The sequence below is a fragment of the Cheilinus undulatus genome, linkage group 20 (assembly GCF_018320785.1).
Source record: "Cheilinus undulatus linkage group 20, ASM1832078v1, whole genome shotgun sequence".
Classification (NCBI taxonomy): domain Eukaryota; kingdom Metazoa; phylum Chordata; class Actinopteri; order Labriformes; family Labridae; genus Cheilinus; species Cheilinus undulatus.
In genome coordinates this window covers 13,210,790-13,271,737 of record NC_054884.1, presented here as the reverse complement: position 1 = coordinate 13,271,737, position 60,948 = coordinate 13,210,790, and the positions used below count along the sequence as shown (strand labels likewise).

The 60,948-nt window shown below is 39.3% G+C and overlaps 2 protein-coding genes across 2 annotated transcripts; one reads left to right on the top strand and one right to left on the bottom strand.

The window, feature by feature from the left end:
* Positions 1-1,041: 1,041 nt before the first annotated feature.
* Positions 1,042-34,460, bottom strand: ubald1a (UBA-like domain containing 1a). Its single transcript, XM_041816483.1, has 3 exons — positions 34,201-34,460; positions 33,498-33,557; positions 1,042-1,390 (listed from the first exon to the last, which is right to left on the bottom strand). Exons 1-3 carry the CDS (start codon positions 34,306-34,308, stop codon positions 1,067-1,069), a joined length of 492 nt encoding a protein of 163 aa, XP_041672417.1. The 5' UTR covers positions 34,309-34,460; the 3' UTR covers positions 1,042-1,066.
* A 9,141-nt stretch (positions 34,461-43,601) lies between these two features.
* Positions 43,602-49,098, top strand: foxj1b (forkhead box J1b). Its single transcript, XM_041816200.1, has 2 exons — positions 43,602-44,491; positions 47,473-49,098. The coding sequence occupies exons 1-2, from the start codon at positions 43,913-43,915 to the stop codon at positions 48,334-48,336; spliced, it is 1,443 nt and encodes a 480-aa protein (XP_041672134.1). The 5' UTR covers positions 43,602-43,912; the 3' UTR covers positions 48,337-49,098.
* Positions 49,099-60,948: the final 11,850 nt, after the last annotated feature.

Below are 60,948 nucleotides of genomic sequence, written 5' to 3'. Positions count from 1 at the left end.
AACAACTAAAAAAATCAACCTGAAGTTGTGCCCACTGTCAAAGCCACCTCCCTTAACCTTTCAACAAAACCAGAACAATTAGCATTATAAACAATGTCATTTTAAACCATGATTTTCTTATCATAACCCAAATCTCCAGGGAAAAAAAGGTGTACAGTGGACAGCTGTAGTCTGAGTCCAGGATTAAAACTGTCAGGAAAAGCCTTCACAGCGAGGATCTGTTAGCATAAACCAGAGTGGCTGCTGTCTTTAAGAAAAAACCTTTAAAAACACATCCCGCCGCGGCAATGGTTAATTACAAGAATCCCTGATTGGTTGAAAGAAGTCAGGTGACCACCAGGTGAGGTAAGAAAAGCCCCACCTTTGACGATGGGGATGAGTATGGAGGCGTTTTCCTCTGAACGCTAATGCATGTGTTGTTTTTTTATGTGTGTATATATATTTGTGTTTGTGTATACATTTTGATTACAAACCTCCCCCCCTCCCCTCGCTCACATGCGTACACAATCACACTCAAGTGCGTGTTGATTTCTGAGTCAATCTCAAACACTGCATTGAAAGTCCCTCTCTGCTCATGCAGCACAGACAGAAACACAGAACACCAGTGGCAAAAAACACCGGCTGAGACCATGGAAAAAAATAAAAAATAAAACTGAAAATTAAGTTTGCTGCCTTGAAAGTCCTTGAACATCACATAGAATCCTTGGGCGTGACAATTTTTTAAAATTTTCTGTTTTTTAGTTCAATAATATTTCTCTTATCTATGCTTTTACTTAGGAAAAAACTAACAAAGATTTCAGTTGCTCTCTTATTACTATATGTGTGCGTATCTTTTTTTTTTTTTGTCTGTTTTTGTTTTGATATTTTGCATTGGTTTTCTCCTCCTCTTCAGTTATCCATGTTGAGTTTTTCTTGGTTTGCGTAGATTCCGTATCCATCCGTCTTTTGGGAAAAAAAAGACCAAAACCCATTTCTACCCCTTTATCCCATCCCGCCCTCCCCCTTTAACCCCTTCCCCCCCCATTTCCCCCCTCCCCAGGGTGGAAGGAGGTAGTTTTCAGTCCCTTCATCTCTCCGCCTCCATCGCTACACTAGCCTTCTGCTCCGCGCCCGTGTGGGGGTTCACCCCCGTGGGCCAGGCGGGGCAGGGCTGCGTGGGGGGCTGCCCCTGAGTCCAGAGTCCCTGTGGAGGTTGCGGCACATTAGGTACGTTTGGTGAGACGCCCCAACCGCCGACTTGAGGGGGCGGGGGTGAGGTGGCCATGGAGGCGGCCATGGGACTGCCGCCGCTGCCGCTGTTGAAGCTCTCAGACGCCTTCAGCCTGGAGAACATGGTCAACGCGTCAGGGAAGTTTGGGGGTGTTGCTGGTGTGTTGGCTGGGGTGCACATCTGAAAAAAGGGAGAGAGAGAAACAATTAAAGCCAAAACCAGGAAGAAAGACATGAACTAATTTTATTTCTGAATTGTTTACTTTTTAAGGCTATATAGCAGAGACAGAAAGACAAGTCAATCCATAAACATTTGACTGGGCCCTGAGACGATCTCCTCAACTAAGAAACTTTAAGTTTACAGTTTCAGGATAGCAGGTTTGAGTTTGTTTAATAAACTCTGAATAGGTTCACTCAAAGTTCTTAAGCAACTCGACATCAAAAAAGTCTTCATCACTGGAGTTCTGCTACTACAGTTCACTATAGCAACAAAGGACATGTGAAGTCCTCATGCTTCAGCGTGTTAAATTAGAAATCATCATGTGAACGAATCAGTGCTGCACAATTTGGTAATCATGTGATTGTAATTATACTGTACAATATTCTGATATGCAATTGTGATTACAATATATTATAAAACTGGTATTAGGAGTCTACTTGCTTGGTTATTAAGGAAAATGCAAATAATAATGATAGTGTCAACGTGTATTTTCCTCAAAACATACAAATATTAAGTAGCATAAAAAATATAAAACCTGAAGCTTTTACAGTAGTTCTTTCATATAACTTCATATTTTTCAAAAATAGAAGATTTTCCTTTTTAAAAAGTAAAGGTATTTCTACAAAGTGCAATTGTGGTACTTTTGTTAACTTGAAAGCCTTTCTATGGGTAATTTTGTCAACCTTTCAAGTACCGCTATTACAAAATAAGTGCAGCCTTTTAAACGATTTACACAGCCTCACATTTCGATTGGAATTAATTGTGCAGCACAAGAACACATGACAAGTGTTGAATATTTAAAAAAAATAAAATTAATAAAATAATTGCTGCAGCAGCAAAGAAGTGAACAATGGAGTGTTAGGTCTGCATAAAAGAAAAACAAACAGATTCTGAAATTCATTATATTGCAAAATTCTATTTGTGAAAATAAAGCTGTAATTTTTGTCTCTTGTTAGTTGTATTATTTTGAAAGGCCTATTCAAAATAAATAGATAAACAGAGCCTGTCATAGGTTATACAGACTTGGCAGAAATAATCTGTTCACAGCAGAAGATGTTCTACCAGAATGGCACCTGTGTTTTAATTTTATCTTGTGAAAAAAAACTATTAAGCACACAAACAAAACACATTCAGAATAAACCATATCGATGAAAAGAGCTATATTATTTAATCTTGTAAATTTATGACATATCTAACTAGAAAAGCACTCGCAGAGCACAGACTACTGCCATTAGCCCTATCTCCCAATCGCAAAGAATCCTTTAAAAAATTCCTAGAGCCAGACGGTGATCCAGATCACTCCCAAAATCTAATCAGTTCTTCCTTATGCCATTTCTGACATTTCCTGAAAATTTCATCAAAATCCGTCAATAGCTTTTTGAGTTATGTTGCTAAAAATCTAACAAACAAAAAAACTAACAAACCCTGCCGATCACATAACCTCCTTGGCGGAGGTAACAAAATTCTGACTTTAATCCTGAGTAGATTTGATCTCTTAAATGTGGCCCCAACACTTTGGTTGGAGCAGTAATTGTATTCTTCCCTACTACAACAATGCATAAGTTTGAATGTAGAACAATCCAGGCTATTAGCTTAATCCCTAATAGAGGTTTTACACCCATAACTATCCTCTCACCTATATCCTGTAAATTCATTCATTATCAAATGGTTGTTTATTAGACAAAAACAGAAACACAATCCACTGATAATCAACAATGGAAACAGATTGATGAAAGACAAAGACTTTGACACTGAGTGGTAGGTGCTTTTTTCCAGAGAAGAACAAAGAGAAACACAACCACATTATGTTTTATTTAGACTTTAGTCAGTGGAGAAATCGTCATCTTTTGTTCTTCTATGATGGATTCCTTTCAGGGAGTCTGCTGACACTCACTGTAAACAGTAAGGCTACATTTAGTTTTTTGTATTACACAGAATGGCATCAAACTATGTTAACCCCACTTCAATACTGCTCTAGAGCAGGAAATCCTGTTATACCCTCTACATGGGCAAGTTATTGTAAAGAAAAATGGCTGCACACAAGCTAACAGAATTACCGGAGTGGAATATTTAATGGGGTGCAGGACAAAAGGAAGTTTGAACAGTGTTTACAAACGGATCTCTTGTATAACAGCAGGGAACTTTAGGGGAATCCCAGTCGCTCTCTGCTTCCCCAGGGGCTCCTGATGGTTCCAGTACAGTCCTGTGTTTACATCCACTTTCTGTTTCAACTTTAATGTGCCTCCAATCTGATTTAGCAAACTAAATAAACTCACTTAGACTGAGTTTAAGACACACTTTCTACATGCACACAAGCAAAAACAAACACTGCCAGTCACCTTGGCCCCCGTGTCCTGTACTCCTGTGCCAGTGCTGCTATTGTTCTGCTGCCAGGATGAACACAGTACATGCCTGCGCCAAAAACAACACTGAATGTAACGCCTTGAAGCTAGCAGGACATGTGAACAACATGTTTGGCTGATCAGAAATAGTAAACCTTCATCGCTAACATTGCACACTGCTCCTCTGCTGACTTCCTCCCTTACACTGGGTCCCCCGGCCGTTTGTGACCAGGAAAACAACAACCTGCTGGACTCCACAGGGACGCCGTGTTTAGCAAGGAGGCTGCCATCTAAAAATAAGAAGCTGAAAATTAACACTAAATAACAACAGGTCAAAAACAGGGTTGGGATTCCTTGGATGAACTGACAAACATTTACCTATGGATCACTGACCAAACCTCGACAGAATATATAAATTGTATATAAATGTACTGATAAACCAGCTGGTAACCACAGTCAGCAACCAGCAGATAACTGGCCCTCCTGGCCTCTCTAATATATCCAACTTTGTCATAAAATTAATGCTGTGCACTAAGACCACAGCCACATACACACAAGCTAACGTGGATTTGCAAAATGTGTGTAATATCTTGTGGTGGAATTCAATAAATATACACAAGAAAGGCGTATCCATCAACTTTATCTTCACATTGAAGTGATCAGTTGTTATGTACTAACAGAAAAGAGCCAAGGTTCAGAATGTAGTTTCATTTTTAACAGGGATGGATACGAGTACTCGAGTATTCACAGTGGCTGCCATTACTCCAGTAATGTTTCATTACTCACATACTGTGCACATGCTAATTTAAGCAGCATATTTTAAAGTTTCATGTTCATTTGTACTCTCTCGGTTTGTCTAACTGAATAAACTGGGTAAGGAATAATATATAATAAGAAAAACTTAATAGTACAACCTTTCCAGCAATAGCTCTGTCTTTATCAGCACAGCAAGCCCGTTTACAGCATCAACTACTGCTTCACAACAGCTACAGTGACTCTCAAAGGACACGCGAGTCAAAAGACAAAACCAAAACATTAGCTAGAAGCGCCATTTAGCATATGTCGGTTGTAATGGTACCAGTACAGAGCAGAGAAGATTGGCCTGATAATAACAAAACTGGTGACAGGAGATAGGCTCACATTAAGTTGTGGAAGGAGAAGACGTCAGCGACCCGAATGTGTTGTCAAGCAGGAGAAAAAGGCACCATTATAGTGAAGTACAGCTATGAGAATGGAACAGACATGAGGAAAGAGCAGTGTTGTTAAAAGCTGCGTTTCCATCACCCTTAGAAATGCGCAAAATCTAAATAGCGTAATAAAAAACTGGTAATCAAAACACTTGAGTTTTGAAAACCCTGTCAAATATCGCTAAAAAGTTTTTACACCCTAATGAGGAGGTTTTTCAGGTGTCTCGAAATAGAAAGTTGTACGGAGGCCCTATTTGGACCTACATCCATGTACTTTATTTTACTCCATTTTGCTGTGATAATGAGATCTGAACTTATTTATCTCACTATATTGGAAAGAATGCTTTTCCCCAAATCAGAATTAAATCTTATTAAAGAAATCTCATCAGTTCATCTTCACTCCAAACCGCAAGTTTTGGTTATGTCATCATACTTTACAGGTTCATCTACAAGTTAGCACACATTTTAAACAGTTGAAAGGAAACATGCAAAAACCTCAGACAGAACCAGACTCATCTGTAGACCCATCATCTGCCATGCACAGATGGATCAATAGTCTGGTCACATTTAAAATAAATAAACTTTATTAACCATACACCATGTAGTTTTTTTTTTTTTTTGCTTAAACCTTTGAGCTGTTTCTTTAACAACATGACCTCTGATGACCTGAAATGCTCCCCCCGAGCTTTGTTTTGGACTGTTCAACAATTTCCAGACTTCTTCTAAATATTCAGGTCAAATGTTCAGTTTTAGCAGAAAAGAGGAGCTGGGATTTTCAGGAATTGGGAGTCATTTGCTCCATGATTCAACTCCAGTGAACAACAGCTGAAGTCATACATGAGTGATGGACAAAAATATGTTCACATGCATTCAAATAAGGGAAAAAATGTTGGGAAACAACATTCCCAGACCTCATGCTGGCCCGTGGTATCTAATCTACCCTTGGCTGCATCACTCAGGATGCTCAGATTGTGACACGCTGCTTTAAACAGAGAAAAGCACAAGCGTGACAGGGGCATCGCTCCTCCCTAGGGGGTGTAATCGAAAGCTTTTGCCCCCTAAAAGTGCTGCTGCTTGCAGGTTAGCCCTGCAGCTATAGTTTATGGGCTGAGGCGAACTAGATGTTGTCCAGAATGGCACACTGTTGTGAAAGGTGAGTGTGTCCACTGTGCACCCTGGCAGGAAGCGCTGGCTCATGTCTCGCAGGCCGCTTCCTGCAGTAAAGAGACACCCTGGAATGCAGAAGTGACCTCCATGATCCTTCCTGTTCTTGGATTTGTCTGGTTGGATTTGCTAAACCACATGATTAGTTAGAGAACATGCAGGATTGCTTCTCAGGAAAGGTGAGACCTCCTGGTTGCCTGCTGACAACCCAAGAAAAAAGGGGAATGAATAATTTTGCAAAATTCTGACCTTTCATATCTTCCACTGAGACCTCTGCATCAGACTTACTCAGAAAAAGATTCACATGAGTAAAAACACAACTGCAGTCAGGAGGCAGGATGACCATTGGTCAGAAGGAGTGTTCTGACCAATGGTTATCAGTCTGAGCTGATCAGATGCTACTATTGATTACTGATGTTGTTTTTTACATTAGTTTTCAGCTAATAATTATCATCAAATTCAACGTTGCCATGCACATCCCACACATAAGGTAGCTGTTTCTAGCCTGGCTGCCTGATCTTGCTTATTTAGAAGATCACTTGCAACTCAGCTGACCACAAACCTAAATGCAAGATGAAACGGCAAATACATCTCTGACCTGCTACCCTGGTCTCTGGTCTAGCTGACTGCATGTTCCACCGGTCGCTTGTGCCAGCTAAAAAACATACTTTAAAAGCATTTAACAAAAACCAGTAACTCAAAATTCAAAATTCCGCCTGGTTTTCAAACACTTGGTTTGTGCAGCTGTCAGGGTGTGAAATTAGCACCCACCACCAGGCAAATGCAGGTATTTTTGAGCAGTGTCAGGTGAGCTTGCTCAGCCTACCAGGGTAGGTAAGTAAAGAATGGTTTTGTGACAGTTGATGGCATAAATTAGGTCCCAGTTTCTGCTTGTACCTACCGACTTCATGATCAGAACCAAGCAGATCTACACGCTCGCTGACCAAAGACTCTAGCCTCCTCCTCTGAGTGAGAGCTCATGTCAAATGTTTGCTGTTGGCTGTGTGCTGGGATGGTTTGCCTCCTTATCATATCAGTAGGGATGGGAATCCAGAACTGGATCCAGTTGAGAACCAGTTCCAACTGGTTCAACCCATTGGCATCATTTTGGTTTAATCGTAACGGTTCCCTTATCAATGCCTTACTTCTGCATGCCTTGAAAAACAGCCTCACAGGAGGCAGCCAGCAAGAACAGAGAAGTAGAGGAAATAAGCATGGCAGAAAGTCACAAAAACAGGCTAAAGCAGTTAAAGTGTGGCTTCATTTCTCAAGAAATTACAAAAGCAGTGCAACATCTGTTAAATATTGGGTTTATGCAAGTAATGGATCCTTCTGCACAAGAACAATTAATTTTGTACAAGATCAAGAGAGCAGTTTATTTAAACTGAGACATTTTCAAAAAAAAAAGATTTTTACATATTTTAGCATGTACTCCCAAACATTTGATGTTTAACGTATTTAGTTATTAAAGCTGTTCATTTTTGCAAGTAATTGAAGTGATCTTGTCACTGAGGGTGGCATACATCTTTTTCAGTGATCAGAGAGAAAAAGATTCAAAAAAATTTGAGCTGTTAACAGTAAAAACCTATAAAGTCTACTTTTTCCCAACACAGCAATCATGCACAAAATATGCAACAACATATGCACAAGTCTGACATTCATAACGTAGTAAAATGGCACTGAAACATTTCACTTCATTGTCATCCAGTCTTTAATTTAAATACTCTAAGCCATTATTAAATCATACCTCTTTACATTTTATTTAAATTTACACATGGACAATAATTGTAACTAGTGCTGCACAATTTATCAAGTTGCAAATGCAACGCCAGGCTGGGTGATTACATAACTGCATAAAAGGTTACAATTATTTTTGTATCAAGGTTTACTGTCAAGATTTACAGAATGTCTGCAGAAAGACCTTAAAGTTTAAAACAGTGACACTACTGCACTTTGTAGAAGTAGCTTTATTTTCAGAAAAGGAAAAAAAATATTTTTGGAAAATTTATTTTGAAAGCAGTCTGTAAAAATGTCAGGTTTTGCAATTTTTGAATACAACTTGATATTTGCATATTTTGAGTTGAGAAATACACCCTTAAAACTATCACTGTTCTCTGCATTTTCCTTAATAACCAAACAAGTAGACTCATGATACCATTCATGTAGTAAATTGTGATCAAAATTGCAAAATTTTCCAATATAACCACACATTGTCACTAAATCATGCAGCACTGATTTAAACAAAGTATTTTCTCATTAACAAATATGGTGAAGTGTTTGTAAAATCACTGATTCTCTGCTGAAAGCTGGACAACAATCAACATTTAAAGAAAAGAAAGTCACCAGAATAGCTGAAGAGAGAGTGGTGGAGGGTATGAAAGCAAACAGGGGACAAAGTTTGCTGAAACACAATGATTTCAGGTAAATTTCTTGAAATCAGCTTTTCTTTGCTGTTATAAATAAAATGGTTGCTAAAGGAAACCATATTGCATCCACAGAAGAAGCACAGCACCACAGTTGTGTATCTGCTGTTATAAGTGGTAAAGAAGAACTGATTTTTCTTTCAAGGTTAAGACTTAAGGTATCTAAACCATGTTCACACCTGGGTAGAATCTGATCCCAATTAAGATGCTGTGTGTGAGTCATTTAATAGGATTAAGCTAAGGGGAAAACTAAAGCTTTTATATTCATAAAAACACGACCATTTTCTCTCTCTTTTTTCACATTTAACATTACACTAAAATATATGTGATGTTAAAGGCAGGCTGATAAAAACAACTTCAAACACCAACTCCAAGTCTCTCAACTGCCCACCTCACACTCCTCCACTAGTAAAATAACACAACGCCGCTCTTAAGTGTGGTCATGTGAGCTAAGCTCGTGTGGCGTCTTTGCAGGGGACCTTGGACGGAGTCAGAGACGCAGACTGTATCGACAGGGGAAGAGGATCTGCTCTAAAGACTTGGCAACTGTCCTCTTTGCCAGTGTGTCTGTGGATCTCATTATCAGACCCTTTGTCATAAATTTAAGCTTTAACTGAGCCCAATACGGTCCATGTAGACCATTTCTGATGCACAAATGTGGGACGTATATTTGTAATACAAATCAGTTTTCTTGTTTTTTTCTCTTTGCTAACTATGATGTAAGTTTATTATTCAGTATTAAAACACAATGTCAGCTGATTATGAAGCAGAGAAACCAGCACCAGAGGTAAAACTCAACTCAGACATTGAAGCCGTTGCTCTGGTGCTGCATACTGAGGAAGCAGGTTACTGTGTTTTCTCTTTGTGCGTATTAAGCAGCCTAGTAGCAGATTAACTCTCACTGCTCTGAGGGGAGGACAGAAAAATACTGCTGGAGCTGCTGAGATCAGTGCGAGCAGACAGAGGCTCAAATCCTATTGGCTGACGGACAACTGAGGAGTGCGTGGGCAGCAGCAAGAGGGTTAATATTTTATCAGAGAAAAATCACTACCTGTAAGCACATAAACACACATACACTGAAGAAAAAGCAAAGCCTACATGGCAGGAGAATCATGAGGATATATTTATTCAGGGTGAACAAATTACTTTATGATTGTACCAGACGTGTGCATGAATGTATTGATAATATTTCCCTGCTATAAATATGTGCTAACTGTGGGCTAAACAGACTTCCCCAAAACTGTGTGTTAAGGGTTATAAAAAATTAATTCGGCTTCATAAATAATACATTTCTTGTTAAGAGCCATTTCATTTAATGACAGTGTTTTCAGAGTAAATAAAGAGTACTTTTACTTTCTTATTCTCTTTCTACCAGGAACTGTGCAATATTTTTTGAGATAAAAGCAGAAACTAACTTAATAAATATGGATGATGCACAATGACTGAGTTTGCTGCTTGAATATAAAACATTTAAATGTAACTTAGAGGGAGAGTGCAGATGAGAAACAGAGGTATTGAGGCATTTCTTTTGCACAATTTTGAATGCAACATTTGCTAACATTAAAAAGCATGTTGTCACAGGTGTAAAGACACGCAGTTGTTTGGACTTTGTTATGAAACTTAATGAAATGCTGCAATGTTGATTTGAACACACTTAGGTGCTTGAGATCTTATTAAAAATCCTCACATATCATTTTACAAAAAAGTCAAATTGATTACTGCCAATTTCAATACAAAACATTTCAAGGCATTGAAGTAAATTCTATATGTCTCTCCTGTTTAGTGTCAGATCTTACACTAGCACAAAGTTCAATGTCCTGGATCATTTTCACATGCCAGCAGGGTGTGTTGTGTGCTCCTGTGTATTGTGTTTTCAGCAGTAGTGTTTCTAGAGGCATGTGCTCTGTTGTTGATTCTTCATTTCCTAGAAATCCAAAATGCTTCCACATTGATTATTTTTCCCTAGAAATTAGTAAACATTACAGCCCGTGTTATCAGGATTTTTCTTGGCTGCCGTCCATACTGACCTGGTGCTTGGATGCAGATAGTGACATATAGATTCAAACAAGGGTTAATTAAATAAAAGCATATGGGAAACACAAGAATAATGGTGAATGCTTTACTCTGTATCAGTTGGGGTTGGGCAGTCTATAAAGCTTTTAGGATCTACTGATATATTTTCAACATTTTCATATTTTTGACACGGAAAGGATTTTTGCAACACAGTCATCACTGGTTTAAATGCCTATGTGCTGAGATGCACACGTGAGGCATATCCACTCCTACAGCTGGCGGAACGAGTGATTTGTGACGGACAGCTCAGGCTGAGTCCAGTCAATAGCACTTTTAGCTGTAGTATTACGTGTAGCCAGGTAACTAACCTAATGTCACCTGCTCTTGCCGTTGAAACTAAGCATGGTTAGCAGGCAAACACACGTGTTCTTTCCTCTTGAAGTTTGACGGCTGTACTGCAACAAAGTCAGTGTGCCGTCTCTGTCAGCCTGCCTGGGGCTTTAACACAAGCTAAGTGCTGCTTTGGCTGGTCTCAGTTTGTCGAGAGCCCAGCGCTGCAGGACTTCATCTTACAATGGCTTAAACAACCATTTAAAGGTCTATTTTAACTTTTGACTCTCTTTTCTAAGTCCATAGTTAGTCAGAGATCCAGGCTGTGATGTTAAATGAGGTCAGAAAAGCTGCTGTAAACTAGCTGCTGTAAACTAGCTGCAAAAACCCTCTGGTACGGCAGTAATATTGTGATATAATACCATTACCGTCAAAGGCAAGAAAATACTGTGATATGATTTGATTTTTAGGCCATATCGCCCAGGCCTAGTTGTGAACTTGAGCCTAGAAAAAATTTGCGGCAAAGCAGCAAAAATGTACAGAAGTTATAGGTTGATATATTACCATTTATTTTCATTCACTGTTTTGCTGGAAAAGGAGAAAATTCTGGTTGTTTTCTTGAGATTCTAACTTATTTATCCAGTCATTTTTGGGTAAAATATTATCAAGAAAGCTGATTTTCTAATGAGGAGGTCTTCTTTTTAGAAACATCACTGACAATCAGCAGTGAATTATCTGTATGCAAACTGGGCAAAGAAGAAGGCTGAAATACTACACAGTGTGTAACTACTATAATTTCACTGGGTTCGTATAAGTTCAGTGATGACAAAAAGCTATCATGAGAAGTCTGATGAGGTAAACTTGTTTTCAAATTAAGGTCACTGTGACACAGTTAATTGTCCGTCTGTCTGGTCTCCAAAACACTATGACTTGTAATTTGAGAAGAGCCATCTCAGTTAACCCAAACAAATGTCTGCCTGTAAGCTCTGTCAGCTGGTAGACAATGCTGCAGGATCAGAAAATAATGACAAAAAATCCTCGCTGAACGGAACAGAAAATAGGTGTCATGCAAGGCCTGCTAAGATTACCCACTCTTCATGTTCACAAAAACCCAAACAGATGATAAAAGCTGCTGTTGTATCAAGGTGTGGGCCCTTGCAATGACAGATTGTGTTTAAGTGCATGTAGCAACAACAGAAAGTGTGTTACAGCCGGGAGGTCTGGCCTTTTATTCAAGACTTACAGAGACAGCAGGAGCCAGTTTGTGTTCAAAACAGAGCCAGCAGAGAGGGGTTACCATGGAGATGGTTGTTATGAGGAAGCAGTGCAGATCTCCTGTTGTTGACAGGACGGGGCTGAGGTAAGACTGGTCTCTGCGGTCACAGCGGCGTGACACCGTCAACCCTCTTTTTGGAGCGTGTTTGCTGACAGGCAGCGATCTCTCTAAGCATGCAGGGCTCAGGCCAAACCTTAAACACTCCTCTGTTTGTGTACATACATGCATGTGTGGATGTGTGTTTGTTCACAAACAGAGATGAGCTATTTCCAGTCTGACCAACCACATTCCTCAAAAATATCAAGTCTGTGTGTGCCAGGCTGAAAACAGCAGCTTTCTATCCTTATGCATACTTCTGCACAGGGTCCGGTTACATCTTGTGACCTTACCGACCTCCCTGCTGGTGACGTTTACCTCGGTGTGTCTACTGCACACATGGATCACACAATCGCATTAGTCTCACTTCAGTTTCTCTGGATGTTTCCGCCCAGCTGTCACAGGAATTCAAAGCCAGATTTTTGTGCACCTCATGAAATGTGATCTTCCCGTTTCTGTTAGCGTGGTTGACGCATGAAATGGACTTCCTTTTAACCACAGACATTACAATCAAGGAAAATGATGCTTAAACCCCCCCCCCCCCGCAAAAAAAAAAAAAAAAAAAATCAAAACAAAACAAAAAACATATTAAAGAGATATCTCGGTATTCTTGAAGCTGGCCGTATGAGGTACCTAGCAGTAGTAGTGGCGTTAACCACCAGTGACTTCAGTGAGCATTGCTCCCTCACTGGTTGCACTGGTCAGGAAGCTAGGCTATACAGCATAACAGATGGGTACAGTTTCTCCACAGAATTTAGCAGGGTTTTGGTAAAAATGGACCCTAAAACAATGTTGACTCAAAAAAGCACCATCAAATTTTTTTGAAGCATTTTACTTTTGACACAGAAATCCACTGCATTTTTGTCACTTATTTTCACAATGCAGGCTTCGACTACCAGTTACGTGCTCTTGCATTGAAAAATAGTGACAAACACACAGAGGCTTTCTGGAAATAAAATGCTTTAAAAATTTTTGATAGTGCATGCATTTGAGCCAACATTGTTTTGTTGCCCATTTATTTACCAGAAACACTAAATTCCGGGGAGAACTGTACCCATTGTTATGCTGTACAGCCTAGCTTCCTGGTCAGTACATCCTGCAAGTCCTTTATAAAGAAGCAATGCTCACTAAATTCACTGGAGGCTAATACCACTACTGTTGCTACATACCTCATAGAGCCCAACTTTAAAAATACTGAAATATCCCTTTAATATGAATAACTGGATTCAAAGTGACACATAATAGTAGTAATTAGAGTTGTAAAAAGATTACAATTTTCTATTGTGAATAGTCTCAGAATTTCTGTAGTAAATCCTGATTCATCTCATCCCTTTTATTGCATTTTTGATTACTTGAGTTTGCTTTCAAAGCTGTTTTTGTATCATTTTGGGTTTCTCTTTGGTCTTAAACTAGGGGTAACTGACTCCCTGTTTGGATTCAGGCCAGCTTTTATAGACAGACTGAGGATTTTAACATGAACTTAGCCACGGAAAAGGGAACTTGTTATGAATTGAAAAGGAAATGGTTGATGACACACAGTGCAGATGACCTGAGCTGTCTGTGAGTTTTTTGAAGTGAAATGAGACACGAAGGAGCATTGATGGACTTACTTCACATCCCTTTGGCTGCAGGGTGATACTACAGTGGCTTAACCAAAGTGTGTTAAAGGGGACAAAAAAAATCATGTAATTAATGGCAATGAAAAATCTTTGAATCTACTAAATCCCAAATTTGTTTAATAGGATTCAAATCCAGGCTTTGACTTGGCCAGTCCATCAGTTCCAGTACTCCAGATTCCTTTTTCTTGGTCAAATAGTCTCTGCACAGCTTTGAAGTATGCTTGGGGTCACTGTCTTGTTGGTATATGAACCCACGACCAATCAGATTCAGTCCAGAAGGGATCCCATGATTCACTAAGATGATGTGGTAGACGTTCTTATTCATGATACTGTTGGTTTTCACTAATTTGCCCACGCCGTATCCACAAATGGAACCCCATACCATAATGGAATCTCCACCGTGTTTCACTGTTGGTGCAATGCATCTGGCATCAAAACGTTCTCCAGCTTTTCTGCAGACATAAACACGACAATGCTGACCCAAGAGCTCAAACTTGGACTCATCCGTCCAGAGTACCTTCTTCCAGTCATCAACAGTCCAGTGTTTGTTCTCCCTGGCATATCTGAGGCATTTCTGGATGTTTACAGGCCTCAATAATGGCTTCTTAGCAGCTATTCTTCCCTTTAAGCCTTGTTCCATCAGTCATCTGCTTATGGTCATTCTGGAGACTTTGTCAGACTCTGATCTAGAAGCATTCATCTCTGCCTGAAGATCAGCAGTGGTCTTCCTTCTGTCCCTAGTACTTCAAATCTTAAGGTGTCTGACACCTGCTTCAGTGAACTTTTGTTTCCTGCCTCTTCCTTGGTGCATTTTGTAAGTACCAGTCTCAGCAATTGACTCCAAAGCATACTTGACCACACTGTGAGAACACTTTGTCTTTCCCTATTTGTCTCAGAGACCATCCAGCCTCATGAAGTGTTTTAATGCGGACTCTTTCATTTTCAGTGAGCTCTCCACGTTTTACCATTTTGAACAGGAATGAGGAATTTCAAACTAAATTCCCCTTTTTATACCCAAATTTGAGCTGGCTCACTGGGCTTCTCTGAGAAGTCAGATATTAATCAAGCATAACATTCAACCACTAAAACTCACATTTTTTTTGTTCAGGAATGCAAAGTAAATAACTATAAGTTGACATATTAATCAAGACATAATAATGTGCTTTACTATGTTTTCCGTTTTTTTTGTAAAATAGTAAATTTGAAAATTCATGGATAACAATAATAATTATATTTTAGCATTCAAAATATCATTTCGGTTAAAGAGCTTCTACATATTGGTGAATTAACCATTGCAGAAACATAAAAATGATTTTGGTAATTACCAATGCTGTTAATTTAGGGCAGCTGTGGCATAAACCTTACTTTGAGTGGTGGTCTAATAAATTTGTTAAGCACTGTACATGTCATAAGCACCATCATAGTTGTCATACTTTCACTCCAATCACCTCCAAAACCTGTTAGAAAATGGTTTAAGCACCTTAAATTGTCTAATAGAAAAATCAATGTTGCCATCAGCTATTCAATTACTCTCACATTAGGCAGAAGGACAAAAAAATATGCATTGATATTTTTCCCACCTCTAATCTATATCACCATTACACACAATAATGAAAAGACAGAAACCTTTCTTCTCCCCTATAGCGTTCTCTCTGTGGTGAAAATCTGTGTGAACTTTTGACGTTTGTGTTTTCTCTCCATCTTTCTCACTTCCCACTTCCCGTCTTCCTCTCCCTCTCTAGTCTGCGGCTTAGTGCGTACAGTTCACACACTGTGTGTCAGCCCTCGCAGCTAACTCTGCAGAAGGATCCATGAGACAAGAAAATCAGGGTGAAGCATGCAGCCTGACATCTCCATCCACGAGCCCTCGTACTGACTAGAGCAGTGTTTTCTGTCTGAATGTAACATTCAGTGTGTGGTTCAGAATAATGTTTACATACAGGATGTGTCAGCAGGATATACGGCCTCAAAGCGGCTCTGCCTGAGAGGATCACGCCTGACGCATTTTAAATCAATCCTCAAAACACAGCTGTATAATGCATTTTGTCAGTTTGAATATTCATTTATTGCTTTTAACATAGAAAACGCCCCTGCAATAACTGCATTTGCAAACCCCTCTGTTTTTCTCTGTTTCCTCTGTTTCTCTGGATTTCAACAGTTATGTTAATTTCTTTTTGGCCTTTTTCCCCCAACTTCAGAATTTGGTATAGTATTCAAAATAACTTCTGCAGCTGCTCCTCCTGTCAGAAAGTGTTTCCCTTCTCCAGCTCACATGAAAATTCCTTGAAAATTCAGGAGCGCTGCACCAGAAAATTTGCTGAGTTTGAGCTGTTTGCATTCGAACATGCAGGTCATTTAGAACAAAATCAGGGAATTTTCAGGACTCGTGTGCATATAAAATAAGGCTCCAGTCTGGCAGCTTGGAACACATGGTGTCCAACTGCATCAACAAGACAATGCGTCTGCACTGATGGCACGGCTGCTGCAGCTAGGGCCACCAGCCATGCATACTTCAAAATCTGTAATAGGCAGTTTGTTGAACTGAACTCCTCCTTCAGTTCACATACATCAAGTAGAAAAAAAGGTAAAGTACCTTTTGCTGTAAGCTTACACAAAAAAAATGTTTTTAGAACAAAATCTTTGCATTGTGTGCCAATTCATATAATCTTTGCTGTCACGATGAAGCAACTTTTTCTTCTTAGAGCAGCCAAATGTGTAGGAACTCTGAAACATAGCCCTGCACAGTGCAAAGTCAAAAAGATGACTTGTGTTACTCCACATTTCATACAGAATACAGTAAATACAGAGGAGCGATGACAATGTATAGCTTCAAAAAAAAAAAAAAAGCAAAAGAAATGGAGCCATATTTCTCTCACACATTTTTATCAAGGGTAAAGACGAGTAGCAATATTTGGAAAGGAGATACAAACTGTGGCTGCACCTCTTCAAACTGAGCTCAATGTGTGGGAGGAAGCTTTAGCTTCTCCAGTATCAGGTCTCAACTAGTCTTGTGTGCCTTCATGTTGTTTGGAGCACATTAAACCCTTTCTGAAATATCTACTCCCTTTGTTTAAGTTTTTGGGGCTTGTTAGAACAATGCCCTCAATGAGGGCACATGAAGCTTTAAATGTACAAAGGAGGATGAAAGTTGACCAAGCCGAGATTTACAAAGATAAACAGAGGTCAAGTTGTCTTCCACATGAAATAAAATCACTCATCAAAATATCACATTACTGGCGGAGAGCACAGACAAGTCCGTCATGTTTAGAGAAGGTTACGGTAACTTCAATCGAATGTTTTGACAACATCAATCCAAAATATGTGACCTCAACAGACCAACATTTACGACTCAACCATGTCCAATAAACAAGCAACTTTCTGGGTCCATGTGACGTCCGATAGCTGATATCCAAAGCCTGATATATTTGTAATCTGGCAGACATAAGATAAATAAACTACAGAGCAAAGACGCTTTCCATTCATAGGTTGTACAAAAGCCATACTGGACACTGCAATGTGAGGACTGTGAGAAAGACTACAGTGAGAGGCAAGAAGATTAAAAAAAAGGGTTTACAATGAAACGGTTAAACCAACTGAAATGGGAGGAAGGCTGGTGATCAGCAAAATGGGAGCCAAAACAAAATGGATGAAGAAAGAGGACAGAAAAGATGCAAGGAAGGAAACAAGGAAGGCTGACCAGACCGTTGCTGCATGTAGTGTATATGATTGTTCCTGCCTGATAAATGTTTAAAAAGGGAGGGCTTTTATAGCATGTATGTAGTGTAGCATTGCATTTTGGGTTTAGAGCAGCAGCTCTGCAGTGCTAATGAATGCAGCAATGAATTACTAACAAATATGTTAACAATTACAGGACAGCAAGAAGTATGGGCAATTCATCATAATATTTAGTTATTCAACACAGAGCAAACACACCATGAATGCTCCTTGATATTTAAAAAGATCTATTTAAGAAACAGTTTCTCTGAAAACCAGCACATTTTTGTAAAAAAAAAAAAAAAAAATAGTCAAGTTTACCCTCAAAATTTGAAAAAGGTTGCCTTTAAATGTCTGTGATAGATTGAGATAAATTAACAGATTGAGACTAAATGACAGGTTGACTATTCTTTAGGGGTGTTAATCATCCATTTCATCACAATACAACAGCAATATTTTCGACAATACGATATTTTTTTTATATAAAGCCAAAACTGAAGGGTCTGACTGATTAACACAGGAATGTCCAAACTATGGCCCCGGGACCAAATGCGACCCACAACTTTTTCTTGGCCCACATCAGATTTTCAAAATTAAAGGAAATATGGCCCATATTTGAACATAAAGTATGTAGGAGGTGCTAACATGCAAATTCTGTGAACAAACATTTTGACAAGAAGAATTTATTGATGTGTTTTAAAATTTGTGATTAAACTAAGAAGACACTTGAATAAAAAACATAACGGCAACCAAAATAATATTCATATCTTGATTAATAACTACCTAATTGAGTACCGCAGCAAACAGCAGTACCAACAGCATTCCAGGGGCGGAGCCAGTGGAAGCCAGGGCCAACCAGGGTCCCCTGAAAGCTGATTGGCCTTCCAGAAATCCTTAAATCAATTGCCTATTGGCCTTGTCAACCACCTTAGACCTACTTAGACTGGAATTAATAATTTTAATATCCTCAAAGTACGGTATCTTATATGAAATGGGCCTCACCATTTCTTTATATTTCCATATGTGGCCCTCAGTGGAAAAAGTTTTGACACCCCGGGATTAGATATAGCAGATATAACCATAAACAACGCATCCCTGCTCATCTCATGAAAACAAAATTATGGCACTACTTGCATCAAAAGCCCCAAAAAGTTGGCTTTTGCAGCAAGAGGCTAAATCATTGTCAGAAACTGTGCCATTAGTGGATAAAATCAAACAAGACTGTGGGAGTCTTAAAGGCCCTGATGGCAATGTGCTCATCACAACAGTCACATCTTATGAAAACTTAGACAAAACCAAACCAAACTGAAAATCTGCCCGGTTTTGTGAAGATAATTTGATTATAACTTGATGTGCTGAGGAATAAATTAAAAACACTTCCATCCATATGTTTGTTGTGTCTTCAACCAGCTGCCATATTTTCTCACCTGTGTGGTACACAGCAGACAAAGTCAACACAGCTGCTTTATATTTAAACTAGACAAACAACCCAGAGTCCTTGTGTTTTAATGATCCTAATACATAGCTCACCACCAGAAGGTGACACTCTTGGTTTTATGGGAGTGTCAGGATGTCAGAACTAGATGTTTCTTTCCTAAACTAAATTAGGGAAGTTGACAGGTGCAGGTGAACATTTCAAGTGACTACCCCCCCACCCCTCAATCACCCATGACCCCACACTCCTTTGACCTCACTCAGCTACCAGCAACTAAGCTCTGAGTCTGTGTGTGAGTAAATATTATGTAGACAGAAAACAAGGTTGGATTTGAGCTCACAAGGGGCTCAGTTGATCATTAGCCAAGCAGCGCTATACTCTCATGTGTGATGTGACACTGGGTTGAATGCAGGAGAGAGAAACAAAGAAACAATTGCAGTGATAACAGAAGAAGAACAGAAACAGAAAGAAAAAAGAAAGCAGCAACTGACAGAAGAGAGAAGTGGCACTGAGAGGAGCATGTGTGCTGTTTGACCGACTGCACTGCTCACATCAATGTCTAACAGGCTAACAATAGGAGTTCAGTGCTGTACCTGTATCTAGAAAAGGGAGTTTTGCCTGCAGACGGGTAACAGTCTGGCAACAGAAACTACTGGGCCAAAGGTTAGCATGAGGGAGAACAAACCTCGACTATGATGCAAAAACTTGGATTCAGTCTGCCAATAGATACTTGTCTTAAGGCTATAAAAACACTGCAGAACAATCTGATTTCCCTTTTAACACACATGAAACACATGCAGTTTTGACTTTAAGTTCTGATATGAAAATCTTTGTAACATCATAGGAGTGTTATTAAAAATCCTAAAACCTTATCTATTGTCAGATTTAGACAACAGCATGCACTTTTCATTGAAGTGTTTACCCAGATGACATTAAAAACTGACAGCCTGCGCTGACTCTCTATTCCAAAATGAATGGGGGATAATGCAAAATATTCAGAATAATATACCAAGCTCTCACAAATACTGCAATAAACATGGAAGAACTTTAGGGATTTTTAAGGACATATGTAAGTACCTGAGCTTTTGAGGGTCAGGTCAGGAGTCTCCCTAAGTGAACTGCTCTACAGTCATTGATCTAATAATCGATCTAATGCAGGGACTGAGGATCAGCTCGAAGAAACACAAGGATCAGACAGGGACAGAGTGGTGAAGAGTCACGTTTTCAGGGATGTGAGCCAGGAAAGAGCCAGACAAAGATAATGAATGAAACAACAACACAAGTATAGTAGGAGTGAGTTTAGGTGGACAGGTGCGGCAAACCTGGTGCTAACCTGAGAGAACAGGCAAAGGGATCCCATGTGACAAAAATATTCCCTTTATGCAACAGATAAGGCTACCATGTGCTGCTTGTGTTTCCTCAGTCACAGATCTAACCTCTGTGTGTTCAAGTGTGTGTGTGGGTGTACGAAACCACTCATAGAATCAGCGTGGAACCCAATGTGAGACTCCACTGCTCATAAACACATCTGGTCCTTCCAGCCGTCCCTCATGGATTCCCAATCCCAGAGTCCCCTGAGCCAGAGTTCCTGTGTGTGCGGTTAGGGTTCTGGGAAACCGTGCTCCTGGAAACATGCAGGGCAACACGCTGGAACATGCAACACGCAGGCCAAACCTCTTCAGATGTGGCTAACTGCTTGGCATGGCTGTACGACACATGGCGACAGACAACCACACAAACACATCCAGGCACAGTTTCATACACACCCATTAACAACACTAACGGATCTCAACATGATTAACTCTGAAATCGGAGAAACACTGCTGCATGCAAACCAGGAGGATTATAGAGTGAACATAAAAACTTAAATGCTTAAATAGTAGGAGAAATAATACAGATGGACCAATTTGATATCAGATATCAGGTTCATACTGACTCAAATATCTGTACAGGGTATCTGTGACAATGGGGCTTATCCTAGGCCTATTTATTCTATTCAATTCTATGCATACATCTAGGTTCATGTAATGTATCCTGTATCAGCAAGGTGAATGGCTACCATATTGCTAACAGAAAGGAAAAGAGAGTTTCCGCTTTGATCATTGCTGTTGCTCCAACACAATACAGCAGAAATTTTAGAATATATTAATCTGCAAAGAGGAATGAAGGCTGGTGGAGCTAGCTGCTAATGTTAGCAACACTGAACAAAGTATATCAGGCTTCCATGGTACCTGCTAATACAATGACCATGTGAAAAATTGGACTGTTTTTTAAGTATTTTGTTCCCATTAGACCAGTCAGTTAAACGCAATTGAAATTGCTGTTTATCTGAATGGGGAAATAGACACAGAGGAACATCCTATATGGATGCATGCAAATAACTAAATGGTTAAATTCAGATCCATTTGGAATTGGCGCCAGAATTAAAAGTCGTTTTAGATAATTATCAACATTTTTTATCAGTTCAAATCATGGTCACACACCCAGTCTAAACTGTGAAGCAGCTGCCTGCCACTAGTAGCCACAGTAGTTGTAATTCCTGCCTCGCTGCCACATTGCTCTTTAATCCAATACAAATGACCACTAACATGATCAATTTAGCATAATTTCGACCCAGAAAATGGGGATAAACTTTAAGAGGTCAGGTTATACCTCTATACAAACAAAGCATGAGTGACGATATTTATCACAGGTATGTGGACGTTATCCTGCAAAGAGGATAGAAGGCAGAAAGCACCTTTTCTGTTGCTTTTTGGCATGTTTCTTTGCTTTTTAATTCATGACGAAATGTGGAACGATACAAGTGGAAGCCATTGCTACCGGCATTAAATACATCTAAACCCTGCCCAGAACTAGCGCAAATGTTGTTGATTGGTCCAATCTGTGTTCAGTGTGGCACAAACATTGTGGACTGGAGCTTTTTCAAGACAGATTTGCCTGACAGACTGGCAAATCCATCAGCTCTGCGAGGTTAATACGAGGTATCACTAGCAGCTAAAATGAGTTTCAAAATATCAGCATATTGAATAATGCCAAAAAAATCCCCTTGTGTTGACATGTGTACAGTTGCATCCACATCAACAGAAATATGACAAAAAAAGAGATGCTTTGCATGAACAGGTGCATCTCAAAAAAATTAGAATATCATGAAAAAGTTCAACATTTTTTGTTGAAAGTGAAAACCTTATATTATATAGGATTTTCACACACAGAGTGAAATATTTCAAGCCTTTATTTCTTGAAATGTTGATAATTATGGCTTACAGATAAGAAAACCCAAAATTCATGCCTCAAAAAATTTGAATATTACATAAGATCAATAAAAAAAAGGATGGGACTCTTCTAGGTCCCAGAGTCTGGAGGAGGAGTGGATAGGCACAGAATCCATGTTGCTTGAAGTCCAGTGTGAAGTTTCCACAGTCAGTGATGATTTGGACCACCATGGCATCTGCTGGTGTTGGTCCACTGTATTTTCTGAAGGCCACAGTCAGCGCAGCCATCTACCAGGACATTTTAGAGCACTTCATGCTTCCTTCTGCTGACAAGCTTAATGGAGATGCTGATTTCATTTTCCAGCAGGACTTGGCACCTGCCCACACTGCCAAAGGTACCAAATCTGGTTCAATGACCATGGTGTTACTGTGCTTGATTAACCAGCAAACTGGCCTGACCTGAATCCCATAGAGAATCTATGGGGTATTGTCAAGAGGAAGATGAGAGACACCAGACCCAACAATGTAGATGACATGAAAGCCGCTATTTGATTGATCGTCTCCATGTCACGTCGCATTGATGCAGTAATTCATGTGAAAGGAGGCCCAAAAGGAGTGCATAAAAATCAACATACTTTTCAGAAGCCTGACATTTCTGTGTAAAACATCCTTTTCTTATGGATCCTATGTAATATTCAAACTTTTTGAGACACTGAATTTTGGCTTTTCTTATCTGTAAGTCAAAATCTTCAACATTTCAAGAAATAAAGGCCTGAAATATTTCACTCTATGTGTAACAAGTCTATACATTTCATGATACTCATATTTTTTGAGATGCACCTGTATATCTTGCAGTCTTATCAGTAAATAAAGAGTTCTTATTCTGAGTTATCTGGCTTATTTGTGTTGTATCTGCTGTCCTACTTGGCTGACAGCTTAATAAAGACTTCACAAACAGCCCCGTTTTTGTTGCTTATGTTACCATATATTTGCAAAGTTCAAAATAAGACTGGTTAACTTATGGGGCACATAGGGGATTAATCTGGAAGTTCATTCTCTACTGGATCAGAAACTAAAGTTCTTCATTTGGTCTGCTGTACTTTGTGGTTAGAGAAATTTGAATTTGAATGGGTGGTGCAGTTAAAAATGTGCCACACATTTGAAGGAAGGTTGAATAAAGTGAGTGATAGCCCTTTCTCTTACCAACTAAGTATTAGCACTTAGCAGCTATCCAACAAACCAATGCTTTGTTTGGACTGAAAAAAGTCACACATATTACTTTTTTTGGAGTCAGCAGCTTACGGAAAACAACTTGATTTGGTTTTTTTTGTTGTGATAGGGTGCAATCAGCTCTGCATTATATTATTTTCAAGCCATATATCTGCCATTGCACTACTGCAAGCCTATTTTGTTCAGGTATTGGCCCTGTAGCGTTCTACTTACATGCTGACATTAATACCTTTCAGCTATTATATAAACAATTCAAACATCCTTAACATACACCTTACTAAGCTTCCCTCCATCTCTTTCGATGAGCAGAAAGAGATGGAGACATAGAGAGCTAGGAGTAGACAGTAGTCCGTGTTGTCAGGTCGTGATTTATGACGGTAATTATAGCTCTGCTCTTCTGCATCGGCACACCGCACACTTCAAATCCCAATGAGTGATCTTACATGGATGAGAAAAAGTTAGGATTTCTAAAAAATCCTTTTTTATGCCACACCCGGATGCCAAAACCCAAATGTTTGTAGTTACCAGAAACACCCCCACAAACACACACACACATACAAAACACCAAACCCTCCTCTTGTGTGTTTGCATTGCCAGGAAACAGCCTTTAAACAACTTCACGCCCACTTTTATCACTGCCCTGCGGTGCCCAATACTTATTCTCCTACGTCACTGAGCCCGGTCAGTTGGCACTGAATGTTGCCCTTCATATAATCCAAGTTTATTTGGTCTTGTGCCTGATGCCTGTGATGAAATACAGTTAAAGCAGTAAAAAAAAAGGGTCATTATGTGAACTATGGAGCTGTCTGTTCATGAATCTAAGCTAGCCGGTGCTTAGAAAGAAAAAGGACACAGTAACAGATAATTCTAGAAGTTAATTTTCTGCATTATAGTCAGCTTGAGTGCTAACTGGATGAAGTGAATTCAATTATTAAGACAAAAAGATTGCACAATTTAGGATTGGGGTTTTCACAAAACCAGAATTTTAAACTTGGATATCACACTTGTAAACATTCAAACAATTAGGATGCCAGTTTAGTTCAGCTTACTCAGCTCATATACAGAGGCTACAGTCTGGACATGGGCTGATATGATCTTGCATCAGATATTGATCAAATCCAGACCCGAATAGCTAGATCGAAAACCGGTGACAATATACAAGGACATAGGGCTGATCCTCAAATTTGATCTACAGCTCTATACTATTCTGTATTTACAACCAGCACATGGGCGCACTATGTTAGTGTACACAGTGAGCTGATAGGCTTGTGCAAAGCATGGAGGCTAATGCAAAGATGAAGCAGGACAACAACTTATATGGCAACAAGCAACTTATGCAGAGCTCATGTTTTAAGAGGAGATGGTTTAACCATGTGTTTAAACAAACAAAGACATTGGACAGAAGAAAAAACAAAATGCTGCAAAGCAGCTAACTTTGTTGAACACATTGCAAACACTAGAGAAACTTTCAGTGATGGATTAAAAGCAACAAAATGCCAGTGGAGCCACAGGACAGTTTGTAATTGCATATAGAGATGTTCCAATACAATTTATTTTAAGGGATGCACGACAGTGGATTTTTGACTGTGACACTTAAGGTTGTTTCTCCTGTTAATGATTGTGGGTTTTACTGCTAAATATTAAAATAACAACGGCACAGAGGGCCACACCACAGGCTCTCTGTGTTTCTCTCCTTTATGCTATATTCAGCTCATCTAAGCATGTACAGTACGCCAAACACATGTCATGATGACAGAACAGCCTACCATTGGTTAACAGTCCCTGACAAAGCAACTGCTGTTAGCATTTGTTAGCATCAAGTTAGTGGCAAAAAATGATTGAAAATAGATTAGAAATGGATTTTAAAAAATACATTCAATATAAGATAAACTGGTGTGAATACAGTCTTTAAAGTCCCAAAAATTCACCCAGTTCCAAGCATTCTAGAAACGCTTTCGAAAGGGATTTAAAGGCATGGATAGCATCATCTGGACTGGCACAATGACAAGCTTCAAAGGGAAAAAGAGTAAGAGGCTACAATAAATGGTTTGAAAGCTTTTCAACTTTTAATAACCAGTGTCACTTCCAGATGTATGCCAATGCCGGTCTGGAAGGGATTTTAACAAATACATACAGAGAATAATGAATAAGAATAATGAATGACCTGGTGCCTCAAAAGTTTGCTGATGTAGTTTGGTTGCTGCTCCATAATTTGGTTCTTCTTCGCTGCTCTAAATATGGTAGCTAAAGTTAAACAAAACAGTACCAAATCAGTGCATAAACACGTGTACTGGCTGATAACAATACTTGGATTTTCAGCAGTATTGGATGGGTTTCTGATACTGGTATTGGAATCAGAACAACTCATCACATACTTTCTAAAGATGCTCTGCCGAGCCTCTACAAGAACATATAAGAACATTTATTAGTAGAGTTGATCATGGATGGTTGTAGAAGCACTGAGCTTGACTGCAGATACCTGGAGCTGTAGCTTCACTGCACAACACAGCGCTATAAGCTAAAAACTTCCACAGATCATTCACCACCAACTCAATTCCAGCTACCATCGAAGGGATGCTTTATCAGTTTTCTAGTGCATGACATTACAACGGAAAGGTAGTAAAGTATCGAACAGATTGTGAGGCAGAGTTTGTTAGCAAGTTCAGTTTCTATCTATTGCTGGAAAGCTGTTTTATAAAGTTTACAAACCTGATACTACCTCAAAAAGAGAAATATTTGTTATTAATAATGTACCACTGGTATTAGATGGGAAATAGCATACACAAAGCAAAGGTATCAGATCAGTATTGTAGCTTAAAATTCTGGATCAGTGAATTACTACGACAGTCCTCAATGCACTAGTCAGAGATTTGAATCCTTCCTTCACTATCGCCACTATTCAATACAAACCCTCCGACTCCCACCTTCTTCCATACCTCAGCAACACACAAAGAAGTTCTAGACCCCTAATATTGGGATCTTTTAAAATTCTTATTTATCAAAAATTGCAAGCAAATTTCTCTACTCTGTCAAAATTACATGTATACAGTGTGTTTGCTTTCATTTTGATGGATTAACATCTCTCCTCAGCATTAATCTTGTAAAGTAAATGTAGTTTGTAAAGCTAAGGCACTTTTTGATACAGCAATTCAAAGTTCAAAAGCCTTTGTTTGGGCAAAATTAATTACAAACAAAGAAATATTCAGAGAGGACAGAGAAAGAAGAGCTAAAACTAGAAAACAAAGTTTCTTTATCTTCACTCAAAGATCAGAGAGAGAAGAGCAGACAGATCTACTCTAAACACACAGGTATGATTTAATAAGAAAAGGAGAATGTGAAATATTTCTTAAGCAGATTATTTTCATTACCCTGACCCACTAAAGCCAGAAGACTTTTCCACACAGAAGAACTGACTTTCCTGCAGGGCTGCTACATGAGGGCTCCACTGTGTTCCTTTTAATAGCTATGACTGGGGCACAAATTACACACATGTGAAGCAGCCTTTGTGGCTTGGTTAATTCATTTCCAGACTTAGTCACATGATGGGGGTCACATGTTCCCAGACATCAACCAGCTGGGCTACTTCCTCCCTCTGTGGTCACATGAGGATTCATTTACTTTATTGTGGCTTTATGAAGTGCCCCACATGGCGATGCGTTAATCATGGAAACGCTGATATTGATGTTAAGATATTGGGAATTGTTCATGTTTTTCTTTCCTAATCCAGCAAGACAGGCTGTTGTTCCACTGTCTAGACCAGATCATTCAAAAACCATGATGACTGAACTAAATACTTCCCAGATTTGCTCATGTGTACAAAAAAAAAAATCTAGTTCAAGGAAATATTTCTCTTGCACCTAAGAAACCTTTTTGGAAAGTCTTGCATAAGCAGTTCATTTTAAAATGAGCTTGGGGCATCCCTGCACACTGCAAGGAAACAAAAAATGCAGGGCTAAGAGAATTCGAGCATATTGTAATGTAATGTAGAGATAACTTAAGTGCAACTCCGAAACAAAAGCATGCCTCAAAAAGGAGTGAAAAATGTTGCTCTGTGGTGCAAATGAGTAAATAAATAATGAAGGAGAAAGTGAGAACACGGGATGGTTCGGTGAAGTAAAAGAGAAAGAGCTAGTGAGGGAGGCCATAGGACTGAGAGTGAAAAGAAAGAAACACAGGGCTGTGGTTTTAGTCATACCGGCCCCCTCTGCTGTGAAAGGGTCCATTTTGGGTCAGTGTGAGCGCAGCATCCTACAGGAATGTGTTGCCGTTGCAGTGTTTGTAAAGGCAGGGTGTGTATAGAGGAGAAAACTGGGAGTGGACAGGGAGGGGAGCTTAAGGCCTGGGTGTCCATCATTGAACACAGACATTAAGCTATTAAAAAAAGACAGAAACAACTGTGCTCAAGACTCAGCCCTGAAACGGATACATTTTACAGGCGCACACATGCACACAGTAAACGGTCATCAATGCGTGCCTGTGCAGAGATTGTAGCTCTTTAACATCGTGTGCCAAAGCACTGGCACTCCCCTGGGTCAGGGATTGCTGGTTAAAGGAAATAATAATGACAGCAGCTTTAGCTAAATCCTCCACTGTTTACCATTACACAAGACTGTCCTAATGAGTAGACTAACTTAGGTCACAACATGATATGTGATACACGATGTAAACTACAAAGGTTCTTATTCAATATTTCCTCCTCTGTATCATCACTGATACACGTCCCCATATACATACTGATACCAAGCTCCAAAAAATACAAGCATCATAGCCAAAAAGAAAATACATGAAAATGTAAATAAATAAATATAAATGTACATTTAGATGATGAATGATACAGAATTATATTTTATGATCTAACCTGAGAGCCAATTATAAATCACAAACTCCCTATGGAAAAGATTTTTTCTCTTTCCTCTCCTGTGTCTGCCTAAAAAGCAATGTAAAAATACCTTCTTCTTGCTCAGTGCATATAATTTAACAACAGAGATGTGTAGATAAATAGTGACATAAAAACTGTGAATTGTTACATACATTTTATCAAGTCAACTAGATCAAAACTGCGATTTTGGCTGAAATTGCGTGGGGATGCTGAGAGCTGAATTGTGGAAGAACTGCTGAAAATAGCCAAAAGCACAAAAATAGCTGAAAATAGCATACAAATAGCATAAAATAGCATAAATTGGCACAAAAGTAGCTGAAAATGGAATTCAATAGCTTAAAAAAGGATAAAATTGGTTAAAGTAGCATAACAAAAACTGAAAATAGCCTTTAAATAGTTGAAAATAGCTGATTTTGGCCTAACAGTAGCTGAAAATTGCATTCAATGGCTGAAAAAGCATAGAAATAGTTGAAAATAGCATGAAAATAGCTATATTTTAAAAATGATAAAAGTTAGAAATGAGAAAAGTCATAGCAGTCGAATGATGAAGAAACTGAATTTTTTAAAGTTTAAACAGTGTTGGTATGACAAAGTATGAAGGAGGAGAATAATAATTATAAACAAAATGGCCCACGTGAATATTAATAATGTGGATGCTCAGCATCCCCACTAGTTAGGGTGAGCTGTCCTCATGCAAGAATTTCAAAGTTTGATATGATATTAGTAAAAAAAAAAAAAAAAAAAAAAAAGACAAATATCTGAAAACTACAACCTCAATACAACGGCAAAGAACTACAGAAACTAGGCAGAATTTTTGCTGATATCTGTTATGCTGAATTCACTGTAGATGATACTGATACAGATATATAAATGTAGCTCGGACCTAAAACTCTGGTCTTTAAAATGCACCTCGAAGTCTAAGGAATGAAGAACAAAACAAACTTCAGCCCCTTAAACACACTTCAAATTTAATGAACGTGTATGAAAATAGGAAAGACATTAGCTGATGTAGGTCTGTTGATCCTGCCTACAACTCCAAAAACTTGCTTTTACATAGGGCCAATATTTACAACCGATACATAAGCCCATATTTACATCTGATATATTGTTGTAAACATCAGCAGAAATGTTCATATCTGCCGATCCAATAGTTAACTTTAAAGCCAATATGTGCGGACACCAGTATCATGCTGATATCATGCATCCCCAGTAATTTCTTGTAACCTTGCAGAGGAGATGGATTTGCCAGTCTGTCATCAGGCAAATCTATCCACACCGTTTGTACCGCACCAGAACACGGTTCGGACTAACCATTTGTGGAGAACCAGGCAGCAGCTACAGGTGGGGTTTAGTTGTAGTGAAAGCCGAAAGCAATGGCATCCGTCAGCTTGTTTTAATTAGCTATTAAAACAAGAGCAAAGAGATAAGCTTTTCTCCCAGCCGGTACGGCATACATTTTATCCACATCATGCTCCACTGTTCATGCACTACAGCAGAGTTTGCCTGTCAAGCTGTTACTTCTGGAGGTGATCATACATACAACCTAATTGTGTCTTGTCGCCCTGATTGACCCATCCTGAATGTGACAGTTTGTCCAATTACCTTCTGAGAATTTTTTTGAAAAGTCTTACCCTGAACATTCATGATGGGAGCTTTCCCAGGTAATGTGAGATATATCCAGGCAATGGATATATGAAACAGATGGTGTGTCAGGTTAAATTTCTAGTTTTTTTGTTGACCAAAGATTTCAATCAAATTGGCACTGATTGAGTGCCAAGTATTTTCTTTCGGTAGTTCAATCTGTAGGGGCTTGAGTTGAGTATCGGCGGTGTATATAAGGATAAATAATAGGACATCTCTGCTGCAAAATGTTTAAATTAAAATATTATTCAAAATGCATCTTTGACAAATTTTCCACCTTAAAGTGCCATTCCTGCTAGGGATGTAAGGATACACTCAACCCACGATACGATTCGAATCCCGATTTTTTCTTTTTTTACTTATAAATCAAAGATTGGCATGTAATGATGCACTTGACCCCTTTCAATTTGAATATATAGATCGAGTTCATATTTTTGAAGAACCAGATTAAAGTCAAAATACAGATTATTGTTCTTTATTTAAATTCTCAAGAAATTTTTTGACAAATATATTTTCCTCTTATGTCCTTCTCACAAACTAAGTATCTGAAAAATTCTGAGGTTGTGTTCAAACTCATAAACCAAAACATAGTGCACGTTTCTTCATGTATCACCTTGAAAAGTTTTGAAGGGAGGATGAGTTTGTAAACCCAAACTCACCATGCCCCACTCACTTGTTATCATATGAGCCGTAATAGGTAACAATGGGTAGCGCTGCTAGTCCAGCCATCTGTTATTATTGCAACGCTATCGGCATCTCTCAGTTTGGACCACCGTTTGTTTTGTTTCTGTGTAGAGTGCAGGCATAACAGACTGGCTAAAGTGTGGGCGGGAGGGGATATGGTATTTTGGCTCCAATGTGTTTACTAGCTGTCAAAATCCCTCGTTTTCAACTACGGAAAACGGCCTCATATCTTTGGCAATAAAAATACTAATGCACTTGGTTATATCACTTTTTTGTGACAGGGGCTTACAAATCCACCTCAGACTTACCGCCTGCCACAGATCTGACTTAAAACTAAACGGGGCGTCCACCAGCGCTAAAGCCTGATTTATGCTTCTGCACTGCGTCCACGGTGTAGCTACGCCGTCGACACGACGCAGAAGCATAAATCAGGCTTTAGTCTTCACCCACCACTGCCATGACTGCAGCAAATTTACCTGACGTAGTCCGAGTGTGCGGGTTGAACTCAGGTCAGCGGGAGAGACCGTGATGTCAAAACAAACGGCACTAAAAACAGACAGCACCCCCTATTGTTTAAGCAGAGTATCGAAGCACATATTGTGCTGTATCGACTTTAATCCCCCATTATTTATATCGATTTTTAGCCGATTTAGGATATATCCTTACATCCCTAATTCCTGCGATTTGAAAATTGCAGAAGGCCATATTGTGTTTCATTATTTGGATAAATTGTTCAGCCCCTACTATGGAAGAGCATTAAAGTACTGAATACTTTAACAACCTTAAAGGATGTATGCATACCGGATCTTACAATTTAGGCCATAGTACAGGTATTTTCAATATCAGACCAACTTTGCACAAATGAATACATGACATGTCATGATTGATAACCCGCAAACTAATACATGTGCTCGTCAAACAGGCTTTTTTTAAAGCTAAAATACATTTCTTCCACAACAGCGCTTTGTACTCTACATTGTCTCTCTCCCATGATGCCAAATTTAGATGGGAAAGTGATTTATCACCTCATATTCAGCCTCATACATTGTTCAGAGGCCACAGAAACAATAGCAAAAATCCAGCTCACTGAGCAGCATCTATAAACTAACTGACCTACATGATGTCCTAACCTGCCATGCTGCCAAAACTGTGTGTCTGCAGGCGATCTGTTAGGGGCCGCCGGGGTTGGGGTGAGGTTTCTAGCCAAAATAGCAATCTCAAGGATGAGTGCAGTTTGTGTTGCAACACAAAATACTGACGCAACAAGCATGCAGGACAAAAAAATTGGATGCTAAAGTTGGCCAAGTTTGCTCTAAACTGAACACAGACAAGGTGTTCAGAGTAAAAGTATGGCCTGATTGGATTAGATTTGTATACCAACTAATACTGAGGTCTGATAAGCAGCAGAATAGTTAGATACCCTTCTACTGTAGTGACTTTCACACGAATCACCATTTCAATGCATGCACCTCTAGTATGCAAGCACATGCTGGCATGTGCAACAAAGGGAATGTGAACAAGTGGTTATGCAAGAGCATGTCTATAACAGCAGCACCCCAAGCATACATACTGTAGGTACTGTGCATTGTGACTTTCATTATTCAGAGTCAGCAGCCATCAAGATCAGCCCCATTTGGCAGACAGAGCAGGGAGGCTCTTGGCAGATTGTTTACTATCTAAATAAAAGTGAGACATTTCGTGAGCTAAATAGGGGACAGAGATTGTCTTCTTTCTTTATCAGATGATAAAGGAAGTCTGGCGTTCTCTCCTACAATAAAGCTGTGATAAACATGATTCAGCTCTGCGTGCTTATTGGTGATATTGCAGTGAACAGAGGCTGTAAATCTGAACGCATACACACAATATAATAACAAAATCCTGTTTTCTTCCAATCTCTCTCAATTTCTCCTTGAATTGCAGAGCTTCAGTGTTCAGCAATTTGATCACTGTCAATGAAATATAAACAAACATTAACTAACAGAAAGTGGGTTAAAAAACGATCAGCGGTGCCATTCAAAATCCACCTACACATCCATGTCGCTCTCTTCCAGAGGGCTGCTCTTGCTAGATGCTGCCATGCATGCAGCTACAAACAAAGGCTTGTGTGCTGCCAAAGTGGGCTGCTGCTAAAAGCCCAAATACTGCTAGTGTTTCATAATGTTCAGCCCCTGTGTGTATATGTGTGAGAGAGCGAGACTCTTCCACAGCCCTAATGCCTTCCAGTTTACTCTGCTTCGATTTCTTTGGCCTTAAAAGTCCCCAATTAGAGAGAGTGGTGGCGGGACAGCCGAAACCCAATCAGGGAAAACAGGCAAATAACACCAGAGCAAATGCAACTGCTCAAGGGTCTGTTTGTGAGGAGCAGCTGTCTTTTTCCTGGAAGGGGATATTTTTTCTGTCTTACTTAGAAACTGAGGGGCCCTTTCTTTCGTTGGGCACCTTGGCTGTTTCAGTGATACGATGAAAAAGGAGGAATTTTACTCATCTACACCTATCCTTTCCATCCCCTCCTTCTACCTTACACACACACTCTCTCTCACTCTCTGCCTCTCTCACACTGTGGCTGCTGCGGCTGCATGCCTGCCTCTGTGTTTATTTCTGGAAGCTCACAACATGGCCGACATGTGCTTTGTTATTGTTAGTACAACATCATCTCTTTTGGCCTATAGGGGCTGCTTCTAAACCCTGAACCAACCCAAAACACCACACTAGCCTTAAAGATACACTACCTTTAAATTTAGGTTTATAATATCCCATCAAGAGTACAACAAATAGCAATAAAGGGTGCATTATTTAATCTCCCCTCCTCCTACTCGCACTCACCATTTGATGATGATGGCCATATGGAATATTTGTTTCTTGAAAAAAGGCACTGAGGGCAGTCTGCAATAAAAGACACAGAAAGGAAATGGCATTAAGTAACATTGGTTAAGGGCACTAAAAATAGCTGAGCTCAAAATCTTTCTTCAATAGATGTTGATTTTAGAAAGGGAAACCTAAACAACAGAACAAGCATTCGGCGAAGGTAATGTGTTAAAGTACATTAGTTATTGGGTTCACCGCAGACTAAACAAGCACTCTTTAGTAGGCTAGTCGATACAACACGGCGGTCATCTTTATTGCGTAATAGCACTCGCTGGCCTCGCCTGTACACGGCTGTCATGTGTCGGATTATAGTATTTAATCTAGAGTAAAGTCTAATTGGATATGCTAGCTGTACGCTTTGCCCTACTGTGTTACCATATATTCCCTGAAGATTTAACAAGGTTAGAACACAAATATAGGTTGAGTATTGCAAAAGTTGTCGTTTGAAAGTGGGCAAAATGTCCAATAACTAACATGGGCATTTTATCTTACACCAACGCTTTGTTTTGTGGTGAAATTCACGAGGCTAAAAAGTGGCGTGAGGCAGACCAGCGAGCCACTACAGAGCTAACGGTCGGTCAGACATAAACATTAGCCTTTTGGCTAGCGTTACCCCGCCGCCTCTGACACTGAAGCCCTTATAATTTTCTAGTTCTATTACCTCGAACTGCCAATGTGCCGCTTGCAAAAGCTGCTTCGCCTGGTCTGCCGCACAACCCGCCGTCAGGACGAACTGGTTAATCATGACTTGATGTTTGAGTTCATCCATTTTCGACGAAGTCCGTGTCCTACTCGCGGCGACTGGCTCTGAAACAGACTTTCGACCGTTTTCCTCTCTTTCTTCTCTCTAGTTGTATTCCGTTTCCCTGCTTCAGTCGTCCACCATTACAGCCGGTTGAGCAAACACAAATATTTACTGTAGGAGCGGTAGTGGAAGGAGCATTGCGTGATTGACAGGAGGGCGCAGCCAATCAAATGAGAGCATCGCCGGTGGGATTTGTATGCTGCTAGCAGAGGGTCTTGGATCGGCGTGTCTTTAGCCGATTGTTAAGGTTTTATTTTGAGAAATAATGACACCTTGAATCAAGAAATGTATGCGGAGTAAATATATTTTAAATGCATGCCAGATATGCGTTTTAAAATTCCCGCATTGTGGCTAAATTCCGACTCGAGTAATCTCAGAAACGGTTTGTTTGGACTACAACTCCCGTGATCACGCGCTTTGTTTGTAAAGCTTCAGAAGGCAGACATTTGTGAATGACGGCTGCTCTCGTCCAATTCCCAGGCGCGCTGTGTCACTATCTTGCCAAATATGGTAAACAAATACACCATCGCCAATTAAATCGCTCGGAGTTAAATTAGGGACAGCCGACAACCATGGGTGCAAATTCAGAGGAGTCGTGTCTACCCTGCGCACTCCTCCTCATAATAAACTACTTATTCTCAGTGTGTACATTGTCGGTGCCGCAGCTTACTGCAGCATTACTACGTCCCCATTTCTCCTGTGATGCACTAACCCAATAAGCTTGGGCTTTAATTTATCGTTTGCAGGGCAAATTCAAGCTTGCTCAAGGACACTACTGCATGCTTAATGTTCATGGGTGACAATGGATATAAAAAATGCTATAATATAGCAAATGAATGGTAGCTGTAAACAGCCAGATGGCCATAAGGACGCATATTACCAGCCTAATTACCCTGTAACTGTAAATTGCAGGAATTAATGAGCATATAATAATGTGCTATTAAACAGAACAGAGCTATTTTTCTTTAAAAGGCATTTCTAAGCTTTTTTTTTTTTTAATTTAAAAAAAAAGAAAAGAAAAAAGGGAATGCTGACGTAAGGTAATTTCGACGTTATGTGATGCCTGAAAGCCATAAGGATACAACGGAATTGACAGAAATGTAAAATTGCTGATTTGGAACGATCAGGGACAATATAGAAAACATGCGTCTTCAACTGTAGTATAGTGCAGACTGTGTGTAAAACGAGCCATCGGATATCAACACACAAACTGCTGAGAATTATGGGTAACTGTATACTGTAAACAGTCTTTTATCAATGGCATGTTTGTAGCAGGTGTGTGAGAGCTGGAGGGAGGAAAGAGTAGAAACAGTGACACCTGCTGGTGAAAAGCAGCACTTGAATAATGGCCACTACTGTAACACCGAGGAATTTGAGGTCAATGACATCCACAGTAATAAAATCACGCTTTTAAATTGCACAACTTGAAGGTTTTTCAGTGGCCTGTATATTTCTATTTCAGTGTGACCTTTGATATTTTTACAGTTGGCAACAGTTGATTCTACAACCTACAACTATTTGGATATCAAATTAAACTCAAACCAGGAAACACATGGCAACACCTCACACAGTTAGGGCTTATTTATTAAGTGATGGTAAAAATATAATTAAACTGATCATATCACATTGTATAGAAACTAATTTAAAAATTAGAACTAAAGGCCAAAGTACTGGCCTTAAAGGTACATTATGTACAACCCAATTTCCAAAAAGGTTTGGGCATTGTACATAAAATATTAACCAATATTTTATTGACAATAGAAAATAAACAACATTGCAGATGTTTAAACACAGACACTTTAATATTTCATGAAAAATATTAGCTCTTTTTGAATATGATGGCAGCGACACATCTCAAAAAAGTAGGGACAGGGAAACAAAAGGCTGAAAAACAGCTGTAGGAGCATTTTGCAACTAATTAGGTCAATTGAAAACAGGTCAGTAACATGACTGATCTTCGGATCCTCAGGTGGCACTGCATTAAAAACACTCCCAGAAATGGTTATCTGTCAACATTTCTTCTTCAACTTCTTCTCTTCTTGCCACAAATGCAAGTTAAAGTCATGAACACGATCCAGAAACACCGCCGTCATCTCTGGGTCAAAGCTCAAAACTGGAAAACTGTTCTGTGGACGGATGAGTCAAACCACAGCCCCGTATCGTGCAGTCTCAAGAGGAGAGAGACCATCCAGCTTATCAGCACACAGTTCAAGAGCCTGCATCTCTGATGGTATGGGGTTGCATTAGTGCCTATGGTGTGGGCAGCTTACACATCCAGAAAGGTACTATAAATGCTGAAAAGTATATAAAAGTTTTAGAGAAATATATATTCTCATCCAGATAGTATTTCCTTCAGGGAAGGCCTTGCATTTTCAGCAAGACAATGCTAAACCACATATGGCAGAAAACACTTGGCGCATCATAAAATGAAAAATCCAGAAAAGAAGACCAAGAACTGTTGAGCGGCTATAATCCCACGTCAGACAAGAATGGGACAACATTCCTCTCCTCTCTTTTCAGACGTTTACAGACTGTTGTTAAAAGAATGTGGGATGCTACACAAGGGTTAACATGGCCCAATCCCTACTTTCTTTTACCCGTATTAATGCCATCAAATTCAAGAAACTAGTATTTTTCATGAAAATGTAAAATGTCTGAGTTTCAGCATTTGATATGTTTATGTTCTATTGTGAATAAAATATGGGTTTATAAGACTTGCATCATTGCATCTGCTTTTTGATTTCATTTTTTTGGAATTTGGGTTGTAGAATGTTCACACTGAAATATCTACATTAATCAAAAAACACCTATATCATGATACATATTTAGTTGAGTACTTGAATTATGTCTATATTTCTAACAGTTGCAAAGCCAGAAAAAAGCCTTCATCTTTAGAGATGTAGCATGGTGTTTCTTATTGACAGGGCTGCTGTGACAGACATGACATGTTTATTATTGCCATGCAAATGCTAGATGTTATGTAAGAGGGGTCTACTTAAGAAAGCAAGAACTGCTACTGGAAGTTGATAACTGGCTGTGCCACCCTTGGCGGCAACAACTACAAGCAAGCATTTGCCATAACTGCCAATGAGTCTTTCACCTCTCTGTGGAGGAATTTTTGCCCACTCTTCTTTGCAGAATTGTTTTAATTCAGCCACATTGGAAGGTTTTTGAGCACGGATGGTTTTAGGTTATCCACAGAATTTTTTTTCCCAAAGGTCTTCCCAAAAGTTTAACTGAGTCAACTGAGACCTTTAGGTGTTGTTCTGGGTTCCTTCATGAACTCCTGGATGAGACATCGATTTGCTTTTGGAGTAATTTTAGTTAACCTGCCTCTCAAGTTTTCTCCATTTGTGGATAATGGCTCTCACTGTGCCTTGTTAACCTTTCCAGACTGACAGATGCCAATGAATTTGTTTCTCATCTCCTTTGAAAATTTCTTTTAATGCTGCCATGATGTCTTGCTTGTTTGGATCTTTTGGCCCACTTCACTTTGTCAGACAGGTTCTATTTAAGGGATTTCTTGATTTGACAGGTCTGGCAGTAATCAGGACTGGGTGTGGATAGTGATATCAAACTCAGCTTCCCAACAAATGTGGTTAGTCACAGTTAATTTATGATTTTAAATGGAGAAGCATTTTTTTTTTCACATAGGGCCGGGTCGGCTTGGATGGTATTTTTTCCCTTGATAAATGAAATCATCAGGGTTCACGACCCAACACTTTATAACCAACAGACTTAATTTCTTGAGTTTGCCATATTTTGGCAGTTTCCTCAAATAAAAATACCACAAAGATTAACAGCTCCATTAAGAAGAAATGTACACTGAACCCATTCTTACCCATTAGGTCTACTGTATATTGTATTAGTGCTAAGCTTCTGCCAAAGGACAGCCAAGAAACAATAAGAACAGCTGTCTAAACATTTACCCGCCTCAGCAGCAAGCCCTTTGTCCAAACCTGAACAAACCTGAACACATTTTTTAAAAGTCAAGCCTCCTACACAGGATGCAACAGCTGGCTTGGCATTTCCGGTTTTCTTCAAGCACCTCAGCGTAGGCTTGTTCATCCCGGGTTCCCTGTAAAGAATGCCAGCTCTTGTCAGCCTCTGCACTCCAAATCTTTAACTCCAGCTGATGTGTTGACACAGTCTGTTTGGGGAGGAAGAGAGATGGTTTGCACAGTATTCACGCATGGCAAAATCATTCTAAATAAGGGGCGGAGCCTTCTGTGCAGGTTTTCTCCACACCAGTTATTTTGTGGGCATCATTGCTTCAGTATGTAGTTTCAGGATCTACATCACTTCTGTTTATGACGTGTTGGTAAGGAGACAACTAAATATATCACAGTACAGTTTGCAAAGTCATAAGAAAACATTGTTTCTGATTACAGCAGCATGTCGAGTGTTTGGAAGCCTACAGGCCGATGTAACTAGAGAAGGGTACCAATAACATAGATTTTTAACAAGTGAACTTTGTTTGTGTGAAATGGATTGTTGCACCTTTGTTTGGAGGATAATGTGAACACATGAGAAATACAATGGAAAGGCCTGATTTTTAAAGAAAATTTACTCTTAAGTAATGGTTTAGAACAATTTCAGAATTGAAGAAATAAAAATAATGAAACAGAGTCATTAAAAAAAAAAAAAAAAAGCACGAGGCATCCTTTAGACCAGGGGTTTCCAAACTATTGCCCATGGGATAAATGGGTATTCCAAAATTTCTTCTAATAGTTCCCCAGAGTTTCATTGAAACTTTATCATATAGGCCTAACATTCCAATGAACAATTCCCCCCTAAAATTCCATGTAAAGTCCCAAAGTTTCAAAGCAAATTCCCCCTAAAATTTACAAATACTTCCTGAAGTCCCATGAAAATGAATTCATGCAAAAAATTCTGAAATACCCAGAGAATCTCTGAAAACATAAAAGATTGTTATCCCCCACCCCCAAAGTCTGAATCAAATTCCCAAAATTTACAGATAAATTTCCAGAATTGCCACAAAAAGGCTGAACATGCCCTAAACATCCAAACAAATCTCCTGAATTCACATGAAAATGCCCCCAAAAAATTCAAAGAAAATTTTCCTGAAACTTCCAATGAAACTTCAATATATAAAAAAATTTCACCAAAATTATGATAAAAATATTTAAAACTTTCCAAGCAAATTCTGTGAAATATCCAAACAGCAAATTCTCCCAACATTTTAAACAAATTACTTAATCTTAGATTGACATTCAGAAATTATGTCAGTAAGTCTCATAGCAGGAATTATGAATATGTTGTAGGAATGCCAAAATGTAATGTCCTCATATGTACAGGCTGGATCTTAGGAGGTTAATACTGCTTGTCATGAAAGCAGATTGTTGTCCTAAGTTGTCATTTGGTTGCAATACAGTTCTTTTCCACAGAGTGGCAGTGTTTCCTAATGATTTGCACAGTAACATTCAGGTGTGCAGAGTTAATCTTGTCAGTGTTTTTCAATGTGTAGAAAGTGACAATAATATTTATCAAAGTACATACACTGTATTATTAACATGTTAATTGTTATTTTTTTAATAAGATCAATTTTATTCTCATGCCTCCAATACATTAATTTATGGGTTTATATGATTTTAAAGGAGTTTTGTTTTAGCTGGTTATGAAACAGACTAACATGAATACCAATATCTCAATGTGACTCACACAAAAAGATCATCACTGAAACTTCTGATTATTTCTAAAACATAATTGTCTATAACTTCTATGATTGTTTGAAACTGCTATCAGATAGGGGCAGGTGTCAACCAGTTTTACTGACCTCATGAACCCTTACTACAGTCCTTTAGTCTGCTGCTGCAGTCTCTAAATGTGCTTTTTAAAATAAACTTGACTTGACTGGGTGTCAAAAGAGGCCACAATTAACAGCTCACTATAGAAACATCCTCTTCCTACATTTTGAATGTCAATGAGTGACATTTCTCACTGTCTTGTTAGAAAACCCTACTTACGAAGGACAAAATCAGCAGATATAGGAGGGATCTTTTTGTCCACCGGGGGGGGTGCGCGCGCGCAAAATTGTAACAAACTGAAAGTTCCTCACAGGAACTTTGATCATCGTAGGAAAACATTGTATGTCCTGAAATAAATGGTCAATTAAAGCCTCATATCTGCTATGAACTGGTATAAACTGGTATACACTTTATGATGCATTACATGTTCATCATGTCTGGTCTATGTCAACACAAATTCACCAAAACTTGCAGCTGACACACATGTGATGTGTTTTTATTGCTGTAGTTGAACAATAAATGGGCAGAAGTTCCACACACATACAGGTGTTTTATACCGTAGTCTGGGCTCTAATGCTGTCTGCAAAAAAAAAGGGTCACATTTACAATTATAGGGTACTTTTTCCAAAGGCAGAGCAGATTTAAAGCCCCAGGTGGGTAATGTCACTTTTGATACCCACTGTAGACAAAGCTTATGACTCATTTGCTGATCCTTTCACTTACATGTGTAGCTTGTGTTTCCTGACTAAAAAAAAAAAAAAAAAAAAAAATCACCTATCAACATCCATTGTTTAAACATCTAACAGAAAATACACTTGGTTGTTTTGGATAATCCATGCTCTACCTGATGGTCTGCAGAGATGCTGCTTGTCAACAGGCAAGGCTGGTAACTACTTAATGTCCTAGACCAGCAGGGACCCACCAAAGGCTGACATACTACAGTCCAGAGCAGTGGCTCATTATGTGCAAATTTTGCAATGACAGTGGGAAACCTCCCAAAGGGAGCCCAATTGAAAAGCACTGACTGTCTCAGGTCTAGGTCAGGGGTGTCCAAACTATGGCCCGGGGGCCAAATGTGGCCTGGGGCCCATTTTTGATTGGCCCCCAAAAATTATTTAAATTACATTGAATATGGCCCTAAATAAAGGATGAAGCTTGTGCTACTCTGTATCATTCTTCTTAGTATCAGCACAAGGCAGTGTCACCATGCTACTGTAAACAAACATTTTGACAAGGACATTTATAGCTGTTTTTTCTTTTCAGAACTAAATTGAGACAACGCTATAATTAGAAAAAATGTTGGCAACCAAATAATGAAGACATCTTGATCTATAACACCCTAATGGTTACAGCAGCAAATGGCTGCACCAATGGCAGGGCCAGTGGTAGCCAGAGCTGACTAAGGCCCCCTGAAATCTGATTGGCCTACCCAAATTCCTTGAAATGTTTTGCCATTTGCCTTGTCAGCCATCAACCTGCAATTAAAGCATACACAGTCACTGAGCATATCTTAATCAACATTAGATTAGTTTTACTAACTTTAAAGAGGGGGTATTTTGCCTTTTTTCAAGGCTTTACACATCTCTCTGATACCCACACAGTAGCTTTACATGGTTTACAGCTCAAAAACTCCTCATGTTTCTCACACTGGCGTCCTGAAAAACCCTTATTTTAACCTCCATCTGAAACGCATTGTTTTCGCTGCTGTCTCTTTAACCCCCCACCCCGACCTGCTTTCCTCCTATTGGCCGATTTTCCAGAGGCTGGCCGGCGGCAAGACTCAATGTTTTGTGCCCACCCCCTCCAATGTGGCTATGTTGTTATGCTAGTAGTTGTAAACTTTGAATGAACCAGTCCGACTGAGTAAAATATGGCGAATTTTGATATACGTCCGTACGTGTTAGACCCGGAGTCTGACCCTGATTGTTTGGAGAGAGAAACCAGCAGCAGCGAAGGATGGAGAAGGACGTATCTGTTTGGTAAGTGTTTAATTACTGTGTTTGTAGTGGCTAAAAGGCCTTGTGGGAGCGGTCTGTTCTGCTTTGCCGGCAGCACGGACGAACCACGAACCAGTCAGGAGATCCTATTGTGATGACCTCATCAGTTCGCTCCATTGAAATCTCGTCTCGGGTAAATCTCGGAGAGATTTTCAACAAACCGTTTTCATCAGTTTACACGCTAATTCTAAGATTACTACCGTATATGTTTATCTTGCGGTTTGAAAATTTGCATACATGGAGTATGGACACCCAACATTGTGACTTTATATTTATGTTTAAAAACTGGAAAAGTATAATACTCCCTCTTTAATATATAGAGCAAATGAAAAAAATTGACCTTTTCCTGCTGTGAGGTTTTTTCTGGTATATATTAGAGCAGTGGTTACCAACATGTTTGCATCAGAGCTGACAGCCCCCCCCCAGGTTTGGAAACACTGTTATAGAGGATGGTCCTGTATCCATATGTGTACCAATTTGTAGCCTGCAGCTCTTACCTAGTCCCCAACTGATGTTTGGGGTCCCTGTGCAATGAACTTGCATTCAACTGCCAAAATACACATACATTTCCCAATGGGGGACAGTTTTCGAGAATGTTTCGGGAGTTTTTAGACATGTTAGGGCCCCCAGATCAGTGATTATTTGCTGGAAGAAGATAAATGATAATTCCTTCCATATCAATGGCATCCTTACCCTGAGGTCAGTGCTCAGGCCTTAATAACTTAATGATGATTCATTTTTGTCTAGGGCCCCAAAATATTCTAAAACTGGTTGCCTGAGTTACTTTTTTTTGACATAGCCAGCTAAAATTCTTCCCTGGAGCTTTAATTTGGATAAACTGTTGATCAAGATCATTAAAAAGTGATCCATCATTAAATCAAAGTGCAGGAATTTTATCAAGGCTTGTTTTCCCGCTTGAAAAGTTACATTATCTTCTACAGTTGGGTGAGGCAAACACAGGACTATCAGTTAAACAGGGTTGGTTTCTTTACTGCGCTGTGAGCGGGACCTGTGGCGCGTCTTTTTTCAGCACCAGTGAGGAGGGGAGGGGTGAGGTGACGCGCGCCGCAGAGGTCACATTTCAGCCTGGAAGAAGACAAAGATTAAAGGCAGAGCATTCATAACACTCTCTGGACTGGATGCTCCTTCTTTGTGTGTATGTGTAGGTTAGACAGAGTGTGTTCATGTGCGTGTTAAAACGAAACCTGGAGAAGCAAGGCCAGCCAGCCAATCAGAAACCCCCTCAGGCGTTTAAAGGGATGGTGGGCAGTCTCTCGGGCTTTATGAGCCACTTATTTTGCATCCTCCACACATTCTCACGTCTTGACCTCCCACAGACACACACAGAGCGGAGCATTTGGATGAGTAACATCCTTATTCTGCCCAGTCGGCATGGATCTGTCCTAAGTGGCGATTCTTTTTTTTTCCAGCCTCTTCTTTTTTCTTCACAAATGAGCTGTTACTGGATGCTACTTGCCCTCCCCCCGCTGCACTTGTTGCGCAGAGACTGGATGCGCCGCTGAGACCTTGGAGAGGAGAGGCAGGGACTGCAACAGGTGCACACTGACAGTCTCCTCCGTGAAGGTGGCACTGGAGGTAGGAACATTACGCACCGTTTTTGCGGTTGACGGACTACTTTATTGCGCATTAGGACCAAGCAGCAGTTAATCTATGATTGTTTGGTTTACATTCAAGTGACTTTTTCCGTTTGCCTTTTTCCTTAAGACAAAAAAAGAACTTTAAATGCCAATCTGAGGACATTTCTGCTGTTTTTAGCCTAGTCACCGTGCGTACAAATCCAGGATGCCGGTTTTAACAAGCCCAGACATCGCCAACAAGTTAAAGGAGAAATGGCTGGCGGTTTACCAAGAGGATCAGGTCACAGGGTCCGATTCTGCCCCCCTAGACGACAGCCTCACCAGCCTGCACTGGCTCCAGAATTTCTCCATCCTCAGCGCGGATCCGGAGCGACCAAACGGTACCGGACCGGGCTGCCCTTCCTCCCAGCAGCACCTCCACCTAAAGCGGCTCGGCTTCCCGAAAGGAGGCACCGACTCTCCGTCCAGCCCTCCTGCCGGAGACACAGCTTCTACCGGGATGCCTGTGTACCTTGGGAGCCCCGTGACCTCCGGCAGCGACTCTACGAGGTTTACGAATTACGCACATCCGGGTACCGGCTACCCACAGATCCCCATCCAGTCTAGTCCACCTGTGGAGATCGACTACAAAACCAACCCTAAAGTCAAACCTCCTTATTCCTACGCTTCTCTCATCTGCATGGCCATGCAGGCCAGCAAGCAGCCTAAAGTGACTCTGTCCACCATCTACAACTGGATCACGGAGAATTTCTGCTACTACAGACACGCGGAGCCCAGCTGGCAGGTAACCGAGACTCTAACTCTTCCTTTATTATTGATGAGTCAGATAAATGGCGAGGTGAGGGAGAGGAGGGGGAGCAAATGATCCCAGTGTCACCATTAGACAGCGTACTCTAATTCTACGGAAAGTCCCTTTATTTATTTTGTTTATTTTGACTTTTTAAGGCTACTTTTACCATTTTAAAGTCTTGAGTCTCATTGTTTTAACATTTTTACTCCTAATTTTTAATTCTTTCCTTCATCATCAATCATTGGTTGATTTCCTGCCTGTTTGTCCTTATTTAAAGTGATTTAGGCTACATTAAAAGTGCCTAAAGTGCCTTTTTTTTAAACTAAATGAGTTCCCTCATCGTTTATTTGCATATTTGCACATGCAAGTCAAAGACAAATCTCTGCCTTTTACATGCAAAAAAGTGAACAATGAAGTTATTCTGTGTATTTCTACGGAGGCCCTAAAGGGCATGTATCCACACATCTGTTTTAATCAGTTCCATGAAGAGGAGTACATTTTGGTTGTTTTCTCAAGATCCAACCTCATTAATGTTGTCATGTCATGCTTAAAGGATACTCAGCTAATTGAAGTCATTTTCTCTAGATCTTTAGAATTGAATAGGTTATCACAGGAAAATGGCATAAATAAATCAAGGATGTGAAGAACAGTTGAAAATAACTTATAATGGATAATGGAGTAAAATACAATATTAACTATGCATGTTTGCTGATAGGTTTTCATACCATTCTACTATGTTCTGTTCAATAGCGTGCTCTTTTATCTACAGAAGCACAAAGAGGACTCGCCGTATATTGTGTTTAAAGTTTCCCCATGATGAGGAGTGAGATTTGCCTTTTTTTTTTTTTTTTGTCGGGATCTCTCCTATTCATGTCGCCATCTTGCAATAACAACACATCCATGAGTTAGTTTGAAGAAATTAACTGGTTCCAACAGGAAAAGCAATGTTTTAAATCCATCACAATAAAATAAGGTAAAAAATCAAGAAAGCTGGAGCTCATCTATTGTCCGCTAAGGGCTTCTGTACTTCTCCATTCCATTGACTCCTCTTCTATGGAGGCCCTAAGATGACAAAAATATCCATACATTTATTTTATTCATTTTTCTTGTAAAGACATCATTGCATTATTTTGATATTTTGTGTTTACAGGTTAGATTCGGACATTTTCTTGAGAATTAGAGAGAAGGGTGTTAGAAAATATTGATATAGTAAAATATCATGATAACTCAAAACACGATACTGTATCAAAATTTAAAAATGTTGAATTGGTATTTTATCAATTCAACATTTACTTTGTTGGTGAGGGAGTTTTGTGATGTAACTCAACCTCCGACCACTAGTTGGCAGCAGACATTCAGCCGTTTAAATCTCCCCTCTTCTCCTCCGTTTAGACAACAAAATCATGTGGCCCGGGATGCTTGTTCCCACCAAGCAGAGCGGCTTCTACTGCATTCAAAGTGGATTTGTTGACTAACTTTGGCGTCCAAAACATTAGAGACAGTACAGACAGAGTCAAGCCATGTGTGAGAGCTGTCATGTCAGAGTGAAATACTCAAACAACAAGACAAGTCTATGAACTCACAGCCAGAAATCATACCGATAGCATCACTGCTAACAGCTAATGGGCTTGTTGAAGCTACTGCTGGTCTCTACTCATGCAACCAAAATAACACAATGCTTAATTTTACTGATAAGAACCTGCGCCGTTAAGACTGATGGCTCCTGATACGATAACAAAACACACAGAAATCAATATACTGTTGATGTGTTCATATGTGTATATTAGGGCGGTCAGAATTACAATTTTTAATCAGGATTAATCTCTTTGTGTTTTTTTTTAAGTGAAATGCGACATTAAGGAGCAGTGGTGGACTTATTTTACAACATTGTGGCTGCAGAGAGAAACTAACATGGCTTAACCAAAGTTTGTTGAGCAATTATGCATGCGATTAGTAACACTAATTAATCGTAGTTCATTGCAATTAATGCAATTGATCTAGACAGCCCTATTATACATGTATGTATGTATGAAATTATGGAAATAAAAAGCAAAGAGAATTTTTACTTGTGCTAGTGTGTGTGTGTGTGTGTGTGTGTATATATATATATATATGCATTTTAATGTATGACTTCTGTAGTGCTGTATAATGTTGCATTCTAGAGAAGTCTTAAGATACTCAGCTTTCTGATTCTCAAGAGCCTGACTCATTTACAGTCTGTCATTATCTTGGGATAACAGCACTGGTGGTCCCAGGATGATGGGCCCCATGATGGGCTTTCTCCAGATCTTGAGAAATAAACATGTTATTTTCAGGAAATCATCATTGGTGTCTCACAGTAACGACATATCAACATAAATTAGTCAGGATCTTGTTAACACAACCAGAAGACTTTGGTATTAAGGGGAAATGAAATGTGTAGATATATGTCAGCTCAGGGCCTCCGTACTTTCTATTCTATCAAAATATAAAGTTTAGTCGATGTTTTTAGGGAAACAGGAATGACTGGAACACCTAGAGTAAGTCTGAAATCTCCATTATAGCTAATTAGAGCCTGAAATGATTTCCATGACAAGTGTGCGTTAATGGTCGAGGCTTAGAAAAATTTCCATCTTCCAACAGAGTGCTCATGTAGTTTTCTTTTGTCTGAGGGGAATCAGGATGGGGCGAAGAAAGCTCTCCAATATATGTGTGTGTGCGTGTTTGTGTTAATGAGGGCTCCTGAGAGAGATGGCAGCTAAGCACAGCTGATCATGTTTGAAATGCACCGAGCTGCCTGTTACTCGAAAGCCTCATTAGGTTCATTTGCTTCCCTATACAAACAACAACAATACAACCCCCCATCCACCTCACTCCTCCTCTCCCCCTTCTCGTCTCCCTTACACATTCACTTATTGCATGACTAACTCAAATTTTCTCAAAGCCAAAAGGATCCTGCTAATTATCCCTGTTTTTTTTTTCTATCTTTGTTGCAGAACTCGATTCGTCACAACCTGTCCCTCAACAAGTGTTTCAAGAAGGTCCCCCGACAGAAAGATGAGCCTGGGAAGGGGGGCTTTTGGCAGATTGATCCGCAGTACGCTGACATGTTCGTCAACGGGATCTTCAAACGCAGGAGGATGTCTGCTAACCACTACAACAGCAGTGGTGGCGGCCCCCACAGACAGAGCAAACTGCTTCAGGGTTACAACAGCGCCCAAAATGGCTGCCCTTACCAAGTGACAGGCGGGAAGCAGAAGAGTCTCCCCTCTAAGAGCAGCAGCAAGACAACAAGGGGGGTAGAGTCTCCTCTTCTGGCGACAGACACCAACAGAGCAGACATTCTTAGGGGGGACTTTGACCTGGCGTCTGTGTTCGACGACGTCCTCAGCGGGAACTGTAGCACCTTTGAGGATCTGGACATCAATACAGCGTTGAGCTCCTTAGGGTGCGACATGGATGTGTCCATGCAGGGGAGGCAGCAGCACCCAGCAGGGATGGGAAGGTGGTGCGGAGGCGGGGACATCATGGGTCAAAGCCAGCACCTGAACCACCACCAACAGTCCTACGCTTACATGGATATGAATGCAGTTTCCATGGATTGCAATGCAAATATGGTACAAGTCCAGCTACCGCCACAGCAGGATCAGCTCCTCCAGGCGCAGCACCACCTGCAGCAGCAGTTCGAGGAGCCCGCCGCGCTGTTCCCAGAGCAGCAGGAGGAGGCGGTGCTGCAGCCATGGGAGGAAATTAAAGAAGAGGCGCAGGCGATTCCTCTGACTCTGGATCAGGGCTTCGGCCTGTGCGAGGGCTTCTTCACAGAGATGCAGCCGTGGGAAAGAGTGGAGGCCTATCTGTGACTTTTAACCTCAGACTTATTATTATTTACACCCAATCGCTTAAACATCCTCTAAACATTGCTTGCCCAACCTTACATGAAAAAGACAACCCGGCTCACAGTTAGGACTAAACCCATTCTGTACTCCCTTAAATCACTCTGCAGTATGCTTCAATTTGTAAGTTCTTGCTACAGTAGTTTGCTTTCAGGTGAAATCTAATCACAAAAACCTACCTTTCTATCCTGAAGTGACCAAGCTAATCACAATTCCCTCAAAAACAGGAGTGAAACAAACTTTATATGTTGGTAGAGATTACTTCTTCCGTAGACTCCTATGGATGGCAAGTGATTGGCAAGGAACCGTCCATTAAAGCTCCTGTGAGGAGATTTTAACTGGTTGTGGAACTCACTGAAAGTGATAGAGGAACCTCCATATGACCTTAAAAACAAACAAAACCATCATTTCATCATTTTTTTATTCTGTACAGGTGTGTTTAATGCCTGGAAACACAGCTGTAGGAGGTAGGTGTCACCTTTATTTCACATTTCCACTGCATACATTTTAAATGAAGGAAATTTTGGAAAAAGAAAGGATGAGGTTTTAATTGGTTGTTCTTCTCAGAAAACACTACTTACACATGTGCAGGACAAGATCAGCAAAGTGCAGCAATTAACTTTGCCCAGAGGCGGCGCCAAAATTGACATGATGCAGACGTTCTTCACAGAAGCTTTAAGTAACACAACACTGGCAAATCAGGCACAATGATAGGCGATAAAAATCTGTCTTAAGTGGACCAAGCTAACAACAATTCCCTCAAAAACAGGCATAAAATAGACTCTACATTGTTAGACATTATTTCTGTCATACGCTCACTATGGCTGATTGGCAGGAAACCATCCATTAAAGCTCCTGTGAGGGGATTTTAACTGGCTATGGAACTCACTGGAATAAATAGTGACACCTATATATGACCTTAAAAAGCAAACAAAAGTATCATTAGCACAATTTTCAGTTTCTGTATTTCTATATTGTCATTTTAATGCCTTTAAATGCAGCTATAGAGGTAGTGCCCCCCTTTTTACATTTTCCACTGCACACACTTAAAATAAAGGATTACTGTGTCAAAAGAAAGCAGGATGAGGTTTTATTAGTTGTTCTTGTCAGAAAACACTACTTACATTTACACATGACAAGATCAGCAAAGTGTAGCTAGTTGCCTTGTCCAGAGGGGGCACCAAAATAAACTCTCTGCAGGTTTCCTCACAGGAGCTTTAAGTAACTCAACACTGGCAATTCAACCATGCTAGCAGGCAATTTAAAAATTTGCCTTTCTATCCTGAAGTGAACAAAACTAACAACGACGCCTCAAAAAAGCATAGAACAGCCTTTATACATTGTTAAAGAATACTTTCTGTCATATGGATGACAAGAGATTGGCAAAGAACTGTTGATTAAAGCTCCTGTGAGGGGATCTTAACTGGTTATGGAACTCACTGAAATAAAAAGAGACGCCTCTAAATGACCTTAAAAATCAAACAAAAGTATCATTATCACAATTTTGAATTTCTATACAGTAGTTTTTAATGCCTGTAAACACAGCTATAGGGGGTAGGTGTCACCTTATTTTACATTTTCCACTGCATACAGGATAAAAATGTCAATAGAGAGCAGAATAAGTTTTTTTTGTTGTTTGTTGTCAGAAAACATTTTACACATGTGCAGGACAAGATCAGCAAAGTGTAGCAATTTTGAAACTTTGCAGGAACTCCTCACAGGAGCTTTAAGTAACACAAAACTGACAAATCAAGCACAATAATAGGTGATAGAAAATCTGCCTTTCTATCCTGAAATGAGCCACGCTAACAACATTCCCTCAAAAACAGGCATAAGACAGAATTTATATGTTGGTAGACACTATTTCTGCCAGGGACTTCTACAGGTGACAAGTGATTGGCAGAGAACTGTTCATTAAAGCTCCTGTGAGGGGATTTAACTGGTTGTGGAACTCACTGAAATTAAGAGTGAAACCTCTACCTGACCTTAAAAGAGGGAGCCATCTTTTAGAGCTGCTGTGAGGAGATGTGCAGGACAAGATGAGCAAAATGTAGTAGTTTGTTATGTCCGGGGGGGCGCCACAATCAACATAATACAGTTGTTCCATTACAGGAGCTTTAACTAACACATCACTGACAATGCTAGGTGATAAAAAAACATTATGGACCAAATACAGAATTGCTTGGGGTAAAAATAAGGAAAATATCATCTTGTAAAGTGGCAAGCAGTTCTTTATTTCTTCTAGAAGAAAGAAGAGTGACAAAACGACAAAAAATTGTTCTATGACACGTCGCCCTTTATGTCAGCCAGAGGGTAACAATTTGTTGAAATGCCTTGCCACGATTTTGTCTGAAATGATGACCAAGACAGGAGAAAGGGAGGACCACCCTCTTTCAAAGCACTCTCCACAACAAGCACTGTTGTAAAGGACTGAGGAGACAAGCTGGAGTCTATTTTGCTACATGAACATTTAACTTTTTTTTTACTAACATGCAGCTACATCCCACATTATCTCTGTTTTTGTCACAAAAATGGAAGCTATGTGAGCAGCTATGTGAATGAGAAAAGAAACTTAAAATTCATAGTCTGAGAGTAGTCTGATGACCTTGTTATATAGCCAATTTTAATATATATATTCACTAAAGTATATAGAAAGAAGCTAGGCAGGAACATTTGCCATTTGTCTACAGTTATGTATTGCAAACAAAAAGAGAAGACCAGAAATGGACTATAAAAATCAAACATTATGCACTTTGATAGTCAGCAGTTTTAGGAAAGCAGGACAGCGTTATGTCAGAATTTTAGGTCTTTTTTTCAATCATACTAAAACAATATTTTTTAAAGTTTACTTACAGTGAAATCAGTGATGCATTTGTTGGTTGTTCATATTTTTTCTTACAACAAAACTGCAATAAGTCAACTTTTTTCTTCTTCTGGTGTTTTTTTTCTTTCCAAATACATCCAAATCTGGGCATTTGTTGATCATATCCCGCCAAATTTGTTATCAAATATGCAGTTTTTGTGTATCTGTGCTGATTTATATATAAAAAGAGTTCTGTTTTCTGTCACTGGGTGATGGATTTTTCTTTGTACTTAATTCAGTTTGTGTATGTCTTTTTTGTATGTTTTAATTCACAAATCTGGATTTGAAGATATGATAGAAATATTAACTGTTGCTTCAATGGGGAAAATAATGGACGGATTCATGTAAATTCAACTATTAAGGGATTTTCTTATTGTATTATATTGATCAAGTTTGATATGATCTCTTTAATCTTACCATGTTGTTTTCATTTGTACTTTTTTAAGCTGTTTGAAAATGCAATCATGCCTTGATGCAATAAATGGTGTCAATTACAGAGGAAATACGACAAAAACAGCTCAAGTTACTGGCTTGTCATTGTGGAGTATCAGAGATGAAAACCCCCACACCATATGTGCATGAATGAGGAGACATGTAGAACTGTAGTCAGGTTTATTGTTTGAGTTAGCGCTCTGTGTGAGTGCAATCAAGAGATAAAGAGGTCTATCAGGGTTTATCATTAATCAGCATGGACACGTCTGGACCTGCATGGTATTTGAACCATACAGAGGGTGGATATCTGATAGCATATTAGCTGTACAATATAAGCTTATGTTACCTCATACATTAGATACGAGCACATTAAATCTACAGCCTGACGTTTCAATGTCGAAACGGCACGCTCCTGTGACATTTACTCTCCTTGATAAGATTCTTTTCATGCATTTGAAGTACTAAGATTTTCATTTTGAGGAGGAAACAGTTAAACAAGATCATATTAAAAATCATAAATAAACCAAAAACAGGCATTTCTCCTCATGGTCCAATATTTTGCTATAAAAAAACCACGCTAGTATTTAAGTACAGCAGTACTTCAAGCTGAATGCTTACATTAATGCTAACATGTTCACAATGACACTCCTGACAAGATAATGATTGTTCATTATCTTATTGTGTTAAAACGATCAGTGCTTTACTCTTCTGTCAACACTTTATAGCAACTTTACCCTATAAGGTACTGGTAAAGCATTAGCAAATACTTAAGTCAGCATTTATAAAGTATTACTGACAATTTTATATGTAATTAAGAAGCAGCTATAAATGCTTTTATTTATCTATTGAAATTTATTTAACCAGGAAAACATCACTGAGATCAAGAATATAATTATTTGGAGGCCTATTTTTTCCTCTTTAAACCTATCTTTGCAAATCTTGCAAAGCAGATGGGATACGCCGGTTTTCGTGTTTCTCACTGGCGAATCCATCTTGCAAGGCCGCCCAAAACAGTTTGGGCCCGGTTAGAAAGTGACAGGACCAATCAGCAATGAGGGGCAGTACTTTCAGGCACAGCAGAATCGTGACGTAAGCAAGCAGCAATAAGGGGCCGGTGCCGATATGGCGGAAGAGATTAGCGTGGATGCTGCTAAAGCGCCAGTTTTATCACAACTTGACGACATTTCTTTGTTAAAAGAAGAACAAAAAACAGCAGTGAGTTGTTTTCTTTTCAAAATCACCAAAAGTTGTTGCTCTGATCGGCCAGTAAAGATGTGACAGAACGTTCATCCAATCACCCCCCAAGTTTTTTTGTTTTTTTTTTCAAAGGCTCTGCCCTTTCCCAAACGCTATCTATGAGTGGTTTACCAGATGGATGTGAGAAACAAATCCATCTGGTATGCCAGGTTCTTTCTTTGCCATGTTTTAACCAATTTTTGCCACTTTTTTAACCACTTTTCCCCCTTTGTACAGCCCATTTTTGTCACTTTTTTCTTCTCTTAACCCATATTTGCTGATTAACCCCTTGTTTTGCCTTCTTTAACCCATTTTGGCCCCTTTTAACACATTTTTGCTACTTATAACCCATTTCACTCTTTTTACTGCTTTTCACCTTTTAAACTGCTAGTTTGTTTTTAAAGTGTAGGCCATTTTTTTGCAACTTTAAGCCAGTTTTAACCACTTCAAACCAATTTTACCACTATTAAATGCTTTTCACTTTTTAACTGCCCAATTTGCCACTTTTAGCCTTTTTTTTTTTTTTTGCAACTTATACTTATAACCCATGTTGTCATCTTTTTACTGCTTTTCACCATTTTTAACTGCTCGTTTTTTACACTCTAGGCCATTTTTTGCAACTTTAAGCCATTTTTAATCCATTTTGCCACTTTAACTGCTTTTCACCCTTTACCCACCCATTTTGCTCCTTAAAGCCAATTTTCTGCCACTTGTGACCTATTTTTGCCACTGTTTTTGCCACCATTAGCCAATTTTTGCCACTGATTCTCCACTTATTTCTGCTCATATTGGCCACCTTAATTCAGCAATTATTCACTTATTTTTCCCTCAAAAGTAAGTGCAATCCTTCTACCTTATTTTCTGGTATCCTGAATTTTGTGAAATCATGGCTTAGCTATGAAGTCTGACATTACTTTCCAAATGGTGTTCTTCAGTGTGCCCATCCACATTGTTAACACTGCAAATAAAAAGGTACTTCTATTTTAAGAAAACAGGTTTACATTTTGAAAATGCTATACTGCACCATCAATAAATAAGTCATGTTTTTGTTGCTTTGATAATGCACTGATGCTTCCCTAATGCATCATTGAACCATTTGTAACTGTAATTATAAATAGGCTAATGCTTTACAAATGATGATTTTTTTCACCAGTGTTTTCCTTATGCATTACTCATGCTTAAGGTGTATTATTATATATTTGAGCCCACAATTTTAATTTTTTACAAAATGTGTAGGCCAGGCAGTATTAGAAGACAGAATTACCAAAAGAAGAGCCATGATATGCAACCCCCATTTCCAAAAAAGTTGGGGCACTCTGTAAAATGCAAATAAAAACAGATTGCATTTATTTTCAAATCTCATAAAACACTTAAATTATTCACAATAGAACATGACAAACACATTAGCTGTTGAAACTGAGATTTTTTACCATTTCATGACAAAATATTAGCTCATTTTGAATTTGATGGGAGCAACACACCTAAAAAAAAGCAAGGACAGGGCAACAAAAGACTAAAAAAGTAAGTATTAATGACAAACAGCTGAAGGAGCATTTTTTAATCATTCCAGAAAAATGTTCTCCAATGCAAAATTGCCAAGATTTTTCCTATCCAAACATCTACTGTACCTAATACAATAAAAAAAATTCAGAGAATATTGATAAATTTCTTGTGCACAAGGAACAGGCATGATTCTGTACTATACTGGGCCGCACAGCAAGAAGGTCCCCGGTCCACTTCCCAGTAAGGGCCTTTCTTTGTGGAGTTTGAACGTTCTCCCTGGGCATGAGCAGGTTCTCTCTGGGTACTCTGGCTTCCTCCCACTGGAGACCAGTACCCCGCCTCTCATAGGCTCCAGTCCCCCCGCGACCCCCAACAGGATAAAAGGTGTAGAAAATGGATGGATGATTCTGTACTGGAAATCACTGTGTGGGCTCAGAAACACTTCCAGAAATCATTGTTTTTCAACACAGTTCACCATGCCATCCACAAATGTAAGTTAAAGCTGGATCATACAAAGAAGTAACCATATGTGAACACAATCCAGAAACGCAGCTGACTTATCTGGTCCAAAGCTCATTTAAAATGGGCTGATGCAACATGGAAAACTGTTTTGTGGTCAGATGAATCAAGTTTTATAAATTCTTTCAAGAAACCAAGGATGTGGTGTCCTGTGTGACTAAACAGTAGAAGGACCATCAAGTATATCGAGGGTTTTAGAGCAACATACGCTCCCATCCAGACAATGTCAAACCACATACGTCATCCATCTCAACAGCATGGATTCGCAGAAGAAATGTCAGGGTGCTGGACTGGCCTGCCTGCAGTCCAGACCATTCACAAATAGAAAACAATGGCACATCATAAAAATAAAAAATCAGTCAAAGAAGATCCAGACCTGTACATTAGATAAGAATGGGACAGCAACTGGTCTCCTGGCCTTCTAGTCACTTCCAGACTGAGTAAACATGGCCCTGTCCCTATTTTTGCCATTAAATTCAAAATGAGCCAATACTTTTAGTGAATGTCTCAGTTTCAACACCTGCTGTGTTGTTTATGCTCTGTTGTGAAAAAATATGTGTTTATGAGGAAGAGAAATGTATTTACAATTTGCCGAATATTTCAGTTTGAGCCCAAGCAGTACACTGACCAAAAAGTTATTCAAAAAACTGTTAGTAAAAAAAAAGAAAAAAAAAAAAAAAAAGGTTTGAAGAGATGTAAAGTTTGACAGAACAGTTTTAGGGATGAAAGACAGTATAAATAAATCAATAAATATCTAAGTAGGTAAAAGCATACAGTAAATGAAAGCCAAAGATCACAAAAGCAGAGTTAAGAGTGTGCCAAAGTTAAAAGGGCATTTAAGCAGCGATTTCAATGATTGTCCTCGGGCACAATGTCCAAACGTGGAGCTCTCCATGTCAGAGCCCTTTAGAAGATTTCTGCCTGAGCTTCATGAAAAGCCAGAAGTTCAAAAAGAAAACTGAAAGCCGGGTCACAAATTGAACAGTCTTTATAACTCACTAAGCTTTTAGTGCAGCCAATCAAAAGTCTAGACTGTGTGCCTTGGGGCCAAATAAGTTTAAGAAAAGGATTAAGGATTCAAAAGTTAACAATTTTATTTTCACCAAATCACTGCTCAGGAGATGAAAAATGATGTACTGTTATAAACCAAGAAAAAGGAAAAAAGGTATGACCTGAACTAAAGAGGACTTTTGGAGGAGAGGTGAAACATCCTCAGTCAAGTTTAGTCCATTTGCATCAAGATTTGGAAAAAAAGGTAAGAAAATCGCTAAGAAATGCTGATAAGTTACCTTTACTGTCAAAGAAAAATAATCAACATGGCCTTGAAGTTGGACTTGCTTTGTCGTACTTTCTTCCACCTTGTTTTCTAATGCATTGACTGCCATTTTGTCGCCGAATCGTATTGGAAGATCAAAGTTTTATTGCATGTAATCACTCCTTGAAAATAAAGTGGGTTTCCCTTAATTTGTTCCAAAACATCTCCACAACGTCTTCTTGCGTTGTTCCTTTTGATCAGGAGTCAGAAGGTTTGGGACAAATTTGGCACACACTTTTGTCCCGTTTGATTGCTATGAAAAATTTCCCGAACTGTCTTTATCAACGGAGACCATTTCTGCTATCATTCTAATACCAAGTCATCGATCATTTCGATTTGTTCAATTTGTTGAATGTTTTTAGAACATTTTTGATGTGCATGGGTGCGTCATGGTCTTGGACTCCTCTCTGCTTTCTGCTTTCACAAAGTCTTTTGTTCATTCAAACACACGTGAATGTGACATGCAGTGTTCCACATACATCTCAGTTAACGTAGCAAAAGATTTGACTGCTGTTTAGTTCAGTTTCACCAAAAATTTGATGTAAGTGTATTGCTCAACTTTAAAGCTAATCATTTTCTGACAGCTTAGCAAAAACACGTGCTTCAGTCACTTACTGGAAACAACGAAAGTTGTTGTTTTATCCTCATAAGTGCAGTCTCATTATTTATTACCTCATATACAATAGTTATCTCCACAGTAGCAATTAGCTTGAAAGTAGCTGTAGAAAAGCGGCAATTTAATCAGACCTCAACCACATTTCTTTATTAAAACATGAAGGAAGCGCTTCAATAAAAGCTTTTCTTAGCAGAGAAGATGTTTTTGCACTTTTCCCTATACATTGAAAAAAATAAACATTGGTTGAAATTTAAAAAAATTAAAGTAATCAATCACACGAAACATTTTTAATTGAATCAGTTAATTTTTTTTAAATCACATAAATCTATATTTTTTATTTCATAGAAACTATGTTTGAAGGTTGAGCAAACCTAATTATTTTAAATTGTCCTAAACTAAAAATAAATGTTTCATTTATCACCCAATATAAATATTCCACTCATTTGAACTTAAAATGTTTAAGTTCATACAACCATTTTATAAGGGTTGGAGAAATGAAATATTTTTTAGGTTGTTTCAATTAAGAAAAAATATTTTTTCTTATTTTAAATGTAAAGTAAAGCAAAACAAATTTTCTAAAAATGCTCTAAATAGAGAATACAGCACACAATCCTTTATGCATCCATTCTCTATTCCGCTTATCCCATTGGGGGTTGTAGGTGGTGGGCACCAATTTAGAGTTACCATTTAAACTAATGAACATGTTTTTGGAGGTAGGAGTACCCACGCGTGCACAGAAAGGCCCAGATGGGGAAGTGAACCAGCAACCTTCTTGCTGTGAGGTAACAGCTCTAACCTCTGTGCCACCAAGTCAACTCATCACATTTTTCCCTAAAACTTTTGCTACTTTGGCCCAATGGGAGAGCAGAAATATATTAAAGGGGACATATTTTGCCCTTTAAGACAAGTTTATATTGGTCTCAGAGGTTCTCAAAACATGCCTGTGAAGTTTATTGTGGAAAAAACAGTTGTATAGGATTCTTGCAGGAAATGGATGTCGCTCTCCTGATGTTTCAGGCACTTTTATCCAAAGTTTAGAACCCCACTGGGATTTGAACTATCAATCTCCCAGTCAAAAGTCAACAGGGTAACCCAGTGAGCTATCCAGCATCTCAGCCAGTGGGTGAGAGAAGGATCAAGAGAGGAAAGTGGAATTTTCTTCCAAATGGGGAGGGTCAACCAAACCTGGGGGTGGGCTAACTCCCCACATGACATCATAATGGGAAAATCTGAGAACGGCTTGTTTCAGCACACATTTTCTGAAAGGTGGAGAAAGAGAGGGTGGAATGGGATGGATTTTTCTGGTATTTGAGGGGATTGTGGACCGACCGGGGGCACATATTTTTGTTAGAAAAACCTGAAAAAGTGTTTTTTATATATGTCCCCTTTAAAATACTGCAGTGAAACTGCAACCATGCTAGAACAAGAACAACTCAGAAAACGAAAAGCTGACAGTCTCTGAACATGGCCTGACATATTTGTAACCTCTTGAGATAAACCTCAGCAATAAGCGCAGTCTCTTAGAGGGAACCATGAAGGCTAAGGATAAATTATATTTGGATTGATTCAACTGCACACAAAGGTTATGTTTTTCCTTTCTGTTATCAACTTGGCACTTTCTTCTCAGCTGAAGTCGGTTCGCTGGATGCCTGTGCAGGAGTATAGAGGGAGAGCCAAACAGAAAGTGACGGCTGCTGTTGCATCAAGTGTTTTTTGAATCCACTCGAGACCTATGGGATGTTGTTATAAATGCGGATGCGCACAGCAGGCTTGATGCAGTAAAAATACATTGATCCAATGACAGAATTTAATTTGGTGTCCAGCTGCCAGTTTAAATAAAAAAATATAGGTTCAACCATTAAGATAATTTAGAATATTTAGAATTAATGAACAAATCAATAATTTTAGGCTGTTATAACACGAAAAATTACATCAATCCAACAACAGCATTGTTGTACTTTTTTCAGTGTAGACTTAGGCATGAATTTTAGCCACCAACATGTCTCGCCATTTAAACACTTCAATAGTGCTAGCCTGTAGAGCTCAGGTTAGTACTGGAGCTTATCATGCAGGGTTGCCAACTCCTCAGTAAGAAAAGTAGCTACTGGCTGCCCTAAAAGTCACGTAAAGTTGCTAAATGACATTGTCCCCTAATTTGCATAATATGCCGTGTGCATGTAATTGTAATGAACACTGTAGAAAACAGGAATAACATCATGGGGGAGACAAAAAGGGAGTAAAAAAACCCTATATATGTTTAGAACTACAAATGAACTTCACCATTCCCCTCCTACTTTATTCGGGCCTGGGGATGGCAAAGGGGACCCAAAAGAGACACTCTGGCAGGGTTACTTGGTCTTTTGCTTTTTAGTTTTTTTTGTTTGTTTGTTTGTTTGTTTTTTTAATTTTAAGACATTTTTAGTCTTATAATTCACTTAGAAGCCTACAACAAGTCACATTTTTAACATTTCTTTGTATACGTTCTCAGTAACAATCTAAAAAGACCAAAAAGAGACAATAGAAGAAACAGTAAAGGCAACTTCGAGGCACGTTTTATTCGCAGTCTGGATGCAGTCTACTCTGACTGCAGCTGGGAGATATCGCTGCTACATGAGGACTGGGCCGCCAGTCTTTGGGACAGGGGAGGGGCCTACTGCAGCACCCAATACTTGTTCAGAAGAGAAAAGAATGACACATGCTTTCACGTCAGTCTCCATAAGTCTGCAATAACACCAGAAAAAGTCGCTAAATTTGTCGTCGGTCGCTTATTTTGTAAAGAATCGCTAGAGGGTCATCTTGATTTGTCACTCTGATTGAACCGCAATAAATGCAACAATCCAATCACCTCAGAGAATTTTCAAATAATTTCTGTGCTTTCCAATGCTTTGTATGGGAGGTCTCCCTTGAAAATGACCATAAAACAGTCTTTCTGGCTACCAGGTTACTTTCCCCTTACAATACTGTAACATTCAGCATTCATTGTTCTGCATAAGTTTCACTGCAGTTTTTATATGTTTACGGACCCATGATGGTTTCTTGGCTTGATTTTATTTAAGGTACATTTGATCTGAGTTAAAAAGCCTTCAAATTTTGGGGTTGTATCATGGTACACTCAGCCAAACTATGGCTGATTATGAGAATATGTTACGTGTTAGGGGTGCCCAGGCGTTTTATGCACTAAGCTCAATTATTCATCAACTCCATGCAGGTGACGAAGACTTGCTGAGTGACGAGAGGTAGAAAGGAGGCTATTTTTTCAGATAAATACATAAAATGTAGAAATAAAACTGTTAGTTTAGATGCTCAGTAGTCGAGCTAACATTACAGTCTGATATGTGGTGAATTTAAATATGTTGATCTGGCTTCTGTTCATCACCACTTCCTGTGTCACCCATTCCTTCTGCCTCTAAAATGTTGGTCTGCATGGGTCAGAGTTTGCTTTCCTTTGTGTAATGTTTACCTTCAGGTTTTTATTGATCACGCTCTTTGTGTGGGAAGTGGCGTACGCTGGTCTCAGGCCCTGTCTGTGGGCATGCAGCAATGGATGAGATCTAGTCTAATGGAGTTCCATTCTGCTCTAACAACCACCTCACCGTACAATATCCCTTACATATACACCCGAATGTGTTATAGGACTCAAATAGAGAAGTTAAGTGCAGGTTTTATGTAAAAATGTTGCATTCGCTCATAAATGAACTGAAACAATTGAAAAATTGTTCTACATCCCAGAGATGCTGGTTTTCATGTGAGAGATCCAGTCCACATGTTGACTCCCATACATCAGAGAAATCTAACTATAAATATCTTGACTATAAAGAAAATGCCCTTAACGCACACCATCACGAGTTTTCTCACCTTTTTTTAAAGATTGTTTGCATGCCCTGAATGACAATCTGCTTTTCCACCTCAAATCTCTTTTTAATTGAAATTGTTAGGAGGAAAAGTTAAGAAATGCGGCTTACCCCCGTCCCTCTGGCTCATTGCTGCCAGCAGCGACAGGTCATGTGTGGAGATCTCCAGGAATGGGTGGAATAACTCAGATTCCTACAAACAGCAGGGTCCACAGCCTGATCTGAGGCCAAGGCGTGTGACCAG

Coding starts and splice junctions, on each gene's coding strand:
- foxj1b (XM_041816200.1), top strand. CDS start 43,913: ATGCCGGTTTTAACAAGCCCAGACATCGCCAACAAGTTAAAGGAGAAA. Junction 44,492..47,472: donor ACGCGGAGCCCAGCTGGCAG/GTAACCGAGACT, acceptor TCTTTGTTGCAG/AACTCGATTCGTCACAACCT.
- ubald1a (XM_041816483.1), bottom strand. CDS start 34,308: ATGGATGAACTCAAACATCAAGTCATGATTAACCAGTTCGTCCTGACG. Junction 33,558..34,200: donor CGGCACATTGGCAGTTCGAG/GTAATAGAACTA, acceptor CTTTTATTGCAG/ACTGCCCTCAGTGCCTTTTT. Junction 1,391..33,497: donor ATGGCCATCATCATCAAATG/GTGAGTGCGAGT, acceptor CCCTTTTTTCAG/ATGTGCACCCCAGCCAACAC.